This window comes from Rosa rugosa, chromosome 3 (genome assembly GCF_958449725.1).
Source record: "Rosa rugosa chromosome 3, drRosRugo1.1, whole genome shotgun sequence".
NCBI lineage: Eukaryota > Viridiplantae > Streptophyta > Magnoliopsida > Rosales > Rosaceae > Rosa > Rosa rugosa.
The window spans coordinates 13,983,992-14,038,292 of NC_084822.1; the positions used below are offsets into that span (position 1 = coordinate 13,983,992).

At 36.6% G+C, this 54,301-nt stretch overlaps 4 protein-coding genes and 1 non-coding gene across 6 annotated transcripts; 3 read left to right on the top strand and 2 right to left on the bottom strand.

Annotated features, from left to right (window-relative positions):
- The first annotated feature begins 8,081 nt into the window (after window positions 1-8,081).
- TRNAN-GUU (transfer RNA asparagine (anticodon GUU)) lies at window positions 8,082-8,155 on the top strand. The gene has a single exon. It is a non-coding gene; the product is annotated as a tRNA-Asn (tRNA).
- Window positions 8,156-8,288: 133 nt separating this feature from the next.
- On the bottom strand, window positions 8,289-11,071 carry LOC133739214 (uncharacterized). The gene is made up of 7 exons (XM_062166952.1): window positions 10,846-11,071; window positions 10,660-10,756; window positions 10,035-10,173; window positions 9,087-9,169; window positions 8,809-8,943; window positions 8,627-8,731; window positions 8,289-8,549 (listed from the first exon to the last, which is right to left on the bottom strand). Exons 1-7 carry the CDS (start codon window positions 11,022-11,024, stop codon window positions 8,418-8,420), a joined length of 870 nt encoding a protein of 289 aa, XP_062022936.1. The 5' UTR covers window positions 11,025-11,071; the 3' UTR covers window positions 8,289-8,417.
- Window positions 11,072-19,603: 8,532 nt separating this feature from the next.
- On the top strand, window positions 19,604-32,573 carry LOC133737279 (ankyrin repeat-containing protein ITN1-like). Its single transcript, XM_062164875.1, has 10 exons — window positions 19,604-19,925; window positions 20,639-20,710; window positions 21,320-21,421; window positions 21,556-22,059; window positions 22,158-22,307; window positions 23,150-23,272; window positions 27,830-27,883; window positions 28,529-28,585; window positions 30,474-30,556; window positions 31,944-32,573. Exons 1-10 carry the CDS (start codon window positions 19,604-19,606, stop codon window positions 32,571-32,573), a joined length of 2,097 nt encoding a protein of 698 aa, XP_062020859.1.
- A 5,801-nt stretch (window positions 32,574-38,374) lies between these two features.
- LOC133738305 (uncharacterized) lies at window positions 38,375-40,195 on the top strand. Its single transcript, XM_062165820.1, has one exon. The coding sequence runs from the start codon at window positions 38,453-38,455 to the stop codon at window positions 40,058-40,060; it is 1,608 nt and encodes a 535-aa protein (XP_062021804.1). The 5' UTR covers window positions 38,375-38,452; the 3' UTR covers window positions 40,061-40,195.
- A 580-nt stretch (window positions 40,196-40,775) lies between these two features.
- Window positions 40,776-46,916, bottom strand: LOC133740889 (protein TIC 62, chloroplastic). Of its 2 annotated transcripts, none has more exons than XM_062168833.1 (15): window positions 46,677-46,916; window positions 45,710-45,827; window positions 45,549-45,621; window positions 45,417-45,468; window positions 45,063-45,239; window positions 44,389-44,470; window positions 44,178-44,250; window positions 44,000-44,110; window positions 43,011-43,163; window positions 42,318-42,460; window positions 42,005-42,223; window positions 41,738-41,929; window positions 41,398-41,598; window positions 41,099-41,184; window positions 40,776-40,945 (listed from the first exon to the last, which is right to left on the bottom strand). In XM_062168833.1, the coding sequence occupies exons 1-14, from the start codon at window positions 46,900-46,902 to the stop codon at window positions 41,130-41,132; spliced, it is 1,875 nt and encodes a 624-aa protein (XP_062024817.1). In that variant the 5' UTR covers window positions 46,903-46,916; the 3' UTR covers window positions 40,776-40,945; window positions 41,099-41,129. The 2 variants fall into 2 exon arrangements, with proteins under 2 accessions (XP_062024817.1, XP_062024815.1); XM_062168831.1 differs by having other exon boundaries at window positions 40,776-40,986; window positions 46,677-46,915.
- Between the last annotated feature and the right edge of the window lie 7,385 nt (window positions 46,917-54,301).

A 54,301-nucleotide genomic window follows, 5' to 3' on the forward strand; every position in this document is an offset into this window, starting at 1 on the left:
CAAACCCGCTCCGTTAACCCGGCGGATCATTGATAGCTCGATCCAAATCCGTATCCGCCGGATTAACGGATACCCGATCCGCTAATCCGACCCGTTTATAATTTCAAATATTTTAAAATTTTAAATAGTAATATTAAATTTATATCATGATACCTCATAAGATATTAATAACATATTAAAACAACATGAAAAGTATCACCAAAAGTAGAATTACATTATCAAAATTCTTAATACTTCTTGGAATCTTGGGTGATGGACTGTCCCTTAGATTTCTGCAAAAAATTTGTACTAGAAATTCTTCATATTTTATATTTTATATTTTTAAATAATAATAATATATTAATAAAAAATAATATTTTATTATTACAAAAACGGGCCGGATCATTAACGGATCGGATCGACCTAAATCCGTATTTGATCCGTTAAATAAACGGGTTAACGGATTCGGATCATTAACGGATCAACGGATCAAAATTTTCGATCCAAACCCGTCCAATAGCCACGGATCTAGAGCGGGTCCGGATCAAAATCCGGTCCATTTACAGGTCTACATGCCATGTTGGGAGGGTTTGAGTGGGGTATTATTGGTCATTTGGTGTTCAGGCTGTCGGGATCAAGTTTCGTTGTGGCACTACTGGTGCTCAATGTCACGCTACGGTTGGCTTCATTAATTGAGAATTTTGTAAAAAACAGATTCGAAGAGACTTTGAATTGACTCATATCTATTTCGTACTGATGCATCGGTTACTTGGCCAGGGTCCGAATGGAGTTGTCTCGAACCTTCCTGCACCTCTACATGACCTACTTCTTCTAGATTTTCAAGGCCATGCCTGAGTCCAAGCTTCATATTTCTTTAGGCTTCAATCTCTTTGATTGCTCTGATTGCACTTAAATGTTTCTTTTATTTTTTAAGAGTCAATACTCTCTATTTTTTGTGTTATCATCTTTAAAATAAGGCAAGATAGTTTAGGTAATAACTATGGCATCCATAAATGGAGTTGAGACTGTGGTTGAAAGATAGAAGAGGACACGAGTTTAGTCGAGTTGTGAGATTGAGTTACGGTTCCACACCCACTTAATATAATAGGGTGAATTTTAAGAACAGTACATGAACTTAAGGCCACTCCGAATTAAGGTGGCTAACGTTTATAAAACCCAACTTCAGTACATGAACTTTTAAACCCAACCCAGTTTTCATACATGCCGTCACTAACACCGTTAACACCTATGCCATTATTTATTTTATAAGGGGCAATTTAGTATTTTCCGCTACCACACCCCCCCCCCCCCCCCCCTTCTTTTTCTTCCTCGTTGCAACCAGCAAGCCCAGATGGCTCTCTCTCTCTCTCTGCAACCAGCAAGCCCAGATGGGAACTTTGACATTTTTTCTACTAAATTGATTATTACACATATTGGATTGGAATGGGATACATAATAGGATTGGATTGAAATCATATTAGATTGGCCATAACCTTACACTTCGTTTGTTAGAGTGGCTGTTGAATTGGAATGGAATACTTCCTTTTCCTGAAAACCAAAGAAAAAAAAAACTGAAGAGAAAAAGTGTGAGAGATTGAGAGAGAGCTCAGAAGAATTGGGATTTACAATTCCATTAATGAAAAGATCAATTGAATTGCAGTTAAGGGAGGCTGCATCTTAAATTCTTAATGGAATTCCACAGTAACAGAGCGCGAGCTTCCATTGGCGGCTGGAGATGAAGAACACAGATGCAGGGGGAGGAAGAACACAGATGTAATGGAGGTCGGAGAAGGCCGAATATTGCCCGGAGATTGCCGGATTTTAGCCGATGAGTTCTTGACTTCTTGCCAGATACAAACATAGCAGAGGTCGAATTCACCAGCGTCGGCAAAACTAGAGGTCTGCTTGACTGCTTTGTGGGTTAGAGAGAGAGAGAGAGAGAGAGAGAGAGAGAGAGAGAGAGAGCTGGGTGTAGAGAGGAGTCTTGGGTGTCCATAGCAATCGCCAGTGATACATCCTTTTTTTTTTTTTTTTTTCATCAAACTTCAAAAGACGGATTTGCCATTATTAATATGCCACGTGGCATAGGTGTTAACGGTGTTAGTAACGGCATGTATGAAAACTGGGTCGGGTTTAAAAGTCCATGTACGTATGTTGAGTTTTATAAACGTTGGCCACCTTAATTCGGAGTGGCCTTAAGTTCATGTACTGTTCTTAAAAATTTCCCAATATAATATGGAACATAAAAAGTTAGTACCTCTACTATTGATTTTCACAAATTTAAAATGAAAGTTCAGTGAGAAAAAAGATCATAAAATGCAACAGTCATCTAAATGTTTTTTTTTTTAATTTCAAAAATGTATCTTATAGTACGTACTCAATGAAATTTATTTTTAACTCACCTAAATTTGTATGATGTGACAATAAGAGACTGCATTCGGTAGGGCAGTAGATTCATTGGAATATTGGGACTGTCTAATGAAAGCTCACAATGTTTGCAAGTGTAATACAAATAAAAATCAAGACATTTTGGTGTATAGTCTTTTCTAATTTTTAAGTAGACTTGCCACAATAACAATTTCTTATTTATGCAATATATATTGCATGTGAATTTCTGAAAAATTGAAAATAATTTAAAAATATTCTTTTTGGTAAAAAATATATATTTTTTGTTTTTTAGCTTTAATGTTACCAAATGTAGGTAACAACAATACATGACTTACCAAGGAGGACCACGTCAATATTAAGTCATGCAAGGTTATCCTAGAGCAACCTAATGTAATTACCACAGTAATAACGCAAAGAGAACCATAAACTAGATAATGTTAGGGTAAACGAAAAAAAAAGTACCCTAACTTATTCAACAAAATCTGAGACCTCCCTACACAGAGGTTTTCACAGTAACAAAACACTTGGAAGTCTCCTCTTCCGTAATGATCACCATTTAAGAAGATATTGGGTCTAATCCAACCCCCAGGCCCACCACCAAACTCAGCAAACCTAGTAGCACAGAAACTCTAGACCCAAAATAGGATATGGACCCCTAACCGAGTTGAAATCCGCAAATGCCGCCGTACAAATACTACTCTTTCTATATTGTTTTTAATAAACTTTTAAGTACTTACGTCCATCACATATTTAATATCTTGAAAATGATCACACATTAATTAGAAAATATTCATTGAGAGAAGAAACAGACTTTGGAAGAAAAGCAGATAAAAAGCTATAGTAACTTAAATCAATCAAATGTGTGGTAGAAGGGTGACTCGCCAAAACCTATTGCCTTTATCTATATGGAATCCTAATCATTTCGTTATGGTAGAAAAACTAGAAATCTTCACAAGATTTTGGGGAGCTTTTAATCATACCTCCAAATTTGGCATTTGGACCTCCCTACTTAATAGATCTCCAACTTACTTTTACAAATAACCAATTTGCTGTCTACACCTCTCTAATTTTCCTATAATGCCCATCGTCCAATAAAATCAATAAGTACCCCTTTTTTTTTTTAGATTCTATTCATACTTTCAAAAATCAATAGTTGGATCTCCTTCAGTTTTTGAAGATTTGAAATTGCAGCGATTTTTTTTTTTTTGGAAGTTCATCCTCCATATACGAGTAACAGAGGTGCTAACACTTTTTCAATGAATTGTCAATTCTTGGTTAGCGTAGGCAACAATACCATGTTTGTTCATCATCTCATACAAATATGTTTTCCAAGTATTATTTTCATTGCATTTAGGTGTCATTGTCCCTAAACTGATTCTCTCCTACTTGTTTCCATAGCAGCTTGAAATGAATATGCATGGTCTTTTTGTTTCAGATATGTATGGGATAGTGGAGAAAATTACAATAATCAAGCATGAGTCTAGTGCATTCTCCATAGATTTATATCAGAGGGTCGAATTTTTCATCATGTCTATAGAATAGTTCCACATAAAATTGCTCTGCACTGATGATGTGCGGGAAGATCTTGTGGACAACTACCCATTGTTGCGTTTGTCATATAAACGTTCTGGAGTACTACTTTTTGTCGCTGCTCATTCACATGTTTGATTGCATTCAGAATGAGTAGGGCTTCATCAACTGAGGTGTCTTTGTATTTTCCATTTTCTCTCCTTTTATTTTTTTATTTTTTTATAGCGCAGTGATAGATCTTGTAAATTGTCAACTATGTGAGCAAGGAAGTCTATCACTTTACGAAGATAAAGTCAAATTCAGAAAATTTTGACTTCAACGTTAAATCGCCAATTTTAGGGTTTACATTGGAGGAGAAAATTTTTCCCAAGTTGAAGACTATTACTGTTCGTAGAGATAAGAAGAGATTTTTTTTTCCCTTATTTGTGTCTTTATTGGTAATTTGACATGAGTTGACAAAATCAACTATTAATTACTTGGAAAAAGTGAGAGGTCCAAATACTAATTTTGGAGGTATGAATAGAAGCTCTCTTTTTAAACCACTTACAACATTTTTTTTTTTTACTGCACAAGAGAGTAATTTTGTGAGAAGTTAAATTCGCACCCTTTCCACAGTACTTGCAATTTTCAATTTTACCCTTAAATTTCCAAGTAAATTGAATTTCTATTATGAAATTTTGGGTTTCTCCACATTTATTTTGGGAATGGCTTTCCATCCCATCTCAAAAGTAGTTTGAATATTTAACCCAATACTTGGCAATTGCCAAATAAATTGAATTTCAAATTCTGAAATTTTGGGTTTCTCCCACATTTATTTTGGCAATGGCTTTCCATCCCATCTCAAAAGTAGTTTGAATATCTAACCCAATACTTGGCAATTGCCCTATATCATTTGGTCTAGTGACATTAGTCTTCTCTTTATTGCCGCGTTTGGCAACCAGGATAGGAATGGATTAGAATACATGATTGGATTTGATTGGATTTGATAAGGAATCCTTAACCTTATACTTTGTTTGTTACATCAGATTTTGCATTGGATTGGAACTCTCTCCTTTTCAGAAAAACCAAAAAACAAAAAAATGAAAACCAAAAAATTGAAAAGAACGTTCAGGGGGCTCAAAGCCTCAGACCAAAGGGAAAGAAAATTCACGGTTTGATATTCCATTGACTGAGTTTTGGGTTTGATATTGCATGAAAGGAGATGCATCTACTTGTTATTGGAGATTTGGAGCATGAGTTAAGCTTCCCATCGGCGAAGGCCGGAGACGAAGAGCACAGATGTAAATAGAGGTCGGAGATGGTCGAAAATTTCTCAGAAATTGCCGGATTTTAGCCCAAGAGTTCGAATTCGCCATTGACCTATCATTGTGAGGTTGACCAGGCCATGAGGACGTGATGATGTTTTGGGAAGGAATAGATCGCCGGAGATGTCTGGGTTTTGCCGGATATGGCCAGAATCAAAAGGGAATGACCGCCGAAGATGCAATGGAGATGAAGCTGGTGGTTGTTGTTAGCGCGAATATGTTTAGCGATTGAGTCGATCTATCTGTCAAAATGATATCTGCTTCTTATCCCACCTATTCAACAAGATTTGATATCCAACTCTGATAGGAATTGAAATTTCCAATCTATAGATATCCAGATTACCAAATAGCTCAAAACAGCTAGACAGATAATTTTTAATCCTATCAAGCTACTTAACCGGGCAAACAAACACACCCTATAAGTGAGAAGTTGGGAGTTTGACTCATTAAAAACTAGTTGATGCAATAAAAAAAAATTAAAAAAATTACTCGGCAATTAGGGGTGGCCAAACGAAACCGAAAACCGAAAAAAACCGCACCGAAAACCGAACCGTAGCCGAAAAAAACCGAACCGAAACAAAAAAACCGAGCCGAACCGATTATGTTCGGTTCGGTTTTCGGTTTCGGCTAGGTGAAAACCGAACCGAACCTAAACCGAACCGAACCGAACTGAAATATTGTGAAATTTTATGACCACGGTTTACCAATCCGATCGGGTTCGAAACTATTGTGAAATTTGCTAAATTTTTTACCACACGCATAATTTATTGTAATCATCGCATCCAACGGTCAATTTTTTTATTTTCTTTGAATTTATAGAGGTTTCTCTTTGGAGTGTATGATATATAAATATAGGTTTATAAGAGTAACTAAGTTTGACCTAGTTGATCGAATTCGAAACGAGAACCAAATTGGCCATATTTTTTACAACCACCATAAAACATTACAATCTCTCCATCGAGTGGTTGGTTTCTCCAAATTCATTTTTCTCTTCATGGTTGCTTTAGAATGAACCTCAATAATTTAAATACAATATATAAGTCATACTATTTTAGGAGACAAATTGGTATAGGCCAATGTATTGGTAATTAAAATTGAAATTTTTATCTTATGTCAACGCACATCCATCAATGAAATATTTACAAACATGATGTAAAAAAATAAGCACGTTTCGCGGTCGTCACTTCATTGGTCAACCAAGAAAACATATAAGTGACTACGGTTGACCAATCCGATCGGGTTCGAAACTATTGTGAAATTTGCTAAATTTTTAACCACACGCATAATTTATTGTAATAATCGCATCCAACGGTACGGTCGGTTTTTTTATTTTCCTTGAATTTATAGAGGTTTCTCTTTGGAGTGTATGATATATAAATATAGGTTTATAAGAGTAACTAAGTTTGACCTAGTTGATCGAATTCGAAACGAGAACCAAATTGGTCGGATTTTTTACAACCACCATAAAACATTACAATCTCTCCATCGAGTGGTTGGTTTCTCCAAATTCATTTTTCTCTTCATGATTGCTTTAGAATGAACCTCAATAATTTAAATACAATATATAAGTCATACTACTTTAGGAGACAAATTGGTATAGGCCAATGTATTGGTAATTAAAATTTCAATTTTATCTTATGTCAACGCACATCCATCAATGAAATATTTACAAACATGATGTAAAAAAATAAGCACGTTTCGCGGTCGTCACTTTATTGGTCAACAAAGAAAACATACAAGTGACTACAGTTGACCAATCCGATTGAGTTCGAAACTATTGTGAAATTTGCTAAATTTTTAACCACACGCATAATTTATTGTAATAATTGCATCCAACGGTCGGTTTATTTATTTTCTTTGCATTTATAGAGGTTTCTCTTTGGAGTGTATGATATATAAATATAGGTTTATAAGAGTAACTAAGTTTGACCTAGTTGATCGAATTCGAAACAAGAACCAAAGCCATTAAGCCAACCATTTCATATAATGAAGCTTTGAAATTTGATTATGAACTACGAAGCAAGATTTTGGCAATAAAACAAAAAAAAAATTGTTTTATTGAAAAAAAAAACTGTTTTATTGAAAGAAAAAAAAAACCGAAAAAAAAACCGAACCGAACCAAAAAATACACAAACCGAACCAAACCGAACCGAAAAATACACAAACCGAACCGAACCGAACCGACAATTCGGTTCGGTTTTCGATTTCGGCCTAAAACCGAACCGATCGGAACCGAACCCACCCCTATCGGCAATTGTTGACCATACTTATAAGAGTTCTCTTCCTTCTTAGAGAAGCTAGACCTCGGCACTTCCTCATTTTCTCTCTTCTCGCTCAACCGCCTTTTTTTGTTTTTGTTTTTTGGGATGATCAAATTGCTTTTTGACTAAGTGCAAGAGAATATAGTTTGGGTCGTTAAGGAAGGCTTTTGTACTTGGTCCAAATTCCTTATAATATATCTCAAAAGAAAGATAATAGCAGAGTTAAGTAAATTGAAGGTGTAACTGGCAAGAGAATATCATAGAAAATAATAACATCTAAGACTAAGCCAACTAAGAGCATTATGGCTGTTCTTAAGCTTTAAAGTCATAAGTTAAGAGACCAACAAGGTTGAGATGATACTTTTTTTGGTCAGAAGGTTGAGATAAGGTATTGATTAAACTAATATTGTAAGGGTAATAAACATGATATGTAAGAATTTGTATAAAATGATCCATAAGAATGAGTTAATGTACTTCTAAATTTCTAATTCTCCTCGTCATTTTTGCATCTAAATGCTGGAATCCCTTGCCCAAAGGCGTTGAATTTCTCAGCCCTAGTAGAGCGATTACTAGGTTTCAATTGTAAACTAGAGGTTTTGTTTTTAAATTAAAAGCAAGAGCTGGAGTAGCTCAGTTGGTTAGAGCGTGTGGCTGTTAACCACAAGGTCGAAGGTTCGAACCCTTCTTCTAGCGAGCCTTTTTTTTCTTCTTTACTCCTTTTGAGCTGAATAACTAAGATTTCATACTTTTGCCATGAGTTAATTTGTAAGTACATGCACTGGAGGGTTAGGCCCTCCTTCCATTTGTCTCAACGTCTCAGTATCACTGGACCAATTGATTTCCTAAGAACATTGATCAGTAAATAATGAACTAGTCTAGAATAGACACTCTTTCGAATTACATTCAGATAAATAGTACCCCAGCAAAATAATAATACAAGGTACATATCAGTTTTCTAAGAGCTGAGCTCATCCAAATTGGTTCGGAAAATGAAGTCTTCGCCCTCTAATTCATCTTGATAAAGATTTATGGATGGCCTCTCTAACTTCTCATCACTCGATCGTTTATTATCTGGTGATCTTCTTCCCTGGAACATTAATCTACCATTAGTTACACAAGGTATACATTAACTATTTAAGCCTCGTCAAGCACATAAACAGTTACCTTCTTCAATGTATAGAAGAAATAGTGAAATCCATCACCAAAGGTACTCCACTCTACAGACCAGGTAAACTGTGGAGCCTCAAATAAAGGGCGCCTGAAATGTGGCTGCAGGACAACATACTAAGTAAGAAAGATAGCTTTGGTAGTCCAGAGAACAAATTGTGAGTTTTTATTAGTATAACCTGGCCAAAAGAAATTGAAATGTATATCCCATCTGGTTTCAAAACCCTATGAATGCCCTCAAGCATCTTCATGACCTTGGTTACCGTTGCAGGCCGGGGATTCCATGGGTCACCACTATCCACGAACAATACCTCCTTTTTAACAAAACAGATTATTGTTACTCATTACATGCAAGGTTTAGATAATGAAGATACCATAATAATGCTGATGATAATCATAGTTAAAACCAGAATTCGAAGCTGGAAAACAAGGAAAGCTATCTGAAATAGTATTTTACCATGGTTCCTTTCTCAATAACAACATCAAAACACTCGTTGCTAAAAGGCAGGTCTAGCATGTCAGCTTCCAGAACTTTTATTTCTGATAATAGAGAATATTGTAAAAGATGATAAGGTTTTTGTTTCTATAGAAACCAATTGACTCCAACAATGAGTTCAAACAGAAGAATAAGTATATCAAACAAAAATAATAAACAAAAAAAAAAAACAAAAAAAAACCAAAGGGCATGAGCAGAAATATGATGGGAGTTAAAAGAGGTCCATGCATTTTGCTAAAAGAGAAAGTCATTTAGAAACAGGAAACCAACGCATGAAGAAGATTGGTATCTCTAGGTCTCAACAAGTCATGGACTCAGGAACTCATCTCCAAATATTTTCCTCAAAACAAAAAAGAAAAAAAAAAACAGATGAGTTTTTTGGTTTCCACTTTTCCTTGTGAAAACTTTCTAAGAAATGACTACTAATTACTTTGACTGCTAATCTTTCTTCTCTACTGTTATAATTACTATTCTATTTCTTTTATATGAGGATCTAAGACTTGTATGATTTGAATCATTGAACCACATTACCCAACAACCTACATAAACATAGATGTACTGATGCATTATTTGTACATATTATATATATATGTATAGTTAGGTATGTATCATATATAAGATGCCTGAATAAAATTGGCAAACTTTGCAACTTGCAGTTTCAAGTTTGGTGCTTGTTTACACAAATTGATCGTTATGGATCAAAAATAAAAGAAAATCAGTAACTACTTAGACCAAAGGTCTTCTTTCTTTAATTTTTGCATCATAGAAAGTTCAAGTTATCAAGGACTTTGAACCCCAGATTGCATCAGAACATAAATAACATAAGTGAGGAAATAATGTCCATCTATAAGTAGATATAAGCTAACACTCCAACTGTGTGGATACTTTAGCAGAATATCATGAACATACCTTGAAGACCTTTAGACAGTAACTTCTTCTGCATATTCTCCACTGCAACCGCAGATAGATCAATGCATGTTATTTCAGTAAACCCATCATTATATAATTCCTCACATAACTGTGAATTTCCACAACCCAGCTCCAAGATCTGCATTATAATAGCCATCTTATCAGCACTGCCTTTTCCAACCATTGGACAAGTTTAATAGAATGCACTATCAGTAAACGCGATGAAAACAAACAAAACACCAGCAATAGCAGATACGACGGAAAATTTTCCATACAAGATTTGTATAATAGAAACTCGGAACGATCACAACACCATGTAGTCATTATGATTCATATGGATGGCTTTAATTTAACCCAGTTTAACTAACTAAACAATCATTTAACCGATAATTACACCCGATACTAAGATCTAATTTCCAGTTAGTAAGCTAGAAAACAAACATTGCATGTACATACAAGCAGTGATACACCCCAATATTTATGTTCATCAATCTTACGTATATGATTGAAGAAACCCACACAAAAAAACTGCCCTGTAAGTCTGTAACTACATGCTGCTCTGTGAGAATTACATTAACCAATTGAAATGAAGATAGATGATAGAGTAGAAAGTACTGATACTTACAGAAGAATTGGGATTGAGATAGGATTGAATGAGGTGCCGAAAGTGAGAATAGTCCTTGAGCCACTCGTAATGCTCCTCAGTAGTGAAGCGCTCATCCCTGAAACAACAAGAGCAGGGATTACTGGAGATATCGAAGAAACATGGGTATGGAACTATGGATATGGGAAAAGAGAAAATCATGTATACCAGTATTGAGGATCAAGGTAAGCCAGAGTAGTGGACGGGCCAGCGCGACTTTTCTGAGCTCCGTTCGGCTCTTTTGTTGTACCCATTTTGGGTTTTACTTCTTCGTCTCTGCTTCGCTGTTTGCTAAAACCCTGAAATCGTAATTGCAATCCACACCTGTTTGATTTCTTTAATAGCATTTTATCTCTTGAAGTCAAATTTTTTTATTTTCTCACTATTCTCTCTCTGTTAGTATAAAATATTGTTGGCATTCCAAAACCTATTTTCTCTCACTATTTTCTCTGTTAGTATAAAATATTGTTAGTATAAAATATTCTCTCTCACTATTTTCTCACTATACCAGCCGTGTGAAGTATAAGGAAGTGTGAAGTATAAGGAATTGTTTCAAAGGAAGTGTGGTGTGGTTGCTTTGCTCTTTCGTACGTGTTAAAGAATGAATAAATTGTTTAATTGTATTGTGGAGAAAATGCTGTCAAAAGAACAAAGCCTTGGGTCTTCTTCTCCTTCACGTGTGGCCCAAAAAGAAAATCCCTTTGTTTAATCTTATGGGGTTGAACATAGCAGACAAAGCATAAAGTTGTTGGCATATAATTATATTTGTAGACTTGCTTTTGTTGCATGCTTGAAAAGACCAAAAGCTGAAGAATGTCGTGCACCTCCATCTCCTCCACATGAACAACCTTTCTGTCGCAAAACAAGGAAAATCAATTGCATCTGGTTTTCCATTTGTTTTCTCCTTCATGGAGAACTGGCTGTCCATACACAAAAGGTGGAAGAGGACAACAACGGGCTCCATCTTTCCATCATGGAAACCTTGCTGTTAAAGAAGAGATTTCGATCTAGTCTTGCTGTTCATCTTGCTGTCCAATGATGAACACGGTTGTGGGAAGCAATTGGTTCCCATCTCGTCTTGCTGTCAAGAAGACCAAAGCTGAAGAATATTGCAGGTCATGGTGTGTTCTTCCTCTTTACTGTCGTCCACGTTCATCTCCTTCATATGCACAACCTTGCTGCCCACTCGTTGCAATCATGAAGACCTTGCTGTCCAAGATGGAAGTGGGGAGAAAGTGCATCTGGACCTCGTGGTCTTACTCCAACCGAGCTGAAGAAACTTGGTTATTGTTCCTCCTATATATATAGGAGTTCTGTGGTTCTTCGATGCATTCAAATGGTGTTGAGTTTCAATCCTTTGATTGTAAAAGAGTCAGACTCTTTGTTGCTCTGTTTTGTTCCATGTTGAAAACAGTTTGTGAGTCTGTCCAGTAAGGATTGCAGCAGTCATTGCAATCCCACAGTTAAATGTGTAGTCTGTCCGGTAAGGATTGCAGAAGTCAGTGCAATCCCAGATTGTAAGTTAGTTAGTTCAGGAAGGATTGCCACGGTCAGTGCAATCCCTGAGTTGTAACTTTGTAATCTGTTTTGATTAGTGAATCATTGGGTTCTCAAGAGTTAGAGCCCCGCAGTGTTTTTGATCTCAATTGAGGTTTTCACTGCGTGACCAATGTTGTTGTGTTATGCATATTCTCTGTTCTTGATTATGTAGAGATTATAATCTGTCATTCTTTCTGGAGCTTGTACATCCTTGTATTTACACTCTCTCCCTCTCTCGTTTTCGATATTAGATTTATTTCTAAAAGACTAAAATTTTCTCCCTCTCAAAAACCAATACTAATATATTAAAACCGCCATTATAGCTAACCCGAAGAGGACAGTATAGAGACTTGGCCGAAATAATTCTATGAGAAGTACGGTCCAATATTTTACTCTGAAATCTAAATTGGCCTTGTGGGTCTTATTGTAACTGAAGTTCTATTGAAAATTCTAGAGAATTACCTAATTATTAGATATATTATTAATCTAATGGTAAAAAAATTTAAAAAAATGGTTGCATGGCAAACCGCCTAGTACTTTAGAATTTTACATTTCACTTTGGCGGGAAAGAGATCCAAACTTTCAAGACATCCACCTCTGTAATTACCATAGTTGTAACTCCCATCCACATTGCACTTCAAAAAAACTAGCTTCAGGAAGAGCACCACTCTAGCAGAAGGTACCAGTGAGGCGTGGACCAGTTTATATTCTTCAAACCAACCTAAAGTTGTAATAGTAATATCTGAAGGCAACTTTGGTTTGTTCTCCGACAAACTTGCATTAAGATTCTTCTAGAGGGCCCAAAGAAACATCATAAAAGTTTCAAATTGATACAGAAAGCCTTGAAGCACATTCTAACATCCATTCTTTGAACACAAATAACAGAGTTAAAGGGCTTGTAAGTTGTAAAGAAACAGACTCCAAAAGCTCACGTGCAACGTGACAATCCGCTAACACATGATCAACTTATTCAAGAGGACAATATATCATAGAGATTTGTTAGTTAATTACTAATAATTTGTTAAGGGTTAAACCTGTTACACACATTTTAATTATTATAACTACTAGATATATTATTAATCAAATGGTCAAAAATTATTTAAAAAAAACGGTTGCATGGCATATAGCCCCGTACTTATTTAGAATTTTCCATTTCTCTTTGGTGGGAATGAGATCCAAACTTTCAAGACATCAACCTCTGTAATTGCCATAGTTATAACTCCCATCCACGTTGCACTTCAAAAAACTAGCTTCAGGAAGAGATCAGTGTTGTACCACTCTAGCAGAAGGTACCTATGAGGCGTGGACCAGCCTATATTCTTCAAAACAACCCAAAGTTGTAATAGCAATATCTGAAGGCAACTTTGGTTTGTTCTCCGACAAACCTGCATTAAGATTCTTCCAGAGAGCCCAAAGAAACATCATAAAAGTTTCAAATTGCTACAGAGAGAGCCTTGAAGCACATTCTAACATCAATTCTTTGAACACAAATATAGGAGTTAAAGGGCTTGTAAGTTGTAAAGAAACAGACCCCAAAAGCTCATGTGCAACATGACAATCCACTAAGACATGATCAACTGATTCAAGAGGACAATCACAAAGATTTATTAGTTAATTACTAATAATTTGTTAAGAGTTAAACAGGTTGAACATATTTTAAATATTTATCACCATTAGATATATTATTAATCTAATGTTCAAAAATATTAAAAAGAAAAATGGTTGCATGGCAAACAGCCCATTACTTTAGAATTATCCATTTCATTTTGGAGGGAAAGAGATCCAAACTTTCAAGACATCCACTTCTATAATTGCCATAGTTGTAACTCCCATCCATGTTGCACTTCAAAAAACTAGCTTCAGGAAGAGACTAGTGTTGTACCACTCTAGCAAAAGGTGCCTATGAGGCGTGAACCAGCTTATATTCTTCAAACCAACCAAAAGTTGTAATAGCAATATCTGAAGGCAACTTTGGTTTGTTCTCTGGCAAACATGCATTAAGATTCTTCCAGATGGCCCAAAATTGTTACAGAGAGAGCCGTGAAGCACATTCTAACATTCATTCTTTGAACACAAATATAGGAGTCAAAGGGCTTGTAAGTTGTAAAGAAATAGACCCCAAAAGCTCACGTGCACCATGACAATCCGCTAACACATGATCAACTGATTAAAGAGGACGAGACAAGCTAGTGTACTGGTGGGTATGAGATACCCTCATTTACAACTATTTGAACAAAAATTTACAAATATTTGAACCAAAATTACAACATTGAGAACAAAAGTTACCATATTTATTTACACTATTTACATATAGTTAAACAAAAATTACAACATTGACAACGAATTTGTTCAAAAGCTTGTAAAAATGTCGTAAGAGGTGTAATTACCATTATTAGAACTAAAATTACAACATTGACAACGAATTTGTTCAAAAACTTGTAAAATGTCGCAAGAGGTGTAATTACCATTATTAGAACTAAGATTACACAAAGTAGGACTCAAATTACAACTTTGACAACAAAATTTGTTCTCACTTTTGTAAATGTGGGTATGAGATACCCACCAGTACACTAGAATTTCCCAAAGAGGACAATCACAAAGATTTATTAGTTAATCACTAATTATTTGTTAAGGGTTAAATCGATTACACACATTTTAAATATATACAACCATTATATATATTATTAATCTAATGGTCTAAAATATTTAAAAAAAAATGGTTGCCTGGCAAACAGCTCTGTACTTTAGCATTTTCCATTTTGCTTTGGCAGGAAAGAGATCCAAACTTTCAACATATCCACCTCTGTAATTGTCATAGTTGTAACTCCCATTGATGTTGCACTTTAAAAAACCAGCTTCAGAAAGAGACCAGTGCTGTGCCACTCTAGCAGAAGGTACTAGTGAGGCGTGAACCAGCTTATATTCTTCAAACCAACCCAAAGTTGTAATAGTAATATCTGAAGGCAACTTTGGTTTGTTCTCCAACAAAGCTGCATTAAGATTCTTCCAGAGGGCCAAAGAAACATCGTAAAAGTTTCAAATTGTTATAGAGAGAGCCTTGAAGCACATTCTAACATCCATTCTTTGAACACAAATATCAGAGTTAAAGAGCTTGTGAGTTGTAAAGAAACAGACCCCAAAAGCTCACGTGCAACATGACAATCCGCTAACACATGATCAACTTATTCAAGAGGACAATCACAAAGATTTATTAGTTAATTACTAGTAATTTGTTAAGAGTTAAACCGGTTACACACATTTTAATATATATAACCGTTAGATATATTATTAATCTAATGGTCAAAAATATTTTAAGATAATAGTTGCATGCAAACAACCCAGTACTTTAAAATTTTCCATTTCGCTTTGGCGAGAAAGAGATCCAAACTTTCAAGACATCCACCTTTGTAATTGCCATAATTGTAACTCTCATCCATGTTGCACTTCAAAAAACTAGCTTTAATTAGGAAGAGTCCAGTGTTGTACCACTCTAGCAAAAGGTACATGTGAGATGTGGACCAGCTTATATTCTTGAAACCAACTTTGGGTTGTAATAGCAATATTTGAAGGCAACTTTGGTTTGTTCTCCGACAAACCTGCATTAAGATTCTTCCAGATGGCCCAAAGAAACATCATAAAAGTTTCAAATTGCTACAGAGAGAGCCTTGAAGCACATTCTAACATCCATTCTTTTAACACATATATAGGAGTTAAAGGGCTTGTAAGTTGTAAAGAAACAGACCCCAAAAGCTCACGTGCAACATGACAATCCGCTAACACATGATCAACTGATTCAAGAGGACAATCACAAAGATTTATTAGTTAATTACTAATAATTTTTTAAGGGTTAAATCAATTACACACATTTCAAATATTTATAACCATTAGATATAATTAATATATGGTCAAAAATATTTTTAAAAAAATAGTTGCATGGCAAACATCCCAGCACTTTAGAATTTTCTATTTCGCTTTGGCAGGAAAGAGATCCAAACTTCTAAGACATCCAAAATATAATTTATTTAGTCCTTTCAAAAAAAAAAAAGTTTATTTAGTTTATAAGGAAGAGAATTTGATAAATAGTCTAACTCCATATATATTCTCTAACAATCTAATATAATTACATGAAATAAACAAAGCGTACGCATGTATATTTACCGAAAATATTATCAGAAGAGGAAGATGGACGTATCTTTTGAACTCTTGTAACAACACCAAGGAAGAGAAAAAGATGGATAAAGGGCTTCTGAAACTTGAGGAGCGACCCGGTAAGGCGAAATTTTGATTTCGTGACGGCGGTGGTGAGTCCTATGCTCTCCAGACCAGGTAGAGGCGAGACAACGGCGGCCTGAGCTTGGAGAGACCGTGGTTTCTTCTGCAACGGCGTTGGGATCTCAACCAAGGTTCTCGAAGGCTCCGGTTGAGGCGATTCTCGGCTGAGGGTGGTTTTTTGGATGTGGTTTGGCGAATCGTGTCGGAGCTGCGATCGATGTTGGTGTCAGCGCCTTCAGTTTTCGAGGCGATCGGGCTCTGTGTAATGGTGGCGGCGTCGATTGACCAAGTTTAGGGTCAGGTCTGGGAGACTGGAGGCGCTGGCTCCTTTGGTGGCGTCGGGCCTGGCCAAACTCGACTCGGGTTGTGGTGATGCAGGTTCGCAGTGCTCTGTAGAGGCGGCAGGAGGGCCGAGACGGGTCGCTGTAGCGCATGGGGTGGCTGGGTCGGGTCTGGTGTTAGCTGGGACTGATCTGACAGTGTTGGAGGTGAGTGCGACGGCAGGCTGCGGGGAAGTGTTTTCGAAAAAAATGGATCGAAACCCTAGTTTTGAACTAGGGTTGACCGCTAGCTAATTTTACCGGGCTGAATAGAGCTTCTGGGTTGGATGTGGCTGGGCTTGGAGCTTTTTGTTGGCAAGCGGTGATTGGGCCTGTTTGTGGGGTGCTCAAATTTGGAGAGGGGGGCTATATACTGCAGACCTTTAAGAAGAGCTCGAGAGGCAACTTGTTGCTGAGGTTGTTGGCTACTAAGGATGATAAGGATGGTGTTGGTTCCAACCCTAAGGGAGAAGGACTAGTACTTTCTTAAGTTATCTAGACTTTTAGACATTCTGAACTCAAGCCTTTTGAAGTAGGGGTAATTTCTATAAGTTTTTCTAAGAAGTTTATAATTGATATTTGTACCACAATTGCGTGATTGACAGATTAGACTAAATGAATATACAAAAAATGGTTAAGCCAAGCTGATCATTTAATGTCTAGCGTAGTATCACAATGACGTGTTTTATGCTCACTACCATGGCAAATTGGGAATGATGGCATACTACTCACTGTTCTGAGTGGGGTGCCCTATTAACTCGAGCAGGTTTGGGGCATTAGATATTTAAATGCAGATTAATTGACTCCATTGATACATAATTACATATAGATTTTTCAATCAAGCTAAGACAGGTGGTTGGGTGCTCAATCATTATGGGTCCCTTTAAGTGCAGGCTAAAGGTGCATGCTAATAGTCCCTTAGTACAACGCACGTCCCTTTCATCTCTTTCAAGCTATCAAAAGAAGAGTAGAGTTGCAGAATCGATCTCCCATCATTCTCAGAATGAAGCAAACACAAATACCTCCCCAGTTCTATGGAGTAAGGTATTTTTATTAAAGTTTTAAGTGGACCCACGAAATAAGAATGTGGTACCAGTTCTTTTTTCTTTTTCTGTTTTGTCAAGTCCTATTTAACGCTTTATTTGTTTTCACTGTTCTGAGTGGGGTGCCCTATTAACTCGAGCAGGTTTGGGGCATTAGATATTTAGATGCAGATTAATTGACTCCATTGATACATAATTACATATAGATTTTTCAATCAAGCTAAGACAGGTGGTTGGGTGCTCAATCATTATGGGTCCCTTTAAGTGCAGGCTAAAGGTGCATGCTAATAGTCCCTTAGTACAACGCACGTCCCTTTCATCTCTTTCAAGCTATCAAAAGAAGAGTAGAGTTGCAGAATCGATCTCCCATCATTCTCAGAATGAAGCAAACACAAATACCTCCCCAGTTCTATGGAGTAAGGTATTTTTATTAAAGTTTTAAGTGGACCCACGAAATAAGAATGTGGTACCAGTTCTTTTTTCTTTTTCTGTTTTGTCAAGTCCTATTTAACGCTTTATTTGTTTTCAAGAATCAGAAGTACAGTCTGGCTATTGGTTGTTACAGAGCACTTCTGTTCTTCGATATTTTCTGGGAGGTTAGTATACATTCCATCGTTTCATTTTTGTTTCTTCTTCTGATTGAATATTTAAACATATATGCTGGCGGAACCACATGGAAGGCTGTCTGGGCTGCAGCCTAGACAGAATTTTGGTCCAAAAACTCTCAAGTATATTTCCCTTCAATCCATACTAGCCCCCCAAAAAAAAAAAAAAAAATTATATGCAGCTACTCGACTAACTCGAGCCCTCGTGTCCTCGGGTCCTCGTCTCCTTGACGGCAGTGCGGCACCAGTTGGAGACGAGCTCGATGATCTGGTCATCTTTGATCGATGGACTCCCCGATGACTGCCTTGACCTTCTGCTAAACAAGCAGAAACTAGCGAGAAAGAAGATAAACGGCAAAGACAAAAACACCGAGCTACTTACTCTGGTTGATTCTGAGGATTAACTGCACCGTTAAGATCCATCTCCTATCAATCTGTCTATGATTTCTCCTTCTCTTTTCCGATACCCGCTGTTTGTTTGTTCAAATATGACACTTTGCCCTCGTCTATATATAGGAAATATAAACCTCTAGTGGCTAAAATGAGAGTAAAACAAGTTTGCAGAGTATTATTTTGCAGAGTACTACTATTAACGTACGTGTCTAGCTTAGCTTAGGATGGTTCCAACTTTCAAGTCATGCTGTTGATGTCAAGTTTCCTTTACTCTGCACTTTTATTTTTTTAAGTACTCTGCAATAGTGTACTTCTAATTAGCCTAGACGACTTTTGTATCCTGGATCCGCCACTGATTAAATGATCTTGGCTTAACAATTTACAGGTTGACGATGGAAATGGTCATGTTCATGTACGTGGAAATTGGCTAATTTTCAAACTTATGATTGCCCTTGATTCTCATATTGCAGGTGTGAAGGGACGATGCAAATGTGCATGCCACGGGGGGAACAAGACGTCTTAATTTCTTCTTCTAGTTTCTAGCTTCTTGGTCTGTTGTATTTATTTACCCCTTGGGGCCCCTTCTATATCTTTTATTCCATGCAACAGAGACGTAGCCTTTAGCTTGATTGTTTCATCCTTATTCGAATCTCCCCGATCCTCTTTTTATAAACATATATATACGCTTAAAACTCTCCAAAATATATATGTACTGAATTGAGAAGCTCTGTGAGTCTACTATAGTCAATCGAGCATGGCAAGTACTACCGTCGACCCTACAGTAGTTGTTCTTGAAGTTCTTAACCAATTCTCTAACTACGAACGTTGGAGTTTGGCTGTCAAGAATTACTTGCTGGCTGAAGATCTCTGGGATGTTGTTGAAAACACCAACCAACCTCCTAAAGAAGATGAACCCGAATTCAAGACATGGAGGAGGAACAATGCCAGGGCCTTGCGTATAATCCAAAATTGTTGCGGGACGTATAATTCTAATTTCATCAATAAAACCAGTTCGGCGAAAGATGCTTGGGACACTTTAGCAAAAATGTTCGAGCCAGTATTTTTCGACTTCAAAGGTATATCTCTCTTTAAGAAAATAAAAAGTTAAAAAAAGATGACTTTTACTTGTTCCAACTTCCATGCATATACGATGGGATGAGAGTGACTGACCGCAGTTGAGAGGGTGGATATCATTTTATGTTTTTCTTCATGAAAATTTGATTCTAACGTACCTCTCACTCCTTAATTACTCTTTTCCTCTTTTTGGACAAGAAAATGACTTATGTTGATTAGATCAAGCAGTAGTTGGGCATCTGTAAAGTTAGTAATTACTCTTTCTTATTTTCTTTAATCTGTTAATTTAAAAAGCAAATTGATGCACTTGCCAATATGCATGCTGCTAGTAAATAAAGGTTAAAGCTTCAAAGTTTTGAAAATTCCCCTTCAAAATATGAATAAGAAACATACATGTTCTTACATCTATAAACATTTCAAAAAACTGTCAATAGTTTTAGACTGAAATTTGCACTGCTTTCTTAGTTTTCTGTTAGTTTGTTATATATATAAAGCTATGAGAATTTGGTAATAAAATCATCACTTATCAATGAAAAGAAGTATTAAATAACTCCAATGGGAGTGTGCAATGTAAAATGAATTTTTTTTCCTTTATAATTTAAGAAAATTATTAGATGTAAGAAACTACTAAATGAAAAAAAAAAATGTTTTTGAATACATTTCTATGAGGCCACATTTTAATTATTTGCCTCATGTCTCCAAAATGTCAAAACAGGCTCTGCCGAGCACATGAGTGATACACTAAAGTTGGTGCTAGCTAATGACATAAAACTAGATGAAATTGAAGGTACGCATTATGGCTTGATAACGATAGACTTTTTTGTCACACAGTCATGCACATTTAGATTTTGATTATGTGCTTTCGAATTTTAGAACTCTATCAATATTCAAAATTTTATTGGAAGAAAATGACTAATATCGATTAGATCAAGCACTAGTTGGTTATCTGTAAAGTTAGTAATTGCTCTTTCTTATTTTCTTCGAGTCTAATAGTTTAAATTATAAAGCAAATTGATGCACTTTCCAAGATGCATGCTAGCAAGAAAAGGTTAAAGTTTCAAAAATGAATAAGAAAAGATGCATGACATCTTTTCTTATTCATTTCAAAAAATTAGCAATAGTTTTAGAAGACTGAAATTTGCACTCATTTCTTAGTTTTGTATTAATTCGTTATATGTAAAGCTAGCTATGAGAATTTGTTAAAAAAATCATCGCTTATCAATGAAAAAGAGTATTAAAAAACTCCGATAGGAGGGTGCAATGTAAAATGAATTTCACTCCCCTGGTTCGAATACGAATTGTAGTACAAAAAATTACGTTGGAATCAACATGACTATTGGCAACCATTATAATAAACGATTTACACAAAGAACCCTATATATATTTATTTCTTTAGGGAACGGATCTTATGACGCAGCAATCGATGGCGATGCCAAGCACTTGAGTCATAAGCAGGAGTTGGGGCTAGGTAAGGACAATGAACTAGAAGAAACTGAAGGTACATATGACATGACCCGGCTGATAGGCTTATTTGTAATACATCTATGCATAGTTGGATTTTTCTTGTGTATTTCCTTATAATTCTTCTTTGCTGGCCGGTTTACGACATACTCAAAATTTAAATATTCTCAGATATTAATCACAATGACAACAATGACGATAACAAGTACAAAGAATTCTTCCATGATGTAGAGTGTGGTAACTGGCCTACTGCACTGGAATTTCTTGACCGAAATCCCGACGCTGTAAGAGCTAATATTCCAAATTTGGGGTGCACGGCTCTTCACACCGCAGTGAAGACCAAGCAAGTAGATACTGTAAAAAAATTGGTGCAGTTAATGAAAGAAGAGGACATGGAAATAAAAGACGACTTTGGTTGCATGGCTTTTCATTATGCTGTGGCAATGAATAACATCCAAATGACTAGATGCATTGTTGAAAAGACCGACAAAGTACTTGGCATTCCCTTTGCATTTCCCTTTGCTTCGTATGGTGGTTGGCTTCCAGTTCTCGTGGCTTATGGTTCTGAACTATGGGAAATGGCTAGCTTTCTTTATAAGCACACTCCACTCGAAGTTCTAAAAGGTCGAAATGGTGCAGAACTTATTTCCCAGGCTGTTGGTAGAATGGAAATTGGTGAGAGTTTATCTACAAAAAGAAAAAGAATTTGGTTAGCGTTTTGACTCCGATTATTATATTAATGCCTATGTATAACTCTTTTTCTTCACTTGCAGATATTGCGTGGGATTTAATTCATCAATGCCCAAGCTTGGTTGTTGCCACAGACTTCTTCGGCCATTCTCCTTTAAATGCATTGGCTGGCAAGAGATCTGCATTCTTAAGTGGAAAACGGCTGAAATTCTGGGAACAATGGATTTATAACAGTTAGTACTATCCTAATATAACTAAAATAAAATTAGGGTGCGGCTATTGCCACCAAACCATTTTCTTTATTCACTCTGCTTGCTCATTACACCCTACATTTTAATTTCAATGATTAAATATACTTATCTAACCAATTTCTCTTTCCAAAAATATCCTTATATGACATATCCAATTAAAAAAGAATTTTTTTTAACGAAAAATCTCTCATTTAATTTATATCAATGAAAGAACTAAAATATATTAAAGTTTCCTAATAAAACCATAATCTGATTTAATTCCATTTTTTTAATTTTCCCATTTAGTTTCAATGTTCATCTATTTCAATCCGTATCAAAAGATTAGTAAGTTAACAACTATGAGCAATGAAGAAGAGATTGATTTTTTTTTTTTTTTTTTTGTGTTTTATACTTTTACATCAGTGTTCACAAAGGGTATTACAAAGATTTTGATAAAGTTAACACTAATAGTTTGTGAATTGAATAACGAATTAACGATGAAGAATCAATAAAAAGACCAAAAAATAGTAAAAAATTCAAATTTTTGGGTGGAGAAGATGAAGATCAATGTTATCCAATGAAAAATGAAGTAGTCTTTGTATTTAATTAATTGGTTATATATTTAGTTGTCCTTACAAATTTTGATTTTAGAAAATTAGTGTACTTATTAGTCATTTTGCACTTGAGTAATATAGTCTTTCAATAATTCAAATGTTTGTAGGGTAAACTAAAAATGGTAGAGTGGCAATAGCCAGCCGCACCCTAAAATTAAATACTCAATAATTAAAGCTATGATTTTTTGTTCCCTTCGTCTACGATTAATTGCCTTAATTGTTTTCTTATAGCTATACACATACCACCTACACTCACCATGGAGAGTCAAAAAACTTCTGCCATCCACGGTATTCGGATAGATGATCAGAAACTAGAAAACATTGAAGACAATCAAAGAAACATCAAGCGCACAGGTATGTTACAACTTACAATTCAATGTCATTTTTTTTACTTGCCCAAAAAATCTGGAACATTTGTCTTTAAGAAAACAATAAATTGGTCGATAGCTATTACAGTGAGCCCAAGTATTGAGGGTATGTGAAGGGTTCAATTCCCTTTACGGTCTTTAATACATTTTGTCCGGAGTTCGGTAATATTTTTGAAAATGATTTTCTAAAACTAGAAAACGAGATTGTATTCTCTAAATTTGAAACTGAATATTCAGTAATTTAGTGCGAAAAAATATTTTTCATATTTTCTAAATTAGGAGAAGAAAAAGTGAAAACTGTTTTAGGGAATGGTGATTCTAGTTGGACCTCCAAATTTGATATTTGGACCTCCAACTTTTTTCAATTATTAATAGACTTTGTCAAGTTATATGAAAAGACAAATAAGGACAAAGAGAGAAAAATGAAAAAAAAAAATAAATAAATACTCTTCTTACCTCCTCCAATCAAATATAACATTCAATTAAATTGTTTTTTTTTCTTCAAAATTTCCTTATATTGCCTATGTAGGTTTACAATTTACCTAAAATAATTAAGTAAAAATAATAATTTCTATACATGGCCCATCATTTAATACAAAAATAAATTCAAAACAATCTGATTTGGAATTTTTTAAAATTAAATTAATTGAATATTATGATATAGCTATTACTCGATCTTCTAACCCAAAAACCCTTGAAATCCTTCTTTTAGCAAATTCAAAGAGATTCCAACAACATATCAAGATCGAGAACCAACTCTCTGATTAATTTTTGTGGAGGAGAGACTTGCTCATAAGAGAGCAATATAATATGATTTTGATTCATTTTTCTTCTCGTGGTTGAAGAGAGATAAAAAATAGAGTAACAAATTGTTATATCTCATGTTCAAGGGCGTTTTGGTAAAAATAAGGAGGTCTACTTAGCTTTTCAAGTATTCTAAAAAGTAAATTAGAGGTGTACTAAGTATGTGAGGTCCAAATAGCAAATTTGGAGGTCCAACTAGAACCACCCTTTAGGAAATCAGAATTAGGGAGAGAATGAGTTGTGCTTTCATTGATAATAGGTACATTTTTATATAGAGGATTACAACCAGAGAATATGAGTTTTACATAGAAACTGAATCATACAATGAATAAGATATCTCTGAGAATATCTGTAAGACTAACCCTATTACAACTTGGACAAGTCACTATAGTTTGAGCAAGACACATAAATTAGATGTCCTTAAACCCCTTGTGTTGCCCAAACGTGGTGCTCCTCTCTTTGCTTCATCAAAAACATTGCCAAGTAACAAAAACCCAGTGAGACAGAAATAACCTCAGTCGAAGGAGAAAAAGAGTACAACACACCATTCACGTTTCAAGACTATACATATAGACATCTCCCCCTGATGTCTGCATCTCTCCCTGATGACTACGGTCATGGGAGTTCGGATAACTTCCGCAAACGACGATGCTACCAACATATTTCTCGAAAGTGGATTTAGGCAATGACTTAGTGAACAAGTCTACCACATTGTCCTCAGATCAAACCTAGTTCACTTTAATCTTGAGGAGAGTCTGTTGTTACTGATTATGCTTGGTGTTGTCGCCTTTGATGTAGTCTTGCTTCATTTGTTCAAAGTAAGCAGCATTATCCTCATAAATGCTCGTAGTCTCATCTGTGGTAGACTTCAAACCACAATTGCTTTGAACATGCGTAATTATGGATCCAATCCATATACATTCACGAACTACTTCATGAAGAGAAATAATCTCTGCATGGTTCAAAGATATAGCGACATGGCTTTCTGTTATGTAGACCTCCAAGATATCACGGTCTTATCCGTAGTGAACACATAACTAGTTTAGGAATGACCTTTGTGTGGGTCAGAGAGATACCCAGAATCAGTAAAACCTTCTAAAACACTAATGTCGTTTTGGGATGGGGATAGAGAACGCAGGCCAGTGTTGGTGGCATTCCTGGTGTGTGATGGGTCTGAATCCATCATTTCTCTGAAGGGATAGAATAAGCTCATATCAATCGTGCATCTCAAGTATCGAAAGATATCTTTTACACCAGTCCAATGTCGTCGCTTTGGCGCAGAGCTATATCTAGCTAACAAGTTCACTACAAATATTGAAATGTCTGGTCTTGTGCATTGAACTAAGTACAATAATGCGTCTATTGTACTCAAGTAGCGCACTTCTGCCTCTAGCACATCTTCATCATCATCCTTCGGATGAAGAGGATCATTTTTAGGATCAAGACTATGGACGATCATGGGTGTGCTTGAAGGCTTGACCTTGTCAAAACGCCTAAGCATCCATCAACACTGTGCTCAAGTTCTAAACCGAGACAAAACCGTGTTCTCCTAAGATCCTTCATCTCAAACTCGGATTTCAAGTGTTCAGCGGTTTCCCTTAACTTATTAAGGGCTTCCAATGAAGATCATGTCACCAACATGAACCGCGATAAATCCAGAACTTGTCATAGAAACGCGAGGGCATTGACATATCACTTCCCAATCAAGTAGTCGCTTTAGTGAGCGTTTCGACCTCATTGCAAACGCGCTTCGTGGTCTAGAGCCACTTGACTTAGGTGAATGATGTCCACCAGGAACCTTCATGTATATTCTGTATCTAGATCCCCATAAAGATACATAGTGACCACATCATAAGCTGCATGTTCAGTTATTCAGAAAACTACTAAATTGACAGGGTAGTGGAGTGCAATGACATTCATTACGGGAGAATATGTCTCCTTGTAGTCGATTACAGGGCGTTTGTGAGAAGCCTTGCGCCATAAGGCGAGATCACCATATCTTTTTCTCATTACGCTTTCTAACGAAGACCCATTAGACAACAAATTTTATGTTAGGAGGTGTTGGGATTACTGGCTCGAAAAACCTTCCTCTTCGTTAGAGAATCCAACTTAACATGGATCACATCTTTCCATTTAGGCCAATTTTCTCTACGTTGGCATTCATTCATCAACGGGACGTGGTTCGATATCATCGGACTCAATGAACTCATGCGCTATGAAATGTGCGAATACATCATCAATCATGATGGAGTTTCTATCCCACGTTTCATGTACACTAGTGAAATTTTCAGAGAGCTCTATATTCTCAGGAGTAGGTTCTGACGATGAGGCATCCCCAAACAATAACCTTAATCCGAAACATTCTCATGAGACGGATTTTGAGTGTCGATGATCAAAGGATTGAGTTGTGCCAAAGTATCCTTCGAATCCACGACCCTCACACGCATCCTAGCTAGGGCCATGGTCACTTTCTGGGTCAATTTCGTGACCTGCAAACTGACCCGGGTTAGTTTGGAAATTGTGCCCGTGACCCAGAGGGTGGAAATAAACACTGTGTTTGTGAATAGTAACTGACCCGGTGAACCAACAGGTGAACTTGCAAGGGCAAAAAAATAAAAATAAAAAATAAAAAATAAATAAAAAAAGCCATTAAGGGAAATCGAAACCCAAGACCCCAAGTCAAGTTTACCCGTCTATCCCAGACTAATGTACTTCATTGCTAATATATTTAATGAGAATACTTGGTTGACCATATATGCTCAGCCCATCCTAACCACGGAAGATGTGTCAATCTAAAACTTCAACACCTGTCTTTTTTAATTATCTTTCTTTTTATTTTCAAGATAACACTTTCTTCTTCGTTGTGCTGTGCCTCACCCAAAGAAGAACCAGACCCATCTATGTCTTCCCCATCCTCCAAGTCCTCTTCCAGTCTTTCCCCACCAATTTCACAATCAATTCCTCCTGATTGTGTGTTTAAGAAGTGGGTTTTGATCCCCCACCAATTTTGATTTTCCCAATTCCACCAGACTAGGGTTTTGATTCTCCCAATGGATCAATTGTTTTCGCCCTCATCTGAAAGCTCCATTGTTTTACCTTGAAGAAGAAAGATTGGAGCTTGTAGGTTTAAGCCCTCGTCTGGGATATGCACACACATGGTGTATTCAAGAAAGGGTTGGTGGAATTGGGTCAATTACTGGCGAAGAAATAATGACCTCGTCACAATCTGGGGAAGAAAACCCTCCACCATTGTTCGAATCAATCCCTCCTCTTCTGGGCTGATCTTCTATGCTTGAAATTCCGGGAGATGAGCTATGTGATTGTGTTGTTGTTGGAGGAGGAGTTTCTCAAGGAAGAGTCTTCAGTATTTGTCTTGGGTTCCTCTTTTTCTCTGATAGCATTGTTGAGCAAATCTTTGATGTGATTCAATTGCTCATCTCTTTCAAGTTGACATCTCTGGCGTTTTAGGAGAAGTTGTTTTTTTTTTTTTTGATAATTGAGAAGTTGTTAGATATTGAGAAAGAAAAATATTATAATTGAAATGGGACAGGTGTTGCATTTTCAAGAGGACACATCTTCCATGGTTAGGATGGGCTGATCTGGTCAGCCAAGTATTCTCCTATATTTAATTGAACATCACAATTTATATTTACGGTCGAAACTATTTTTGGGCCTCTACATAGGGGCCTGGCCTGACCTCTGTAGAGCATTTATCAACATTTCTGAATTTGCAATGCAGGTAGGGTTTCATTAAGACAACTCGGAAAAAGTCTCCTTAAACTTTTGGATTCGGGTATGGAAACTCTTTTTTTTTTTTTTTTGTCTTAATCATAATTTCCTTTTAAATTATTATTAATTCTACTTTGATTTCAATGTCAATTTAGGACATTATGATTAAATCAATTTTATAGTAAATAACATTTTAACCTGCCAGAATTTTTTGGATTCAACTGTTACCACCCATTTATCATGGATTAATTGTTTTTTCTTTTAATCTCCACCCTACCCATCTCATGATGCTAATAAGATTTGAGAGTCATGTTTACCTACTCAATTAATTCCTTACTTAGTTAGCTCAATTGTTATTGGATTTAAATCCAACAGTAGACATCGATAAGACAGTTGAAATTTATTTAGTTGTCTCATTATTATCCATCTTTGGATTTAAATTCAATGATAGTTGAGCATAACTGCGTAAATAATTAACTGATCAAGTGAACAAGATTGTAAGATTTAAAACCGTGTCATGATTTATTTCTACAACACTCAAATTAGCATGTTAGCATAAGACAGTCTCAAAACACATGCGTATGAAAGAACTACATGGACAAAAATGGATAGGTATTTTACTTCTTTTCTATTATACGTCATACTATTTAAGTATTTATTTAACCCATTACTTATAGCTTTCACCAACATATTTGGATTTGCAATGCAGGTATGAGATATTCATTTGGACAAGTTGCAACAACTCTCCTTAAACTTTTGGTTTCAGGTACACTATCCCCTTTAACATGTCCATTGACACCTTTTCTTTTCATTGAATTTGAAACATTATGAGCACATTCTGTCTTTTATTTATTATTTGTTTTATGATTGACGCTTTTGTTGGAAATATATTACATATTTACTATCTTGTTCTCAAGTATAAATATAAATATCTTAATATATTGATTATGTGGAACATACCTAGAAGTTCAAAAATTTAACCATAAAAAAATGAAATTAACTTAATATATAAGATAGGGGAGTGAAATTTGCACACCTAAATTTACAAACCACACACCCTTTTATTTTTTTAATATTATTTCAACTCACACATTTTCACACTTCCTAAAATACCCTCAAAGTCAGATTTTTCTTTTTTTTCTTTTGGGTCTTCTCTCTCTCTGACCCTTCTATAGCTTTCGTCTTCTTCTTGTTGAAATGGGTTCGAGCACCGCCGACTGTGTTTGCGCCCATCTTGGCCCCGACCCAACCACACCCAATCGTTCCCTACTCTCCTCTCTCGTCTGCGAAGGCTCTCCCTTACCCCTTTCCTGATCAACGCCTACCCTTCGCCTACAGATCGAACCCCAAACAAGTGCATGCTGGACTGCGTCCTCTTCCAGCCGAGCGCCGGCGTAGGAACCGTCTCGACGTTGTCGACGTCCTTGTGGTTTAGTTTTCTTCATATGAGCTCCGGAGACAGAGAATCGAAGCTCGATATATTTTTGGGTTCGCCGCCGGATTTTCCGATTCTGGCCACTTCTCGAGGACGGAACATTAGCGTCGGCTTCCTCTCAAGTCTCAATGTCGCCAATGTATTTGTGATGTCAGATAGTCCCAACAACCAAGCATGAGAGAAAATCGATAAATTGAAGCTCATGAGGTTCTCAGCTGGTTTCCTTGCTTTCCGGCCAACTTCGACGGGGAATGATGGTGTGTAAGGTATCAGAATTGATCTCCTCATCGAGGTCCACCTATCTTATATGCTTGAATTCGAATTTGGATGAGATTTGGAGAAGTTAAGGTTTTGAGCAGTCAGATTTAGCATAAGGAACAGTAACGATTGAATTGCAGAAGAGAAAAACAAAGTTAAACATGAAATTAGAGTAGATATAGTGAGACAGTAAAGAGAAAGGTTGGGATTGTGACCTGGTTTGGAAAGACGAAGGGTTAAGGTTGGTAAAGCTTCAATGGAGAAGATCTGGAGAAGAAAGAGAGGAGTAAGTTTTGTCGTGGTTTAGGGAGAGAGAGAGAGAGAGAGAGAGAGAGAGAGAGAGAGAGAGAGAGAGAGAGAGAGAGAGAGAGGACCAAAAAGCAAAAAAGGAAATCCTGACTTTAGGGGCATTTTAGGAAGTGTAAAAAAATGTGAGTTGAAATAATATTAAAAAAATGAAAGGGTGTGTGGTTTGCAAATTTGGGTGTGCAAATTTCACCCCCCATAAGATATATGCACACTGTTTTTGTCAAGTTTAGTCATAATTATCAATTCTTTTTTTAAAGGGATGTAATTTTACATTGCTAATTAAATTTCAATTTAGGACACTACAATCGCTTATATGAAATGAAATTGATCCATAGACGAAGCCTTGCAATTCTACGTCTCATGTATGAAGTCACAAAACACGAGAATCTCAACACAATGCAAAGTAGGTTCGTGCAATCAGCAATATTTCGAGCTGTAGAGCGAGGACACATTGAGTTTGTCAAACATATACTCAACGAAGATCCAAACCTTGCATATATGAAGGATGCAAAGGGTATGAACATGTTTCAATTTGCCGTTGAATGTCGTCAAGAAAAAATTTATAGCCTCGTCTATGGGTTCGATAAAGAAATCCGAAGAGCGCTTATTGGAGGTTCTGTAGATAATCTAAACAATACTGTTCTACATTTAGTGGGGAGGTTACCCCCATATGAACCATTCGATCGTATTCAAGATGCAGCTTTGCAAATGCAGAGAGAACTACAATGGTTACAGGTTAGATACCTATAAGCATGTAGACGCACACATTATATGTATGCAATCATGCTCACCTATGAAAAAGTTTTAAGGAACTGTGAGAGACAACTAGATCTCAGCCACATATATTAATTGCAAAAGCTAAAATTATAAAAATTTAAAGCTGTGTATTTATTCTCAGCCGTCATATTCACTTGTCTCTGACAATGTCTAAAAAAACAGTCCTTAGATGAGTAACTCTGTATACATATGTATATCATAACGTTTACATTATATACATGTATAACATAATATGAGTGTTGCTATTCATATATACCTCATAAATCTTTTAGAGTAACCAACACTAGAATTTTTGTCTCATAGTTTTAAATTTTACCCCTAGTTCAGAAAATATTACTGATAAATGAAAACAACAAAGTTCCTAGTTTACATGTCCCCCGGTTTTCTTCCTTTCTTATCTATTTCTCCTACTTTTCTCTTTTCCCCATCTATAGATCTTCGCTAGTGAGAAAAACAATGCAATCATAAACATGCATATTCAAAACTTAAATCAAACTAATTAAGATTCTTAACAAATAAATTTTAACTCTCATATCATGAAAGATTTATAGTATTATATAAAAAGATTTGCAGTAACCAAATATCCAAAATAAAGGTTAAAATCCTATAAAAATCTTAATTAGCAACCAAACTAAAGGTTAAAATTCAATTGGCAAAAACAAATTATCTATTCTCATCATTTCATTCAATTCACAATTAAGGTTAGATATAACATTGAAAAATCGATCATCGATCTCAGAGTTTTCAATAGGGAATCGTTGTGATAATGGGGTTTTTCTTTCCGCAGGGCTATTACCACCCTACAACTGCTTATGACACCCTACATTCTATTTACACTGTATCCAAAACTTAATAAAATACTTGTTGCACCTCACTTAGATCACCAAAATATCCCTAAACTCACTTGCATTCATATTTCAAGTGAAAAATGCCTTGTATCATTTGGTCTCATGTTATAAGTCTACTCTTTATAAGAAATCAAGTAAAAACCTTTCAAAAAAAAAAAAAAAGTAAAAGAAGAAAGATTAAGTAATAATATTTCTCTCGTCCACAATGTCAAAATTAATAAAACAACGCCTAAAATTCTACCGTATACGGATGTATGACTGATTCCATTACTTTCACTATCGGATTGCCTTAAAAAAAAAAAAAAAAAAAAAAAAAAAACAGTGAAACAACATGCAGTATCTCGTACACCATTGTAGGGAAAAGTTAGGGATGTCATCAACCGACTATTACAAATCACTAAATTAACTTGTGATTTGTTTATAAGACTTGCATTTGTTTATTGCTGCCAACTTTAATCCGTGAAGGTCACTTTGAAAATATATTCTTGGAAATGTAGGAGGTGGAGGATCTTGCACCTCAAAGTCATGGTGACGTGATGAACATTACAGATAATATGACAGCACGTGAACTATTTAAGAAGAACCACACAGATTTGATGAAGGAGGCAGAAAAGTCAATGAAAGGGATTGCAACTTCTTCTACAGTTGTTGGTGCATTAATTGTAACCATGATGTTTGCTGCAACGTTCACAGTTCCCGATGGAAACAATGAAGAAACAGACAGTCCCCTACTCTTACATGAAATGTGGTTTATGGTTTTTATAGTTTCAGATGCCATATCCCTCTGTCTTTCAACAACTTCCGTCATCATATTTTTAGGAATACTCACATCACGGTATGCGGAAGTTGATTTCCTTGAATCTTTGCCCGCAAAAATGATATTTGGCCTTGTAACCCTCTTTCTCTCTATCACCACCATGATGGTTGCTTTCTCTTCTGCCATCTATATTCTGCTTGAGAAGAAGTCAGGGACTGGTATTCCAGTTATCTTACTTGGTGGCATTCCGGTCACCACATTTGTATTGATGCAGTTTCGCTTGTTGAAAGAGATGGTCATTTCTACTTACGGAGCAGGAATATTTCAGAAGGAAGTCAAATCGTGGCGTAAAAATCTTGATGGCATGTAGTCTTTGTCCTTGGTTTTTTATCTTCTAACTTCTAAGAAGCTTGTATTAGAGTAATAAAGAAAACAACATGACACATCAAGTTTTAATTCGTGTGACTTGTGTAGATTGTGATTTTGCATTATAATTATGGTGTGTATATTAATGTTATGTGAATCAGTGTCCTACATTAACATTGAATCATGGATATATTCTCATTGAATACCCATAGCTAGCTCAGTTAACAAGTAAACTAATATAAATTAGGTTTAAGCGTGCTTTGGTTAGAATGATACATGTTATCTTCTATAGGAGGGAACTCTGATTGATCAATTTAGCACCTATATAATCATCCCCGAGCAACTTATATTCTCAAGTGATGATACAAAGTAGAAGCAAGGCTGAGATCGTCTGTGTCAAATCTGTTGAGAGGATTAGCATTCTAGAATTTGGAATTTTTTAATGATCTCCTTTTGGCAAAGCAGTATTGGAGGCTTCATCGTAATCCCAATGCTCTTTGGGCCCAGGTGTTGAAACATCGATACTTTCCTTCTTGCACTTTTTGGGAAGCTATTAGAGGATCTTCTCCTTCCTGGCTATGGTCTAATATACTGAATGGCCGTCCTATCCTCCAGAGAGATTCTTTACGGCAGGTCGGTGATGGTTCAAACTACAAATTTGGAATGATAATTGAATTCCAGGTATTCCTTCCAATAAGCTTTCACTTTCGAATTCTGATTCTACTGAGTAAGTTTCTTCTCTTATTAGCTAGACAACTTTATCATGCTTCTTTCTTCTGAGAATAAGGCAATTTCTAGCTACTATTCCACTACTTCTACCATCTTAGCAAGATCGACTAATCTGGCCATTGGAAACATCTGGTGTTTATACGATACGTTCAGGGTATCATTTTTCTCATCAATCTTTTGGGTTTTCATCCCTGTTCGCAAATACTTCTCATTTTGTTTCTCCAAGGCTTTAGATCGAAGTTCATTTGGAAGATTTCTATTTCTCCTAAATTACGCCACTTCCTTTGGCATTGTTATTCAAGTACTATTGCTACTAAGAAGTTCCTTTTTCGTTGGCATATTGCTGCCAATCTGCTCTGCGCCATTTGCTTTTCAGATATAAAATCCATATATCGTGCACATCCTCTTCCTTTGATCTTGGGGTATGTGAGCTTGGTTTGCTCACTATTTGGGTTATCGGGTACCTACTTGTTCTATCACTTCTGTTGACAGAAGGTTGGAGCATTTGCTATCTAATATTAGCGCTAGCTACTTCCTCTGATAAATCCTATCTGGTGACCTGTATGATTTTCATGTCATTGAAAACTGCATTGTAAATGTGTTTTTAAATATGAGACAGTACTAGAACCTATTTTTGTTACCAGAAGAGCTTTCAATGCTGCTAAGGATTAATTCCTCGTCCATCATCAGCGTAATGTTCTTCCCAGGAATCATGGCGTTTGTGTGTCCCTGGTTCTGTGGAAGCACCCTCCTATTGGTTGTCTTAAAATAATTACTAATGTTTCTTGGGATATATATTTCCACTTTATGTGGTGGTGTTGCTGTTCTTGTGCGTGACTCTTTAGGGACTCTGATAGCATGTTCTATGAATTGTGTGTCCTCATCAATTTCTGCTACTGCGGCTGAAGCCTTTGCAATTTTGCATTAGCTCAAACTAGCCTCTTCCTTATCTTATAGCTCGGTCCACATTTAACCTGACTTCTTTTACTTAGTTTCAGTTCTCTCAAATTCAAGAAGGTGGTGGGTTAATTAGAAGGCTTTCCCCATTGTCATGGGTATTTTAGCTATAGTTTCCTCTTTTGAGGATATTAGCTGGACTTGATCCAGCACGCAAGCTGACTCTGCAGCGGATTGTATTGCATCGTTTGCTTTTAAGGGAGTATCTCCGATTGATTGGGTTAGTTCTCTTTAACAAATATTCTCTTGTATGATGTCCAATGCGTCCTGAACCTCGTTGGTTCTGATGTGGGGGATCTTGTTTTATAAAAGTTTCTATTAAAAAAAAAAAAAAAGAGTAGAAGACTTGCGATGACTCGTCATATTAGTATTACAATTTTAGAAATTTTTTTTTAAATAATTTTATTATCAATCAGAGAAAATCCTATGTGATGACAAAATCGAGCACATCTTAATTTTATTGTTCATTGTTATAAAGTAGAGAGAAGATAAAAAGAGAACAGTTGGGAGCAAGTAGAAGTGTATTATATCTTACACTTTAGTCATTCGTCTATTTTTTTCGTTAAAAATCATCTCGTAATTGGCCCAATAAACGTCTTTTCGTGGTTAATCACTTGTCATAGAACGGTTGAAATAAAGCCTTAATAAAAGGTTCTAGCTAAGAGAAATTAAAAGGATGCATCTGCTAGGGTTTCCTAGCCGTCAACCTCTTTTTCATCCAAGAAGCGGCGACGGCTTCAGCCTCTGTCCATCTCCTCCATCGCGACTGCCATCTTCGGCTATCGCTTCCATTCCTTGCTTTGGTTCTCCATCATCAACAACATATCCTCCATGGAGCAAGAGAACGTCTTGCGCTCCCAAAATATTTGTTTTTAAGCCTTCGATTGCTCCTGCGATAATGTTTTGGTCTGAATTCTGTATACTTGGTGTCGTTGAAGGTGAGCCATGGATGGATCGAGAACGATCATCCCCAAAACGAGGCTCCCCTCGTCAATCCGATTCCGATCATATTTGGTAATTAGTATCGCTGTTTGGGCAGAGCGTTGGCACTCCTAACAATTGCATGGTGGCCCTTGATTGCAGCAAAAATTGCCTAAATCCAAAATGGTAACTGCTGATGAAGTCTTGAGCATGTTGTACTCAGGAAAACCTCTTAGCCCTAGCTTGAAGGGTAAGGAGAAGATGTAGTTTCTTTTATGTTTCTATGCCTATAAATTATGTATTAGATTATGTCATAGTTATAGGCTCGCTTTTAAATAAGCGAGTGATAAGTTCGAATATAGTTGGTCTATCCCTATGTACCACTATGGTCTTCACCACGAACCCTTGTTCTATCCATTACGAGACAGCGGGAGTGTATGTTATATGTAATGGCCTTTTTGGCATGAGTTTTATCAATGAAATTATCATTTATTCGATCAAAAAAGATAGAAGTGTATTATTCAATATCATTAGCCTTCTTTATATAGAAGTACAGAGAGTTTACATCATATATATTTGAGTATTTACGTAAACAGTCATATAAATAATAATATGAAGATCCTAGAAGGAGCCTAGAGGGGGGTGAATAGGCTCACAACCAATTTTTTTTTCGTTCAAAAACTTTCTCAGGGATTGCAACTGGGTGATCAATCCTGAGAGCTGATATTGAACATAATGTACTGAACAATCAAACAAACCAACTAAAGCATTAAAGAACACAGATTTTTGTTAACGCAGTAAACACCCTATCGAGGGAAAACATCTGCGTGTCCTTTAACTCTTGAAAGACCAAAACCAATTCACTAATGAACAACAACTTACAAGATTACAAAACAAAGATTGCACTGAACTCGGCAACTTCTCTAGACTAACTCACTAGACTGTTTGTAATCACTCCTTGCTAATTGTTTACACAAGTGAACAACTCAGAAATCTCAACTATGAAACAATCTATGAACGCAGCAAGTTCGTCTTGGAGATTTCACCTTTGAAGTTTGCAATACCCAAATGACCTCATGGGATGCAAGATATGATATGTAAGAATGATTGAATGGTTTGTTGTTTTTCAAATTGTTTTCAATATGGAACAAGACACTTTGAAAAACAGAAAACCAAAGAGATAGTTCTTTAAACAACAAAGGGATTGAAAACCCAAGTATTTTCAATGACCAAATAGGAACAGAGAACTCATATATATAGAGGAGGAAGAGGAAGGACAGTTCACTCAAAGGACCCTTAATCTCAATTGGAGTAGGTAAACCCATACCCATAATTTCAGATTGCCCATGTAAATCCATGCTCCTAATTTCAATTGGGAATACCAATTCAAGAAGCCAAAACACTCAAGCTCCATAATCAAAACTGACATAGGAATGGAACCCATGAAAAACCATTGACTTTGAGAAAGAGATGCCATGCATGAGCTTACTTGAGCCATGGGAAGAGGGGTCTTCTTTTGAACTTCAAGTGACAGCAAGATGAGATGGAATCACGTTAACAAGGCAGCAAAGCAGCAAACTGATGAGGTAGAAAGTTCTAATTGAACTAGTCTTCAAACTTGGTCTTGGTCTTGGTCTTCGACAGCAAGGCAACCCCCAAAGAGAAAAAGAAGCAATTTGCAATTGATCAATTATGCTAAGATGGGAATGCTGCTAGCAACTGATTTTCCAGTCTTCACGAGGGTCTTTGACAGCAAGACAACCAAGTCAACCACAACAATTGTATTTAAACAAGTATGGGCTTGGGCTGCAACCTTGGGCTTCTTAATGAATAGTGTTTTGTGAAGAATGAATGCCAATACTATACTAACATAATATTAATTTACAACATTCATATTATTCAATCCTCTTGTATTGCTTTGTGGCTTTGATCATTCATCATTGTGTACTTCTGCACTTCAATTATTTATTTAATATTCGTCAGATATGGCATCGTGATGGTCATGAGAGGTTTTGGTCCTCATACTAGCTCATTTCATAGCTTCAAATGTTTAAGAACTTGTTATTAATCAACACAACAGTCGCAAACCATCCGGCTAGTCGGAAAGTTAAGGTCTAAATTGAGGTACATCAAAACCTACTTTTGATGCAGCCGGAGTAATAAAGAGTTTGCAAGCAATAAAACTTAAGAGAACAAATATGGAGTCCATACCAGAGAATTGAGAAGAACTTCTCAAATTATTGATAATATGAAATATGAGTTTAATAGCAGTAAGAGGGCATTTAAATATAACTTAAAAACCCTAGGAAAATAAAAAAGAAATAACAAATTAAGTGAAAGTTTGAAAATTAACTGAAATATTGAGATGCGGTTTCAAAACCCTAAACGTCGGATGTCTAAAACGTCGGATTATAGTATGTTGGAGCCCAAAATTGCACAATGCTGATTTTCCCTTTCTTGTGCCGATCATATACTCCTCAATCAGCTCCACCTTTCGATCTACATTAACTTTGAAGTTGTAGATATATAATAATTAATGTTGATCGGTGTATATAGATAGTCCTAAATTCATATCCAAGAACTAGGAGGAAAAACGTTGAGGACAAAAAGAAGATATATGGAACTATAACTGCCGAGCGTTAAGCAGAGCTAGCTGGCGATCGAACAAAGCAGTATCTAGCTCATATGTTGAGGTCTTGAAAATGAACTTCCATACAGTACGTAAAATCTTTATACAAACAATCCCTTGAAGCAAACTGAAAATTCTTGTGACTCAAAAGATAATGGAAAAATGATACTGAGAATCACAGTTAATACCAACAATTTTATATGTATACATTCAACATTTGTCTTGTTCTGAGTTGTCTTTTTCTGCGATTCATATCTGGACATGTTTGTCCCAGTACGAATCTCCACGTGTAAGCCGCCAGACCCCAAACTGCATCTAAGATCACGTCCCCAGCTAATAGTCACAGATACTGTAGCATGCAAACAATTTTCAATCCGAATAATCAAACCAAGAACACACAAGAGAAAATGAAAGCGAAGTTAATCTGTCCCCTTTAATGCATTCAGTCCAAAACCTCCAAATCAAACCCTCAGAACCACCCGTTGGATTCAAGAACCACAACCCTCCTCCCTCATACGTGGTTTATGTTATATCCATGGTGTTTGTGGCAAACCCATCATCACTCATTCCCTCTTTAAAACCCCATCTCCCACCACAACAACCTCTCCACAAAATTTCTCATCCCCTAAACCCCAATAGAAAACACCATGCTTGATATTTGGTCATGGATTTGCGAGCTACCCAACTTGTCCCAATGGACCGAGTCGGACTCCTCACTCGTTTTCGAGCTCGCTAGCTCGGGACCGAGTCACGGCGACTCCTCAACTCGGTCCATCCAACTCAGGGCTGAGAGAAGTTCAGGCTCCAACATTGGCACTCTCGTCACCTTCTCGGTTTGCTTGCATGGCTTTCAGAACCTGTCCAAGAAAACCCTCTGGGTTTCTGACACGTGTTCTTTGTCTTCAGACAAGCCGTTCCTCCCTCTGTTACTCCAGCTTCTCCAGGAGACCATATCCCGTTCGCCGACAGCGCACGATAGTACATGCCCGCGTTCACAGCTAAAAGCCCTCAAACCCGACCCGGTTTCGTGGGTCATGGACTCCCACTCTCCCGAGTCTTTCTCCACCTTCTTCGACCTGGTTTTCATTACGCGCCTCTTCTGGCTCTGCGCTTGTGACGCGCCGAGTGAAGTCGGTTCTCTCTACTTCAAGTCCTTGCTGGCTCCCAACCTTGAAGGTTTGATGTCCAAGCACGCGCCGGCTCTTCGAACGTTCTTGATCACAGTCGGAGTGGACGCGGAGCTGTGCTTCATGCGCACCCTCGGCTACATGTTAGCAAAATGGTGCATGTTAAGGCAGGTGGGCGTAGGTTTACAGACGCTAACAGCTTTGACGGCGCCGTCTCAGCAGAATCTAGGATTCTCTTACGCGAACGAGGCTTGCGGGTTTTGGGTGCTGAAGGGCTACGCGCCGGTGCTTGGGATGAGAACCACGCGCTCAGTCAACGTTCAGACGACTCAGTTTCCGATTATGGAAACAACCAAGGACTCGGTGCTGAAGTACGCACTGGCTCACCAGCAGCTCGAGGCAGTTCTTCAGGTGGAATATTCAGTTGGATTCTACGACGGGTATATTCAGGTGACTGCACGTGTCGACAACCTGCGCTTCCACGTGGCGAGTCTTGGATTCAACAAAAACCATGACGTGGACTACGCCGAGGAGAGGTATTTCCCGTCGAGAATCCGGGTTTGGGTTGGTCCTGAAGTTGGGGCGAACTACGTGCATGGGTTGAGTTTGGGTCGATCTACAGATAACGGGGAGAAAGAAGTGAAAATGCAAAAGATTATGAAGAGTAGTTTCGGCAAGTCAAGGAATTCAAGAGTGAAAGCTACGATGAGAATGTCGACGAGGACGAGGAAGAAGAACTGGAGGTGGGATCAGGATGCGGAGGGAAATGCTGCTGTGTTTGATGCAGTGTTATGTGATAACGTGACGGGTCATGAAGTGGCCACGAGCAATCCGTCTATTGGTGGCAGAAGCGAGAACAATAACGGTTTACGGAGACGATATGAAGGTGCGAATAGGGCGTTTACGAAAACGGGGAGTTTGGTGTTGGGTGGAGATGAGTATGGGGATGGAGTTGGATGGAGATTGAGTAGGGAGATGGAAGGGAGTGTGTTGAAGTGGAGAATAGGAGGGAAGGTTTGGTTGAGTTATTGGCCTAATGAGGTCGATACTAGTTATTGTGAGACAAGGTGTGTGGAGTGGTGTGATGAGGTTGATTTGCCTTTGATTCTTGGAAAAATCAGCATATGATGAACATTATTATTGTACTCTTTTTTTTTTTTTTTAGATAATGAAAACTATAGGATATCTTATTACTGATGTATAATATTCGATATAATGATATATGCATATATGATATTCCTAATTGAATACTTTTAGACCTCATTTGGTTCATGGAAATGAAAGTAATTCCTTTGTTTTTCCCATGGGAAGGGAAATGAAATTTCCAAAGAACTCCATTCTAATGTTTGGTAACATAAGAAAAGTTATCCGGAAAGTTGTTAAAAAGTTTATAATTAATGTAATAAAATAATGCGTTGTGAGTAATAAATGCAAGGAAAGAATGGGGGAAAGTGATTACCCCCCCCCCCCCCCAATTTTCCTTTGCTTCAGGAAAGCATAGAAAGGAACAACTTTTCTTTTCCGATACTTACTTTCCGTGAACCAAACGAGGCCTTAATCAAAATGTGCCAACAATGAACAAAAATTTATAACATCCTGGGGTCTACAAAAAATGGTTGCCCCTTGATATCTACTTGGTTCCTATCCGAAATCAGTGACTCATGTTGGTTCTTTAAGGTAGGGCAATAAGCGAGAGACGGGTGAGAGTTTCACTTTCAGAATGTGTTTGGACCCTCATGTAATGTGAGGTTCAGGTTCAGGTACTTGCAGATGATATTCACTTGGTAGTTGTGTTAATGACAGAAGCCATTGTCATCCAACAATCTCAAATTTTTGAAACCTCTGACATAAAATTATCATTTATTCAAGCGAAATTACGTCACTGGAGTTTGCATAATCTTGAGGTACATATTCACACAGTTACATATACATTGTTTACATTATAATTTCCAAGAATAAGACTCCCGCAATCTCAGCTGCTTCCTCTTCATGAGTATGAAAACTTTGCCAACCCTGGATGCAAAGTTCAGATTTACTTGCACCTATATATGGTTCTGTTACAATTAAGTAGTTATTGTTATTTCTACACAGAGGGTGTGGCCTAAAGTAAATATAAATCCTCCATTTTCCTTCAGATATGAAACTACGGAGAAACTGGGATCATACCTTGTAAAAAATTGATGGGGCAGCGAATCGTCTAGAATTTCTTTGGGGATGGTATTGGCGATGCTGGAGGCTTTAAGTCCTCATACCTGTTCATTTATAGGCCTTGAGGTTCATTAAGTTGTCATAGAAACAACAATGGTCCTAATCTATCTATTTGGAAGATTAACTCTAGTCAGTACTGAAAAACAAAATGCCTTTTGAGGCATGGTAAAAGAAAAATATTTACTTCCATATGTAGTAAATATGGATCTTAGGAAATCTCAAGAGCAGCTAAAATATGCAACAAGGAAGACACTTACATAGTGAAAGGCGATTGTGGTTTTGGCTTTGGTTCGGTATGTTGGTCTGTGTCACTTTGCATATTTTCTGTTGGAATTTTCACTGTGCTGTTGACCGACAAGGCACCCGGTTGAGATCCATTATCTGCAGCGGGTGTTGAAAGGAGTGATGTGGTTGGAGGACTAGGAGATGGTGATGAAGGGGGCTTAAAGTTGTCATATCTGAAAGCATGCCATAATCAAAGATGAAAGAAGAATACACGTATTATCTCTCTAAGAGCACAGGTAAAAAATAACAAGAAGCAAACCACACTTGCTCAGAAAGTTGAGAACAAAGAATAAACCATCAGGAAAAACTTACGCATGAAAGGGTGAATGGCTATGAGTGGGATTCTGGGAAGGAACAGAAATAACATCATTGCCTCCACTTGATTGTGATACAACTTCTACCGATGTTGAGGAAGCTTCTACTGGTGCTGAGGAATCCAGAGGAATTTTTTTGGGACCAGCAGGCGTTGGGCTTGGAGAACTAGGTGGCTTGAAATCCTCATAACTGTCAAAACCATGTCAGCTCAATCTGAATTCATCCCATATCTATCATGTCACAGGAAAGCTTAGAAAAACTTACACATGGTAGGGTGAATGGCTATGAGTTGATTTCTGAGGAGAAACCTTTTCAGAAACACTGATTGTGATAGCCTCTATCACATCATTACCTCCAATTGGTTGTGATGCAACTTCTACTGGTGTTGAGGTAACTTCTACCGATGCAGAGGCATCTGGAGGAATTTGTTTGGGACCACTTGGTGTTGGAGTAGGAGATGTTGGTGGCTTTAAATCTTCATAGCTTCCATATATTTGGGAAAACAAAATTAGGTTTACATTAAATAATTAATCGATATTCCAACTTACAAATGGCACTGTAATATAAGTTGGCTTACGCAATATAAGGAGATGATGGCTGTTTTACCAGCACTTCTTCTTTTGCCGGTTCTTTCTCAATGGGAGTGCTTGGTTTCTCAGATGTGGCAATCTTAGAAGGTTCTGGATCAGAAGCAGCAGCAGCAGCACTACCACCAAATTCCTAATGACACCAAAAAGAACTTTAATTTGGCTCCGGATCTCCTAGCAATTTGCTTTGGTGCTATTATTTTCTGATGACACAAAAATAATCCCTTCCTTCCAGCCATCGGCTAGAGGATTGCGAACCACACAGACCCACCTATCCATCCAGATGCACTGCCTCATGTAGAAAACTAATTATTTTCTTAGCTGATAAGGCCCCAAAGAGACAATCAATTCATTCCGTAAGTCAACCGGAAAAAATGCATTCCATAAGAACCCCCCACCACTCTCTTGTCAAAGAATTCATCTGAAAAGCTTCATGAAAAGGAAAGTTGCAAAGTTCTACTTGTTTTATTGCCAGGACAGTGAGTTCCATTTTACTGTTCTAGAAGTCTGATTTAAACAGATCTCATAGCAGTGTAGTAAGGACACTCCAGGAGTCCAGGGCCCACTTCAGAACTTCAAGGCTCAGATCAAATTTTCTTGAACAGTTTTTTGCATTTGTAGGCGAAAAAGGACCAAATATTTCTTTAATCAGTAAATGTCAACAAATGAAAGGAACAACATACCTTTGGTGAGTATATGTCAGCGCGTTGAGATGGTATCTTTGCCAGAAGTTCCTCCAGAGGAGTCAATGGAACAGTTGTTTCTGCAACTACTTCAACAACTTTGAAGTAAGAAAGGCCAGGATTTTTGGCAATGCATGCCATGAGCTCTGCTACCTGTATCAATTGATAAAAGCTTATTTTTTAATCTTGATTGATGAATTTCAGGTTTCTCAAACCGTATTGCAGACATTCTTCTCTATCTATAGTTCGAAACTAAATCGGAGAATAAAAGGAGAGAAGGTTTAAAAAGATGGAAATAGAATGTGTCATATGACTGATATGAGTAAAACCAATTCTACATTTTACGTACATGAAAACTATTTAAAATATGACCTTGAACTTCCAGAGAAAACTACATTTTTGCATGAAAACAATGGGTGTCAGTGTGTCACTACGAAGGAAACCAATGCTACTGGAAAAATAGCCAGGGTGCATAAGAACATTTGATATTTTATTTGGACTGTTTCATTGATGTTTATTATCATTTTCTTTTACATAACATCATGCATGAATAGCTCGTCAAGATTTTCATTTTTGAAAAAAGAGAAGAATAACAGGCTCAATGCAAGATTTGATTTATTACTAGTGATATGACAATGGGGTAAAACAAAATGCTCTGCATTAAGCATTGTCCAATAAAAAAAAGTACAACCATAACAGTAAAACACAGACACAATTCAACATGCCCTTTTTATAAAGAAACACACAGCAGTAAGAAACTTCACAAAAGGCAAAATAGAGAATTACAAGTAATTTTCTTTTTGTTAGAAGAAAAGGTGTGGAGATGACAAAAGACAAGAAAAGAAGCAGGATTTTGAACCTCAAAAACAGAAATATTCTTCAGGATTTTTTGCATTGTGAGAATGCTGTGGTTTCTGAAAGCATGTTTAAGAGGTTAACACTGAAGACAGAAACATCACTGCACTTGAGTAAACTTCACACAAAAGTACCTGCAGGTTCGACACTTGACCACCGAATAAAGTATCCTCCGTTGAGAGAGTAATATTATGAGTTTCCTTGTAAGCATCAGTGGGCCGTTCCATTCCACCGGGTCTCACTATCTGAGAACACAAAAGTTAAGTACTGAAAGCACCTATAACCTCTGAATTTATTTACTTAAACACTCACAGTGTAGGGAAGTCCACTGGCTATCAGTGCCTCTTCAGCCTTTCTTTTCCAAATCAGGACGCCCCAAAATAAACTGTGAAAAGGGAGAAAACTGAGTCAGTTTAGCCAAGTAAAGAAGTACCCCAAATATCTCAAGTTCATAGGTGATCTATAAATGACACATCTCAAATGTTCACCAAGCATAAGAAAGGATAAAGACTTGAAAACTTACTTCAGAATAGCAGCGGGAAATCCAACTTTGTTTGTTCCCAGAGATGTGAGCAATATGAAGTGGTTAACTTTTGCAACAGTTGCTGCACATTAATAACTGAATAGTCAAGCTTCTTTATATGTTTTGTTTAAAATTAAACCACTGGTTAAGTCAAGAACAAAGATAAAGTACATGTATTCTCAAAAGGAATATCAGTTGCCACCCCAGTGCACTAAACTCTATTCCACCTTCCCATTTATTATTAAATGAAAAAGAAAACATATCAACTTAACCAGAAAAACGCACATTAAGCTCTTTTAGGTCATAAATGGGGAACTGCATTCCTATTACATGTTCCAGGCAAAGAGAATGAGTGATTCAGGACTGAAGGCTAAGATTACACAATACCACCTAAAATCGTTTCAGCGCAGTTTAACTGACATATTTTTAGGAGAGTTGAAATTATCAACAAATCTATGCAGAAAGGGGGTCTGAAATAGTGCACAGCAAGCATATATGCTTTCATTTTTCCCTTAATTGGATAACTACATCATGCAAGGCAATGATTACAGCTAAGCTTTATATAATTACACTTATCACATATGGTCCAGTAAAGCATGGTACGTGCTAATCCCTATATACTTTACAACATGCAAAGTGATAATTACAGGCTATCAGTTGATTGACTTGCTTACCTGCGTCAATAAGATTTTTTGTAGCCAGATAGTCAATCCGATATGGTCCAGTAATATCAAAAATCTCCTTCTCGCTTGCACCAATACAGCACAAGACTACTGATGCGGTTCCCAATGCTGGTCCAATCTGATCTTGTTTCTCTAAGTCGCACTCCACAATTTCAAGCTTTTCTACAGCTGGGCTAAAGACCAAATATACTTGTTATTTCCTAGAAAAATCATAGATATAAAAGCTAAAATCTCTTTTTCAAAACCTATATTGCTTTCAGTTTTCACTTTTTCCTCCTCTTGCCTTGACAGTTTACAGAAGTCAAATGCAAGAAGAAATTGATAGTTGTAAAGCTTTAATCTTACGTTGGCTTCCTTGGCTTGCACTTTCAACATCAAGCTTCATTTGCTTAACACTCTGCAGAAGAGTTATTTACTTAGCATACCTCTGATTTAATGAAAAGTGGTGGAAAATTAATGTCATAATAACGGTTGTACTTCTACAAGGGTGGCTGCTCTCTGAGCACTCCTTACGCCAGCTCTGACTTGAAACCCAAGTTTCAAAAGCTCCCTGAATACGACAATGAATGCTTAGCAACTCTAATATACCAGTTGAACGATATTTTCAAGTAAACATGGAGTTAGAAGTACACATAAACCTTACTGCTCGTGAACCAACTTTACCAGTAGCACCAGCGACAAATACCACATTCTCATCTTTCACACCTACTCTTCCCGTAACCTCCTCAACTATCTCTGAGCTGGAATTCGTTGTGCCTAGTAAAAGCAATAAGACTAGGTTACATATTGGTGGTGAAAGAAGTACAGTGCTTATCATTTACCAATTTCCCACATAAGAAAGGAAATAGTGTCACACATGAAGTAGGAAGCATAAGTCACTTCCTTGTGCTTTATTCTTCCTCACCATAATGCAGTCATATCATGCAAGATGTAGCATATTTACTAACAGAGGGTAAATAGGTACCTATGTCTCACAGCCTATAAGGGAAGCTAGTGCTTGATTACAATAACTAGTTTGATAGTACAAGAGCTGCCATAAACTCGTTTATTTGCTGCATTTGTGGTATAAAGTTTTAGAGATATATCTCTCAAAGTTGAAATTGACTATAAGTATCATGGGGTAGAGTTTCTACATCATTAAACTACCAGAGTCCTTTTGAAAAAATCTCCAAGAATGCAAATGACCCCAGCTCTTATTTGGAACCCTGTACTACTTATAAATATACTTGCAGCTTCCAAGGATTTCATGTTACCTGAAATCTCTCGGGGAAATAATCCAAATTTTACTTCAAAAAATTGTCTTTATGTAAAAGTTCCTTTTTACCACTAATGCAAGCAGATAACCAACTTTTCAAACATACATTACTTCAATCTTCACTGCCTCCATATTCTTTCTGGAAAACTTAGAAACATGATGCAGCTTAAACAGTAAAAGTCTACTGCATTTTGAAGATGGGATCATATCATTGCTCATTTTTGCAAATACATAATATAGCAAATTTAAGCATCATATATGAAATCAAACCGTACCAAACCAACAATTAATTCATGTGTGCAGGAAAAACAACCCATTTCCAGAAAACACTGAAAATAGTAATTACATACCTGAGGCTTGAGCTTTGATATGAAGAAATCCTAGCTTCCTGACATGTGGGTGCCTCTTTGAATTGGAAATCTTGAGGACCTGAGCACGTAGAAAAGGCTGTTCTTTAAACCCATTATGGGATAAAGAGGAGGGTATGGTGGTTACAGTTGGTGACTGCAAGGAGCAAGCTTCCATTGCAGTGGAATTCAAGTGCGAAGTCCCAGTGTTGAAAAACTGGAGAGACATAAATGGTTTTATTATCTGTTGGTACTTTTATCAGTTTGGCAGATGTGGCACTCTCCACAGTCCATGGATATGATGGACCCCGCGTAAAATTTCCTGTGTCAGATTGTGGCTGGCTGGCTGCTGCTATTGTATTGTGGGCTACATCTTTTCCCTTCTTCTCTACAACAGAAATATAAGGACTCTTTTGCCACACAGATTAAACTATTAAAGACCTACAAATTTTCCTTTCGGACCTTTCGCGTAAGGATCCTAAGGGATACTACGAAAATTATTATAAGAGCAAATCCATTAACGAAATTTTTCGTTTTTTTTTTTTTAATTTTGCACAAAAGTTTTTCTCTATTGGATAATAAATATCGAGATTGAAACACTTATATAGCACAAGGAAAAACAAAAATATATATATCGTGAAATCGATCACGAGCAACTCCTTGGAAAAAGAGTCCATGTATTGACAGAAAAAAAAAAGGTTTAAGTGGGCTAGACACCATTAACTACAATAGTCCCTGATTTTTTACCATGCGCAAGACCTAAATCACTTAACCCATGCGGTCTACTAACATTAACGGGCCGTCAACCACTCTAAAGCCCAGTGACTGAAAGGGCAATATAATATTAAACAAATTACGCCAAATGTCATTGAAGCTGATGCAACCCAATTCATTTTAGTTCTCCCTCATTTCAACTTCAATCACAAGGAAGCTAGGGTTTGATCTTGGCGGTGAAGCAACAAAGCGAGGCTCCGGCTGCAAAACAACAAAGCGAGGTTTCAATAGTGAAGCAACAAAGCAAGGCTCCAGTGACACTAGGTCTTGAAGATCGGTAGCTTAAGAAATTTCTAGTTATTGAGGGTCAGACCGGTCAGTAGGTATAGTCAATGATTTTTGTGTTTTTTTTTTGTTGAATTTTGTAGATCTCTTGTATAAGGATTACCAGAGCGACCACAAGTTCACCATCACTACCTACAGTCCCACTGGAGTGGTTAGTTCTTTATCTCTTTTGCTCTGCGATCTGTAGAAAGTTAGGGTTTCAAATCTCGGTTGTTTATTTTAACTTGTATACTAATCCTTGTAATTTGTTATCATATTCCATTTTTGGATTACGTTTATCATCTATTTATTTAGTGAAAATTGAAGCACCGAGTGTATTTTTTGCCTTAGTGATGCGTATATGGAACTAATCCTCCTGAGGGTCAGTTTTTTTTTTTTTTTAAATTACTATTGGTTGTATGATCTGTGGTACTTTTACTCTTAAGGGCCATTTGTTGCAACCATTTGACTGGTTTTACTAGATTTTGTTTAATAAAGTTTCTAGCCGAACTACTCGATGCATTAGCTTATTCATTTTATAAATAGTTGATTTGAGGTGTTATGTAATTTCTTAGTATAAACAAAGAGAGTAAATTTTAAGAGGAAATCTTAAAGCTTGTAGTTCGCTGTCGAAAATCTGTGTAATTGTCTGATCTAATATGTTCTTTCTAGCTTTAGCCAATGTGCTTTGCTGGAAATTAGTTGCCTAGATTATCTGTATGTAATTGGCGTAATGATTAACACTTTGCACTATATTAAGCTAGTTCTGTCTTTTGAATCCCTTTATTTAGGTTTGTCTACAGGTTGTATTATTCCTCCTGAATTAATTGTTGTATTATTCCTCCTGCTTAATAAAGAAAATATATATTGTGCCAAAAGAATTTTATTAAGCTTGCTATCCAAGGTTCCTTACTGATTTTTGGGTTTTGTCCTCAGCATCAATATATTTGTCCTCATGATCACAATTTCGTCCCGTTAGTTTCTGTAATGTTGTTTACCCTATTGAGAGATAGTAGCCCCAATTACAAAGTCGTTTGGCAAATATGTGAAGCATTGGTAGTGACAGATGTTCTAAAAGGATTACAAATATGTATGTGTAATGTTCATTAGCTTATTGTTCCACACTCTAGTTATTGAAGGGTAAATCTTCTGAATATTGTTGTTTGTTCGTAGTTTGGTAGAGTTCAATGTTTTCAATCATTCTGTTTAGAAAACAATACTTACAGGATTGAAATGTGAAACAAAGCATTAGCCATTGGTTCAAATGGCTTGAGAGTTCTTAAAATAAATGGCCTACAGATGTATTCATATTTTGGTGGTACTGAGTTAGCCTTGGTTCCACCGACATAATGAAAACTAGAAATTACAGTGATATAGCTCGAACCCCTCTGCAAATCGGTTCAATTCTAAGCTTCCTCTATCGGTTTCGTTTGTAGCTTCAAAATTTCTTAATTTTGTTATGCTCTCTTGTTTGTGATCAACTCTTTTGCATTCTTATAAACTATATATGTATGTTGAGTTGTAGAAAAATTTATAAACTGTAGTACATCTGTTTCTGAAAAAAAAATCGGCTTACTAATGGTTTACTAATCCTACTAAGGGTCAGTACCTTATTGAGGTGTTTCAATAGATTCAGAATTTCACTGAAGCTGTTGATTTCTAGCATATATATATTTGGGTAAAGCTATGGTATGTTAACATTTCTCATACATCAACTATTTTTACCACTTTAAGGACTCATGTTACAACTTTGAGGACTAATATTACTATTTTGAGGATTCATGTGGTAAACTAAGAAAATTTACCACTTTAAGGACTCATGTTACCACTTTGAGGACTAATATTACTATTTTGAATATTTCATTGCTTTGAAAATATGTGATGCATTATATGATTTCCTTATAGTTATGTTCTTTAGTAAAGATTTGATATTTGAGTAGTGGGCTCGTGTTCCTTGTTAATTATCTATGTTTGGTGCAACATGTGTGACTAGTTTGTGATTGTTATTCTTGAGAGTGTTTCTTTTAGTTTAAAATTTGTCCTTTATGTTCCGTCGCAACATAGTTAGGATCAGATATGTAATGATTTGAACTTTCGTTATTAATTTCTTGTAATTTTTCTTCAAATTAATAAAGGTTCAGTTTGTACAAATTCTAGTTTTTGTGCCTTGTTCTTATGTTAGAGCAACTCCAACAGCTTCTCTAGCTATAATTTTTGCATTAGGGAAGCAAAAGTCAAAGCTTTCTATAATTTTAGAACATCTGTCACTACCAATGCTTCACATATTTGCCAAACGACTTTGTAATTGGGGCTACTATCTCTCAATAGGGTACTCATGTGGTAACTAAGAAAATTTACCACTTTAAGGACTCATGTTACCACTTTGAGGACTAATATTTCTACAATGTGTTAACGTATGACATGCATACAATTGCCTTAAAAGTTGTAAAATGAGTCCTCAAAATAGTAATATTAGTCCTCAAAGTGGTAACATGAGTCCTTAAAGTGGTAAATTTTCTTAGTTACCACATGAGTCCTCAAAATAGTAATATTAGTTCTCAAAGTGGTAACATGAGTCCTTAAAGTGGTAAATTTTCTTAGTTTACCACATGAATCCTCAAAATAGTAATATTAGTCCTCAAAGTGGTAACATGAGTCCTTAAAGTGGTAAAAATAGTTGATGTATGAGAAATGTTAACATACCATAGCTTTACCCTATATTTCATTGCTTTGAAAATATGTGATGCATTATATGATTTCCTTATAGTTATGTTCTTTAGTAAAGATTTGATATTTGAGTAGTGGGCTCGTGTTCCTTGTTAATTATCTATGTTTGGTGCAACATGTGTGACTAGTTTGTGATTGTTATTCTTGAGAGTGTTTCTTTTAGTTTAAAATTTGTCCTTTATGTTCCGTCGCAACATAGTTAGGAGGGTGTATTCAATTCAGATTTTAAAAGATTTTGTTTGAGTTTTTATAATCCATGGATTTACTTAATCCACGGATTGTTTAAATTCTATATCGACTCTGATTGATTCTAATAGATTGATTTAGTAGTATTTGTTTAGATTTTACAAGTCCTTATGATGTTTTTTGTAGGTTAATTTTTTTTTCTTCTTCTTTAAAAGCAATTGATGTATGTATCCAACTATAATGCTATATCAATGACAAAAAAGTATACACACACACACACACACACACACACACACACACACACACACATATATATATATATATATGGCAATCTACCATTCTTTATGTTGTGTATAATGATATATGAATAATAAGTGAAAACTAATCGGCCAAAATGTTACACAAAAAATAAAGTAGTAAACTAATGATATAATTTATTTCATATCTAATTTGCAAAAGAAACATGTGTGTATGTAGAGTCTATTCTGGCTTTAGATGAATATATGTATATATATCGGCACCCGGCTTCGGGTTTGATTCAAAAAAAAGAAACATGTGTGTATGTATCATCTTAACAATACCATTGAAAGTGAGCTTAATTAGCTAGAATGATTAAGGCTTCCAGAGCTATAGTGATAAAAAAAATATAAAAAAAATTATTAGATGAGAGCAGAGGTAGAGGCAGAGGAGGATAGTGGGAAGATAGGTCTAAAACAAAATGGATGAGTGTCACCTATTGAGAGCTGCTTCTTCTTCTTTTTTTCTTTTTTTGGTGAAGAGCTTCTTCATTTTTTGAGTGAGAAAGAATCCATCAAAATCTCTTGGGAAGTGGTTGGATTGTTTTTTAGTTTTGATATGTATAAAAAGCACTATAAAATCCTCCAAAATCCAGCATTTAATGAAATCCTTAAAAATCCGTATACTTTTGAATATCTGCAGATTTGAATGGATAATTTTAAATCTTAATTGAATACATCAAGATTTTAAAGGATTGTTTAAAATCTCAATTGAATACCCATAGACTTTCAAAATACAAAAAAATCTTGTAGACTCTTAAATGAATACACCCCCCTTAGGATCAGATATGTAATGATTTGAACTTTCGTTATTAATTTCTTGTAATTTTTCTTCAAATTAATAAAGGTTCAGTTTGTACAAATTCTTGTTTTTGTGCCTTGTTCTTATGTTAGAGCAACTCCAACAGCTTCTCTAGCTATAATTTTTGCATTAGGGAAGCAAAAGTCAAAGCATTTTTCTTCTCCAACTTCAACAGATTCCTCTATTTTATAGCAATCTCGAAAATCTCCATAATTTTTCCTTAAAAATTTAGAGATTGCTGTAAATTTAATCAGGGAAATTTGTTTTCCTCACTATCCCTAAAATAAGGATAGTTATAGAAGATCTAGTGGAGCAAAAGTAGCTCATTTTTTCCTAAAATAAAGAAAAATTAAAATATGAGGAAGCTGTTGGATCAGTTGCTCTTATTTGATAAATAGAAATATTTCGGATGATAACTACTCGAAACAATATGTTTTCGAGATCTTAAATGTTGACTTTTTATTCATTACGATTTTGTGAAAACTTTTTTCACCGAAGTCGTAAAACACGTCGATACGAGTTCGTGGATAGGAGGCACACTAAATTCGAGATCCTATGAAAAAGTTATGTTCAGCGGAATATTTACTATTTTGGGAAAAAAATTTATAGATTGAAAAATTCCGAAAAAAAAAAAAAATCAAAATTTTACACTCCAAAAAGAATTTCTCTCCGTAGAAAACCCTAATCCGACTCGTTTTCCACCAACCTGACCCGAACCCATCTCTGTCGTCCGGCGTCGCACGGTAGTTTTCTTCCTCTCTCTCTCTCTCCTCTACCTACCCCGATCAATCATTCACCTCGAAACTCACTGTGCATGGCGCACAGCAAGGGCCGAAACATGACGACGGGTCGCTGTTGTTGTTCAGGCCGATTCCGGCAGCCTTCGGGCTCAGACCCGACTTGGTTTTGTAGCTCTCCTCTTGCTCTTTCCATTTATACCAATCTTGAAGCTCGATTCACACCATGGAGCTCGGATTCTCGATTTGAAATTCCAGCCACCGCGAGCTTCCAAGAGATATCTAGCTCGATCTAGGCCAAATCGACCTTAATGCCAAGTATAAAAGTTGGTCATCTTGTTATGCTCTTCATTTAAAAGTTCATTGGGCGGCATGTGGCGATGTGTCCAGCCTCTTTTGGAGCTTTTTTTTACTCCATTATTCTCTACTCGTCGATACGAGCATATGAAGATATCTTTATTTTGTCATAGTTCAATCATTTTAACATGTTAGGTTAAACGTAGCTTCAGCTTGTCTGGTTTTCAATTCGTGAGGATTTGACCGTTGGTTCTTCTTTTCAGTTTATCAAATTAACCCTCGAAGTGTTCCGGAGACCTTTGGTGGTCACATGTGAAGTTTCACCTCGATTAGCTTAACCTTCGGTTTTTAGCTCTAGTGCACGATTCAAACTTTAAACTCTTTTGTTTTCGTTGGTACTAAGTTGAGACCTTAATTTTCTTAGGTGTTTAATGAAGTGTGTTCTATACTTTATCTCGTTTTGTGTGTGAAGACGCAGCGGAATATTGAGGTGAGTAAATCTCATGATGTTCTCTTATGAACGGAGTTACATTACTGTTTTGGATTTAATTGTTAATTTGTGAAATCATTATCAAACATAAATATTGTTTTAAATTCTATGAACTTGATCGGCTACAGTTCATAGGTAAGTGAAAATTGAATTTTGACTTAAAATGCTTTTTGGTTTATGTTAACTGTGAACTATAGTTGTTATTAGTGGCTTTCCTGAGATGATGATTACACGTGCACGCGAGTGTGTACTACCCCAGAAATTTGTTATTAATTTCTGAAGATTTTTCAGAAATTATTAAGTTGGTTGTTTGTAAGACTACGTGGTTCGGGGGTGGAGTGGAAGTGTTTCAGACGAATAAGTACTCGAAACGTTTTGTTTACAAACGGTCAAGGTTTGAATTTTTATTCATTGGTTTCTCTGAAAACTTCCTTCATAAAAGTTGTAGAGCGCATCAATATGAATTCGTGGTTATAGGGTACGCGAAAATCGGAGATTGTATGAAGAAGTTATGGTCAGCGGAAGTTATTTTCTTTTTTGAAAATTTAGTATAAATAGGGAAATTCCGAAAAAATTATCAGATTTCCATTTTGGGCCGATTTCCAGGAATTTCCAAAACCCAAACTCTCCCAAATATCCAAGTGACGTAACTCGAATACACCCGATTCAACCAGGCATGAACTCGCTCCTCCGGCGACATCCGGAGACGACACCGGCCCAGAACTGATCGCCACTACCTCGCCGTCATCCCCCATCAGCTCACTTCCTCCGTGGAGCACCGTAAGCGACGGATCGAAGCAGCGAAACTCGACGGCGGTGATTCGACGTTGCTTCGGCAGATTCCGGCGATGGTTTGGCTTAAAATTACCCTCGTTTTGAAGCTTTTCTCCTCCTGGTTCCAACCATACCAACCTTGCAACTCGATTCGACCGGTGGAGCTCCGATTTCTGATTTGAAGCTTTGAGCTTTCAGCGTCGATCCCGGCCTATCTAGGCAGAATTGGCCTTAGCTCCAGGTATGAAAGTTGTTCTACTTAGTGTACTCTACATTATGGA

Bases quoted from the DNA above. Each gene is read 5' to 3' on its own strand.
- LOC133739214 (XM_062166952.1), bottom strand. From the start codon at position 11,024: ATGCTATTAAAGAAATCAAACAGGTGTGGATTGCAATTACGATTTCAG. The intron at 8,944-9,086 runs GTAAAATACTAT...TTTGTTAAAAAG, and splicing joins TTATTGAGAAAGGAACCATG to GAGGTATTGTTCGTGGATAG. The intron at 8,550-8,626 runs GTAACTGTTTAT...TTAATGTTCCAG, and splicing joins TCTTCTATACATTGAAGAAG to GGAAGAAGATCACCAGATAA.
- LOC133737279 (XM_062164875.1), top strand. From the start codon at position 19,604: ATGGCAAGTACTACCGTCGACCCTACAGTAGTTGTTCTTGAAGTTCTT. The intron at 22,060-22,157 runs GTGAGAGTTTAT...CTTCACTTGCAG, and splicing joins TGTTGGTAGAATGGAAATTG to ATATTGCGTGGGATTTAATT. The intron at 27,884-28,528 runs GTATGGAAACTC...TTTGCAATGCAG, and splicing joins CCTTAAACTTTTGGATTCGG to GTATGAGATATTCATTTGGA.
- LOC133738305 (XM_062165820.1), top strand. From the start codon at position 38,453: ATGCTTGATATTTGGTCATGGATTTGCGAGCTACCCAACTTGTCCCAA.
- LOC133740889 (XM_062168833.1), bottom strand. From the start codon at position 46,902: ATGTCTCTCCAGTTTTTCAACACTGGGACTTCGCACTTGAATTCCACT. The intron at 45,622-45,709 runs GTTTATGTGTAC...TGTCGTATTCAG, and splicing joins GTTGGTTCACGAGCAGTAAG to GGAGCTTTTGAAACTTGGGT. The intron at 44,251-44,388 runs GTAAGTTTTCAA...CCCTTTTCACAG, and splicing joins TTTCCCGCTGCTATTCTGAA to TTTATTTTGGGGCGTCCTGA.